This window comes from Salvelinus namaycush, chromosome 9 (genome assembly GCF_016432855.1).
Source record: "Salvelinus namaycush isolate Seneca chromosome 9, SaNama_1.0, whole genome shotgun sequence".
In the NCBI taxonomy this organism is placed as follows: domain Eukaryota; kingdom Metazoa; phylum Chordata; class Actinopteri; order Salmoniformes; family Salmonidae; genus Salvelinus; species Salvelinus namaycush.
Window position 1 is genome coordinate 18,166,883 of NC_052315.1, and position 71,160 is coordinate 18,238,042.

At 42.5% G+C, this 71,160-nt stretch overlaps 4 protein-coding genes and 1 pseudogene across 6 annotated transcripts; 1 reads left to right on the plus strand and 4 right to left on the minus strand.

Moving 5' to 3' along the window:
* Positions 1-8,386: 8,386 nt before the first annotated feature.
* On the minus strand, positions 8,387-17,285 carry LOC120053177 (annotated as a pseudogene).
* Positions 17,286-18,283: 998 nt separating this feature from the next.
* LOC120053779 (ras-related protein Rab-11B-like) lies at positions 18,284-32,224 on the plus strand. Of its 2 annotated transcripts, none has more exons than XM_039001025.1 (5): positions 18,284-18,381; positions 30,848-31,043; positions 31,220-31,413; positions 31,532-31,612; positions 31,725-32,224. In XM_039001025.1, exons 1-5 carry the CDS (start codon positions 18,303-18,305, stop codon positions 31,865-31,867), a joined length of 693 nt encoding a protein of 230 aa, XP_038856953.1. In that variant the 5' UTR covers positions 18,284-18,302; the 3' UTR covers positions 31,868-32,224. The 2 variants fall into 2 exon arrangements, with proteins under 2 accessions (XP_038856953.1, XP_038856954.1); XM_039001026.1 differs by lacking the exon at positions 18,284-18,381 and adding an exon at positions 29,321-29,498.
* Positions 21,654-28,849, minus strand: LOC120053778 (heterogeneous nuclear ribonucleoprotein M-like). Of its 2 annotated transcripts, XM_039001023.1 has the most exons (15): positions 28,592-28,849; positions 27,347-27,522; positions 25,661-25,713; positions 24,957-24,964; positions 24,772-24,865; positions 24,394-24,654; positions 24,068-24,271; positions 23,897-23,957; positions 23,628-23,732; positions 23,501-23,545; positions 23,303-23,371; positions 23,113-23,214; positions 22,443-23,008; positions 22,247-22,298; positions 21,654-22,038 (listed from the first exon to the last, which is right to left on the minus strand). In XM_039001023.1, the coding sequence occupies exons 1-15, from the start codon at positions 28,630-28,632 to the stop codon at positions 21,875-21,877; spliced, it is 2,001 nt and encodes a 666-aa protein (XP_038856951.1). In that variant the 5' UTR covers positions 28,633-28,849; the 3' UTR covers positions 21,654-21,874. The 2 variants fall into 2 exon arrangements, with proteins under 2 accessions (XP_038856951.1, XP_038856952.1); XM_039001024.1 differs by lacking the exons at positions 25,661-25,713; positions 28,592-28,849 and having other exon boundaries at positions 27,347-27,454.
* Positions 32,225-33,655: 1,431 nt separating the features above from the next.
* LOC120053780 (E3 ubiquitin-protein ligase MARCHF2-like) lies at positions 33,656-41,853 on the minus strand. The gene is made up of 6 exons (XM_039001027.1): positions 41,697-41,853; positions 40,280-40,549; positions 39,769-39,964; positions 39,016-39,225; positions 38,727-38,893; positions 33,656-35,211 (listed from the first exon to the last, which is right to left on the minus strand). The coding sequence occupies exons 2-5, from the start codon at positions 40,453-40,455 to the stop codon at positions 38,735-38,737; spliced, it is 741 nt and encodes a 246-aa protein (XP_038856955.1). The 5' UTR covers positions 40,456-40,549; positions 41,697-41,853; the 3' UTR covers positions 33,656-35,211; positions 38,727-38,734.
* A 983-nt stretch (positions 41,854-42,836) lies between these two features.
* Positions 42,837-46,544, minus strand: LOC120053781 (ras-related protein Rab-11B-like). The gene is made up of 5 exons (XM_039001028.1): positions 46,417-46,544; positions 45,468-45,663; positions 45,135-45,328; positions 44,937-45,017; positions 42,837-44,790 (listed from the first exon to the last, which is right to left on the minus strand). Exons 1-5 carry the CDS (start codon positions 46,454-46,456, stop codon positions 44,648-44,650), a joined length of 654 nt encoding a protein of 217 aa, XP_038856956.1. The 5' UTR covers positions 46,457-46,544; the 3' UTR covers positions 42,837-44,647.
* Positions 46,545-71,160: the final 24,616 nt, after the last annotated feature.

Consider the following 71,160-nt stretch of genomic DNA (forward strand, 5'->3'; position numbering starts at 1 on the left):
TCCGGCACAGTCCCCTGTACCCTTCGCCTCTCCGTCGAGTTGTGCAGGGACAGAGAGGAGAGTGGTCAGAGCACAGTCCTAACACATTACTATGACACACCATCCCAGCCCCTCATCTCCAAAGCTAAACAAATAATCAGAACAAAAAAAATGGCCTCTATTTGATTAGTGGTCGATATATTCATGACACGTGCCCACGTTGGTTTTTCCGCACATCTGATATCAACGGCTTATGTTGTGGGAGAGAAGAGGTATGAAAATGAGATATGGTTATGATTGGAGTGAATTTTATGAGGAAGAAATGTAGCGATCTAAGCTGGAAGGTCCTGGACATCATCACTCACTACAGCAATAACAACAGAAGCTTTCAGAAAAGATAGAAAGATAACCTTTTAAGAAAAGGTCATTTTAAAATCAGAAGCAATATCCCCCCCAAAAATGTGAAAGTTGCAGAGGAACATTGATTATAATACTCTCAAGACCAAGATAATTCCACTGCATAGTAAAGTATTAAAAGATTGTGATTGAACCTTGACGGTGTATTACAGAACAATACCCAGTAAAACCAGGGGATTAACAAGACACTGAACCTGGAGACTCTGGGGGATAACAAACACAGTGAGAGGGAGATAGAATGACTGAGTTAGTCTCTCAAGCCCAGACAGACACAACAACCATCGCAGTCCCATTATGGTAACTCTGGTGTACAGCACACTGCCTTGTTACTGTACTCCATTCCGCACACAGCCATCACCGCACACTCACCCTCTCTCAGAAGCACTTCAGTTAGGCCCTGGTTCACTCAGAAGTGTGGTCCACTCGAGTCAGACAGATCAACAGCCCCGTCTCTAACACTCTCTCCCCTGGACACATCCTGACCTTTACCATGACTGTTACACACACACACACACACACACACACTAATAATGGCACAGTGCCCCACTGCAACACACACACTAGAGAAAAATCCAATTAATTGGCAGAACTGACACAATAAAGCCAAATAGAATGATATGTTTATAACAATGTGCACCACATTTTTTATGACCCTTTAAAAACTACTACTGGTTTGATTGTAGCCATCCATTGTCCCATTAACAATCACCCATATTAGAAAACTTATTTCATTTCAAACTTCACATTTCTTTAGTATAGATACTTATCGTAATGAATGATATCAGCAAAATGCCTACAGTAAGCGGTCAGTATCGATCATTTCCGGTTATTGTCCTAGCTCTAGCACCCACACACACACGTTGTGTGTTTAATGAACTGCCCGAATCAGAGGCTCTTTTCTAGAGCCAACATCAGATGATGACAACTGAGAAACATACTCCTGGTACATACCCCAAGGGTAAGGGTTTCTTTTCACTGGTTCCCTCACCTCTGTCAATTCATCAATTAGAGACAGAGGGATAGAAGATGGGGTGATGCTGGATAGGGAGAGGGTGCTGGGGGAACTCAATGACAGCCAAGTCAATGGAGCATCAGAAAAAGAGGAAGAGGGTGATTAAATAAATAGAAAGACAGGCATGAAACACTTGACCTCTCACTCAACGTCAACAAAACAAAGGAGATAATCGTGGACTTCTGGAAACAGCAGAGGGAGCACCACCCCATCCACATCGACGGGACAGTAGTGGAGAAGGTGGAAAGTTAAGTTCCTCGGCATACACATCACGGACAAACTGAAATGGTCCACCCACATGGTGAAGAAAGCGTCTCTTCAACCTCAGGAGGCTGAAGAAATGTGGCTTGTCATCTAAAAAAAAAACTCTCAAACTTTTACATATGCACAATTGAGAGCATCCTGTCGGGCTGCATCACCGGCTGGTACGGCAACTGCACCGCCCTCAACCGCAAGGCTCTCCAGAGGGTAGTGAGGTCTGCACAACGCATCACCGGGGGCAAACTACCGGCCCTCCAGGACACCTACACCATCCGATGTCACAGGAAGGCCAAAAAGATCATCAAGGACAACATTCACCCGAGCCACTGCCTGTTCACCCCCCTATCATCCAGAAGGCGAGATCAGTACAGGTGCATCAAAGCTGGGACAGAGAGACTGAAAAACAGCTTCTATCTCAAGGCCATCAGACTGTTAAACAGCCAACACTAACATAGAGGCTGCTGCCAACATAGAGACTAAAAACTCTGGCCACTTAAATAAATGGACTTAATAAAGGTATCACTTGTCACTTTAAATAACGCCACTTTAATAACGTTTACATATCCTACATTACTCATCTCATATGTATATACTGTATTCTATACCATCTACTGCATCTTGCCTATGCCGCACAGCCCCTGCTCATCCATATATTTATGCACATATTCTTATTCATCGCTTTACATTTGTGTGTATAAGGTAGTTGTGAATTTGTTAGATTACGTGTTAGATATTACTGGAACTAGAAGCACAAGCATTTCACTACCCTCGCATTAACATATGCTAACCATGTGTATGTGACCAATAAAAATGTGATTTGAGATGGCCATGTGTCAGAGAAGACCATTTTCCTGACTATAAACATTAATACTGAATATATCTATGAAATAATATAGCTTTGCTGACAAGAGGTAGTGAAATGAATACTAGTTTGATGGCACTCAACTAGGGAAGTTTACCGTAAGGGAAAATACCAGCCAACCTACACAATCTCAACAATTCAGTCATGCACGGCATTCAGTGGAAACGTCATGTGTTCTCAGGGTACTTCACTGTACATGAGGGGAAAAACAAGGTTCCTTTATAAGGCCTTGGTAGAGGAAGTCTTTTAAAGCTCTAAAACATTTATTAAATGTGTGAGGTTTAGAGTGGTGTGTGTGTATGTATGTGTTTGTGTGTGTCACAGGTCAATAAATCCTCTAGGTAGGAGGGTTTCCTTATTGAGCATGTCACTTAGTGCGTGTCACAGCCCACCTGCCAGCCAGCATGTCGGGCTGATTGTGTGTTAGCACTTATCTGTCCAACGAGGGAGAACTCCCTCTCTCTGGGTCTTGGCAGGGCAATGTGTATGTGTGTGTGTTAAAGCAGACCTCAGCTGGCATGTAAAGGCTGCTTACATAGCAATGAGTAATAGTATTCATGTGCATTTGTATGTCAGGTCCTCTCCAGGTCAGTGTGTTTGTGGCTGACTTTTCTCTGACAACCATGGTCTGTGGGGAATTCTCTGGGGTGGTCTGGATGCGTTTTTGCCTCTTGGTGGACTGCGTGTGATAGACACACCCCCCCCCCCCCCCCCCCCAGCTGTGTTGTGGAGGTGCAGTGTGACCGATGGGCAGCCCAGTAGGGAGCTACAGCCTCCTCATATGCCACCAGCTAGGGGGATCCATTATCACAAACAGCCCTGGAATAGTGCGGGTGACTCAACAGGCAGGAGGTGGGCTTGTTCATCAGTCTTCCCTCACGTTCCAAAGGCCCGAGTAATCAATCCTGGTGCATCAGAGCTGGGAGCATCCACATGCACACATTGTCATCATCAGGCCCTGCTTCTCTATATTCTACTCGCTGTGCTGTCCGCCCTCACAGAGGTAATGGGTGACATCAGTCATGACAACGCCACCTGGCCACCTATCGTAGCGTGTAGTCAGTCAGGATCTCACCTTAGGACAGGAGAGGACAACTAGGGACACCAGTTTTTGGGAGAAAAACAAGAATACTGTTAGTGAATAAAATATACCTTAACCACAGCCTCAGTAGTGAAACTTTTACAATCTACCCATGTTGACACTCAATTTACTGAAGTAGAACCTTAAGACAAAACAAGAAGTTTGCCATTATGATTTGTTATCTATGAACAAATACAAAATGGTTGGAATTCAGACATTTTTATTCTTAAGTTGACTCCTTTTGGCGAGTCTCAACTGTGGGGGGGTAACAGAAAATCACCATAAAATGAGCTTGTCAGAATAGTGGAAGATCCACATGTACATAAACAGCTGCCTCTAGAGATCTGACTAGGCCTGTGTGTGTGGCACCACTGTGTTAGGACTGTTAAGCAGTATAGCGTAATTTTTTTCTTCATAATAAATAGATTAAATTCAACAATTAGACTGGGCTATCATACAAATGTGGGTTTATGACACGGGTGGTCAACTGGCGAGCCGCGGATACATTTGTAGTCCTGCAGATCAATTTCCAAACGATAGATAGAATATCTGAAATAAAATAAACGCAACATGTTGGTCAACATGTGTTGGTTTCATGAGCTGAAATAAAAGATCCCTGACATTTTCCATAAGCACAAAAAGCTTCTCCCCCAATATTGAGCACAAATTTGTTAACATCCCTGTTAGTGAGCATTTCTCCTTTGCCAAGATAATCCATCCACCTGGCAGGTGTGGCATATCAATAAGCTGATTAAACGGCATGATCATTACACAGGTGTACCTTGTGCTGTGGACAATAAAACGGCCACTTTAAAATGGGCAGTTTTCATACAACACAATACCACAGATGTATCACGTTTTAAGGGAACATGCAAATGGCATACTGACTGCAGGAATGTCCACCAGAGGTGTTAATTTTATGTACATTTCTCTGACATAAGCAGCCTCCAACTTCATTTAGAGAATTAGTACGTCCAACCGGCCTCACAACATGTATCCACGCCAGCCCAGGACCTCCACATCTGGCTTTTTCACCTGCGGGATCATCTGTGACCAGCTACCCGGACAGCTGATGAAACTGAGGAGTATTTATGTTTGTAATTTAAAGCCCTTTTGTGGGGAAAAACTAATTCTGGTTAGCTGGGGGTGGGCTATGCCCTCCCAGGCCCACCCATGGCTGCACCCCTGCCCAGTCATGTGAAATCCATAGATTAGGGCCTAATGAATTCATTTAAAATTGACTTATGAACTATAGCACAGTAAAATCGTCAGAATTATTGCATGTTGTGTTTACATTGATTTGACGTAAAATAAAAATAAAATAAAAATCACACACACCATTCAAAAGTTTGGACACCTACTCATTCAAGGGTTTTTCATTTTTACTATATTGTAGAATAATAGCGAAGACATCAAAACTATGAAATAATACATATGGAATCATGTAGTAACCAAGAAAGTGTTAAAGAAATCTAAATATATGTTATATTTGAGATTCTTCAAAGTAGCCACCCTATGCCTTGACAGCTTTGCACTCTTGGCATTCTGTCATACAGCTTCATGGAGGTAGTCACCTGGAATGCATTTCAATTAACTTCTTATGGCTGCAGGGGCAGAATTGAGTAGCTTGGATGAAAGGTGCCCAGAGGTGCCCATAGTAAACTGCCTGCTCCTCAGTACCAGTTGCTAATATATGCATATTATTATTCGTATTGGATAGAAAACACTCTGAAGTTTCTAAAACTGTTTGAATGATGTCTGTGAGTATAACAGAACTCATATGGCAGGCAAAAACCTGAGAAAAAATCCAAACAGGAAGTGGGAATTCTGAGGCTGGTCGATTTTCATCCAAGATCCTATTGAATTCACAGCGAGATATTGATGAGTTTGCACTTCCTACGGCTTCCACTAGATGTCAACAGTCTGTAGAATCTTGTCTGATGCCTCTACTGTGAAGGGGGGCCGAATGACAGGGGATTTAGTCAGGTCTGCCTGACCATGCTCTGACCATGCGAGTTCACATGAGAGGGAGCGCTGTTCCCTCGCTCCTCTGAAGTCAATGTAATTCTCCGGTTGCAACGTTATTCAAGATTTATGTTAAAAACATTCTAAAGATTGATTCAATACATCATTTGACATGTTTCTACTGACTGTTACGGAACTTTTGGACATTTCGTCAGCTTTTAGTGAACGCGCTTCCTGACGTTGGATTTGTTTACCAAACACGCTAACAAAAATAGCTAATTGGACATAAATTATGGACATTACTGAACAAAACGAACATTTCTTGTGGAAGTGGGAGTCCTGGGAGTGCATTCCGACGAAGATCAGCAAAGGTAAGTGAAGATTTATAATGCTTTTTGTTGACTGCACAATTTGGCGGGTAACTGTATGGCTGAACGCTGTTTTCAGATTATTGAATATTGTGTTTTGCCGTAAAGCTTTTTGAAATCTGACACAGCGGTTGCGTTAAGAACAAGTGTATCTTTAATTCTATGTAAAACATGTATCTTTCATCAAAGTTGATGAGTATTTATGTTATTTGACGTGGCTCTCTGCAATTTCTCCGGATATTATGGAGGCATTTCTGAACATGGCGACAATGTAAACTGAGATTTTTGGATATAAATATTAACCTTATCGAACAAAACATATATGTATTGTGTAACATGAAGTCCTATGAGTGTCATCTGATGAAGATCATCAAAGGTTAGTGATTCATTTTATCTCTATTTCTGCTTTTTGTGACTCCTGTCTTTGGCTGGAAAAATGACTGATTTTGCGGTGACCTAACAATCGTTTGTGGTGCTTTTGCTGTAAAGCCTATTTGAAAATCGGACACTTTGGTGGGATTAACAACAAGATTACCTTTAAAATGGTATAAGATACATGTATGTTTGAGGAATTTTAATTATGAGATTTCTGTTTGAATTTGGCGCCCTGCACTTTCACTGGCTGTTGTCATATCATCCCGTTAACGGGATTGCAGCCATAAGAAGTTAACAGGTGTGACTTGTTAAGTGAATTTGTGGAATTTCTTTCCTTTCGTAATGCGTTAGAGCCAATCATTTTTGTTGTGACAAGGAAGGTGTGGTATACAAAAGATAGCCCTGTTTGGTAAAAGACCAAGTCCATATTATGGCAAGAAAGCTCAAATAAGCAAAGAGAAACAACAGTCCATCATTAATTTAAGACATGAAGGTCAGTCAATACAGAACATTTCAAGAACTTTGAAAGTTTCTTCAAGTGCAGTCGCAAAAACCATCAAGCGCTATGATGAGACTGGTTCTCATGAGGACCGCCACAGGAAAGACCCAGAGTTACCTCTGCTGCAGAGGATAAATTCATTAGTTACCAGCCTCAGAAATTGCAGCCCAAATAAATGCTTCACAGAGTTCAAGTAACAGACATCTCAACATCAACTGTTCAGAGGAGACTGCACAAATCTGGCTGGTGTGTTTTGGGTCATTGTCCTGTTGAAAAACAGATGATTGTTTTTCAACAGGACAATGACCCAAAACACACCTCCGGGCTGTGTAAGGGCTATTTGACCAAGAAGGAGAGTGGAGTGCTGCATCAGATAACCTGGCCTGCACAATCACTTGACCTCAACCCAAATTAAATGGTTTGGGATGAGTTGGACCGCAGAGTGAAGGAAAATTAGCCAACAAAGGCTATGTGGGAACTCCTTCAAGAGTTTTGGAAAAGCATTCCAGATGAAGCTGGTTGAGAGAATGCCAAGAGTGTGCAAAGCTGTCAAGGCAAAGGGTGGCTACTTTGAAAAATCCTAAATATATTTATTTGGTTACTACAGGATTCCATGTGTGTTATTTCATAGTTTTACAATGTAGGAAATAATAAAAATAAAGAAAAACCCTTGAATGAGTAGATGTATAAATAAACACCATTTTTTTAGGAATCTCAGTTGGGGGTCTCAATTTACTGTTGAGTTAGAATAGTACAATGCACAAAGTGCAATTTCAAAAATTTGTTGTGCAGCAGTTTCTCTTGCTATGTCAGACAGTAACTCAATTAGCCCATCTTACCTAACATTTTTTGGATTGGTAAATTTGTTTACATAGCTGGGTGATAGACTATCTACCGACCGGGGAGGCCCCCATTGATTTTGTTAGTCACTCAGATATCATTAAAAAAATCTGTTTAAAAAAATGTATCTCTGCCCAATGGCAAACTATGTAGAATTGCAGGAAATGAACTGGCTCTGACTTCTTGTGTGGGTATAGATGTGGGTACGTAGACTTGCATGAGGAGTTCAGATTTTCTGTGGCCCCCACCAAAGTTTCCCCATCCCTGGTCTCGGGCATTGGCGGACCACATGGCATCCAAGATGTCCTCCCCAAACTGGGAAGGGATTCGACAAAGGCATTAAAGACACCCTTCACTTCATCCTCTCGTGAACATAATGAAGTCTAGGAGAGGAGGAGGACAGTATCAACTTATCAAACCATGGTGTGAGACAGCCAGACACTGCTTGAGTGGTCTACTGCCTCCACTGTCATCCTGGTGGAAACACAGGTTCATCCAGTCTGGGTCTCCTCTATCCTGGTCTGTGAACACCACCAGTCTGGTCCATGAGGGACAGCCAGACGAGGCAGTCCACAGCAGGCCACCCAAAGCCATGTTAGGGGAGGAGATCGCTGGGTTGCTGACAAAGCCAGTACTGCTTGTTCATGTCCCTGTGGTAATTCCATGTTCCCCTATCCAGCCTGCCTCCCCTCTCCTCCTCGGTCTTCCAGCCGTGTGTGTGGGCCTATCAGAGGACCTGTTCAGTGCTGGAGGCAGAGATGTCCAGGAGTCTCCAGGCTGCATAAAGGTTGAGCTCCTCCTGGTCTCGACACAGGGCCCATACATACATCATCCTCAGCACCTTGTCCTGTTGACAAACACAGACAGGCAAACACATAATTACGATCAGAGGGATTGGCAAATTGCACAAATGAAATCCATTTTCAATCCTTTGGAACGTGTGTTGAAAGTGTACACTGTACAACCCTGGCTAGCCTGTTCTCTCAGACCAGAGACAAAGTGTACACTGTACAACCCTGGCTAGCCTGTTCTCAGACCAGAGACAAAGGGCAACAAAAGTTGTCTCATCAACAGTACAGGACATAACAGCCCAGCCTCCATAAATCCCCTGGCAGTGCCCTGCACCAGACTGAGGGGTTGCCAGCTTCCTGCGGCTGCCCATCCATTATTAGGAAGATGTTCCTGATGTTTGGTATACTCGGTGTATAGAGACAAAATACAGACAGCCTACAAGTAGCAAAACAGAAAAATAGCTTGAACATTAAAATGTATTCCAATATGATTGAAATAGGCCTATAGCCTATACTCTTTATATTAATGCAGTCGTCTCGGTTTTCATTTGAAGCATCTTTATATATCGCTTGTTTGTATCAATTGCCAAGACATTGGTAACTTTGTATTTGTAGTCAACTTTGTTCTGAGGTTATTGGTGGTCACAGAGAGACAGATGAACCATGTGTTTCTATGTTTAGCGGAGATCTTCTGTGTATAAAGTCATGTGGGAGGGCAACAAAAAAGCATCCAACAACGCACTTAGCTGTTCTACGAGTGGTCTGGGGCAGGTGTTAGATTATGAACATATTGAAGTGCAGCTTCAACGCACTTAGCTGTTCTACGAGTGGTCTGGGGCAGGTGTTAGATTATGAACATATTCAAGTGCAGCGTTAATAGCGATGGTTTTGGGAAACAGCTCAGAAATTGAACGATGCTCCTACAATGGTTCTAACGGGCCCTGGATGCTTTCATGTGGAGCCTGGATGACAGTCAGCAGGGCTCCATTGAAAGACGAGGAAGCCACTTTAGACTATTGAAATGCACCCTGGGTCTGAAACATTGCCTTGTCTGATTGGACAAGCTAAGAGACAAAAATATCCCTGTTTTAATACTTTTACAATGCAATCCTTATTTCCAGAGTAGAGATGGAGGGTGTATTCTAATCACAGGGTCTCCTATCACGTCGCCTTTAGTGTTGCGGATCACCATGACCAGCTGGGCCTGGAAGGTGATGATCAGCACTTGACCCTGCTCCATCATCTTCCCCATGGCTAGCTGAGAAAACACGATAAAAAGACACTATTAGAAAAGAACATCCCATAAACCAATAACAGGAAGTGTTTATTGCAAAGATTAACTCACATCAATGTTGTCTATGTCCAGGATCTTAGAGTGGAACTGCAGGCCCATAGCCTTGGCCTGTTGGATGGGGTGGGCCAGCTGGCTGTACGTCTATGAACAAGACAGAGGTGTGGCAAACAGCAACGGCAGGAAAAAAAATGTACAGGTCACCATTTACAGTACTTCAAAATAATCAATTAATCTTCTGCTGGTGTACAAATGACTAGCCGATCATTGGTGAATAAAAGTGCTTACGGCTTCATAACACCAGTCCTTCAGCACCTCGAGCTCCCCTCGGATCATGGCCTACAGACAGACACACAGAGAGACAGGTAAGGCAGGTAGGTACAGTGATATCCACACCTCATGAGACACTGCAGATAGACAAAAATGGCAATAAAATGTATCTGGACAGTAAAGAAAGTGCTCCATTGATTTTACAATTCATCTGGATATTTACCTGATTTAAATGAGACTAATGTTGAAGGTTGCGGACCGAAACATTTAACTGCAGTGACATACATGGAAGGGTTCATTCCCAAGTGTCTTCAGCTCGAAAAGAACAACCTGTGTTCTTCCTGTATACCTTCATCACGATTTGTACCACATCAATGTCAGAGGAAATATCTTTCTTCACCTCCAGTACGTTGGGTATGATGTCAAATTCACACTGCTTGAGGAAGACATCCTTGTCGAACAACGGGTCCACCTTCAGAATCTCTGTCAGCACCTCTGACATCTCTGTCTTGGAGAAGAGCCCACCTGAACAGACACACACAAGTTAGACAAGAACAAAAGACAGAGCCCACCTACCAAAGGCTGATGTGATTGGGGTGGGTGGTATGGAGAAGTCAATAGGTTACCTAGGACGTCGGTCATTTTATCTGTGACGGCACGAGACGCTCTGAGGGCATTCTCGCTTTCATCATACTTCATCCTCTTCCCAGGGTTCTTTGAGATGAAAGGGCAGAGTAAGTCATTTAGTCACAGTGCATCAACATCACACAAAGGGTTACAGGGTGGGGGGGGGGGGGGGGGGGTTGGACTCAGCATAAGTACAGTATTTCCTCAAAGCCAGGACATCGAGTTGGACCAAATGGATCAAACATGGGGACTGAGCTGTGGGTCAATGTACACCACAGCTCTGCTGTGTGATTGATGACTGGGTTGTGACTGATGCTACAAAACGAAAGTCAATACCACAGCATTTCTATTGACTTTTCACAATGTCATTACTGTATATCATTCATAGCTCCTTTTCACCAGTCAGAAACATTTTGTCAGCACTGTTTCTTTGGTAATACTCAATTGCTTGTTCCATGTATAAGGCTACAGTGTAAACCAGGGGTACTCAAATACTAAACAAAAATATAAAAACGCAACAAATGTTGCTTCCATGTCCATGAGCTGAAATAAAAAGACCCCAGATAACAAAAAGATTCTCTCGCATTTCTCCATTGCCAAGATAATCCATCCACCTGACAGGTGTCATATCAAGAAGCTGATTAGACAGCATGATCATGGACACAGGTGCACCTTGTGCTAGGGAAAACAAAAGGCCACTAAAATGTGCAGTTGTCACAACGCCACAAATGTCTCAAGTTGAGGGAGCATGCAATTGGAATGTCCCCCAGAGCTGTTGATTGAAAATATGTTAATTTCTCAAACGTCGTTTTAGGGAATTAGGCAGTACATCCAAAACAGCCTCACAACTGCAGACCAGGTGTATGTTGTCGTGTGGGCGAGCATGTTGCTGATGTCAACGTTGTGAACAGAGTGCCCCATGGTGGCGATGGAGTTATGGTATGGACAGGTATAAGCTACAGACAATGAACACAATTGTATTTTATAGGGGCGGCAGGTAGCCTAGTGGTTAGAGCGTTGGGCTAGTAACCAAAAGGTTGCAAGATCAACCTTTTGGTTCTTACTGGTTGGTAGGTTTCTGTACCAAATATTAAGTTCTGCTTTTCTGATGTATCAAATACTTATGTCATGCAATAAAATGCAAATGAATTACTTAAAAATCATACAACGTGATTTTCTGGATTTTTGTTTTAGATTCCGTCTCTCACAGTTGAAGTGTACCTATGATATAAATTACAGACCTCTACATGCTTTGTAAGTAGGAAAACCTGCAAAATCGGCAGTGTATCAAATACTTGTTCTCCCCACTGTATGCGGAGCACTTGTTGGCTGCTTTTCCTTCACTCTGCGGTCCAACTCATCATAAAACCATCTCAAATTGGATTGAGGTCATCTGATATGGCACTCCATCACTCTCTATCTTGGTCAAATAGCTCTTATACAGCCTGGAGGTGTGTAGGGTCATTATGCTGCAGTAGTTTATGTGTCGGGGGGCTAGGGTCAGTCTGTTATATCTGGAGTACTTCTCCGGTCTTATCCGGTGTCCTGTGTGAATTTAAGTATGCTCTCTCTTTCTCTCTCGGAGGACCTGAGCCCTAGGACCATGCCTCAGGACTACCTGGCATGATGACTCCTTGCTGTCCCCAGTCCACCTGGCCGTGCTGCTGCTCCAGTTAACTGTTCTGCCTGCGGCTATGGAACCCTGACCTGTTCACCGGATGTGCTACCTGTCCCAGACCTGCTGTTTTCAACTTTCTAGAGAGCAGGAGCAGTAGAGATACTCTTAATGATCGGCTATGAAAAGCCAACTGACATTTACTCCTGAGGTGCTGACTTGTTGCACCCTCGACAATTACTGTGATTATTATTATTTGACCATGCTGGTCATTTATGAACATCTTGGCCATGTTCTGTTATAATCTCCACCCAGCACAGCCAGAAGAGGACTGGCCACCCCTCATAGCCTGATTCCTCTAGGTTTCTTCCTCGGTTTTTCTAGGGAGTTTTTCCTAGCCATCGTGCTTCTATACCTGCATTGCTTGCTGTTTGGGGTTTTAGGCTGGGTTTCTGTACAGCACTGAGATATCAGCTGATGTAAAAAGGGCTATAAAAATACAATTGATTTGATTATCCTGTTGAAAAACGAATGATAGTGGGACTAAGGTCAAACCAGGTGTGATGGTGTATCGCCTTGAAATCTAAATAAAATCACTGAAAGTGTCACCAGCAAAGCACCATCACACCTCCTCCATGCTTCACGGTGGGAACCACACATGCAGAGATCATCCGTTCACCTACTCTCTCACAAAGACACAGCGATTGGAACCAAAAATCTCAAATTTGGACTCATTAGACCAAAGGACAGATTTCCACCGGTCTAATGTCCATTGCTCGTGTTTCTTGGACCAAGCAAGTCTCTTCTTACTGATGTCCTTAGTAGTGGTTTCTTTGCTGCAAATTGACCATGAAGGCCTGATTCACGCAGTCTCCTCTGAACAGTTAATGTTGAGATGTGTCTGTTACTTGAACTCTGAAGCATTTATTTTCTGAGGCTGGTAACTAATGAACATATCCTCTGCAGCAGAGGTAACTCTGGGTCTTCCATTCTTGTGGCGGTCCTCAAGAGAGCCAGTTTCATCATAGCGCTTGATGGTTTTTGCGACTGCACTGGAAGAAACTTTCAAAGTTCATAAAATGTTCCAGATTGACTGACCTTCATGTCTTAAACTAATGATGGACTGTCATTTCTCTTTGCTTATTTGAGCTTTCTTGCCAAAATATGGACTTGGTCTTTTACCAAATTTCTGTATACCACCCCTACCTTGTCACAACACAACTGATTTGGCTCAAACACATTAAGGAAATAAATTCCACAAATGAACAAGGCACACCTGTTGATTGAAATGCATTCCAGGGCACTACCTCCATGAAGCTGTATGACAGAATGCCAAGAGTGCAAAGCTGTCAAGGCATAGGGTGGCTACTTTGAAGAATCTCAAATATAACATATTTAGATTTCTTTAACACTTTCTTGGTTACTACATGATTCCATATGTATTATTTCATAGTTTTGATGCCTTCACTATTATTCTACAATGTAGAAAATAGTAAAAATGAAAAACCCTTGAATGAGTAGGTGTCCAAACTTTTGAATGGTGTGTGTGTGATTTTTTTATTTTGATTTTTTTTACATCAAATCAATGTAAACATAACATGAAATAATTCTGATGATTTTACTGTGCTATAGTTCATAAGTCAATTTTAAATGAATTCATTAGGCCCTAATCTAAAAAAGTTTTTAAAAAAAGTAAAAATAAAGAAAAACCCTAGAATGAGTAGGTGTGTCCAAACTTTTGACTGGTACTGTATATATACACAAAAGTAAGAGGATACCTCTTATAATTTGTGAATTGGGCTATTTCAGCCACACCTGTTGCTGACAGGAGTATAAAATCAAGCACACAGCCATGCAATCTTCATTGACAAACATTGGCAGTAGAATGGCCTTACTGAAGAGTGGTGACTTTCAACGTGGCACAATCATAGGTTGCCACTTTTCCAACAAGTCAGTTTGTTAAATTTCTACCCTGCTATAGCTGCTCTGGTCAACTGCAAGTGCTGTTATTGTGAAGTGGAAACGTCTAGGAGCAACAACGGCTCAGCCGGGAAGTGGTAGGCCACACAAGCTCACAGAACAGTGCCACTGAGTACTGAAGCGCTGGTTGCGACACTCACTACCGAGTTCCAAACTGCCTCTGGAAGCAACGTCAGCACAAGAACTGTTCATCGGGAGCTTCATAAAATTGTTTTCCATGGCCGAGCAGCCTCACACAAGCCTAAGATCACCATGCGTAATGGCAAGCATCAGCAGGAGTAGTGTAAAGCTCGCCGCCATTGGACTCTGGAGCAGTGGAAATGCATTCTCTGGAGTGATGAATCAAGCTTCACCATCTGGCAGTCCAACGGACTAATCTGTGTTTGGCGGATGCCAGGAAAACGCTACCTGCCCGAATGCATAGTGCCAACTGTAAAGTTTGGTTGAGGAGGAATAATGGTCTGAGGCTGTTTTTCATGGTTCGGGTGAAGGGGAATCTTAACGCTACAGTATACATTGACATTCTAGATGACTCTGTGCTTCCAACTTTGTGGCAATAGTTTGGGAAAGGCCCTTTCATGTTTCAGCATGACAATGCTCGCGTGCACAAAGCGAGGTCCATACAGAAATACATTTGCCGAGATCGGTATGGAAGAACTTGACTGGCCTGCACAAGCTCGTATTGTTACCGTTCCGCTGTCCACCTATTGAGGATGACTGGTGTAAACCTAAGACAGAAACACTGTTTTCAAGGCAGCTAGTCCCCAGCCTCTCATACCTTATCCCTTGGTAGTCCCTGGCCTCCCATTACCTGCTGCTCGTTAGTATTGGGGCCATTAGCTCTAAGATTAACAAGGTTAATAGAAGCAGGACAGTGTTCACCAGACTGGTATAGCAGTCAATCAGCTAGCAGAGGGTTTCCTCATATACACCTTGCTGCTGACCCCACAAACAACTCCAGGGCTAGGTTTAGATCCCTTAAAGACTGATTTTGGAGACCGGACATTTCTGACTAGCAAACATGACGATAGTTCGAATTTGGCAATTAACAAAAATTAATCTTCAAGGTATAGTCAAAAGTAAATGACACGTGTTCAAGTTTACAAACGCACCTGCACCTCAGAGCAACAAGCCACTGTATATGAGCATGGTTCCCACAGAGCCTGAGTCACAGCATTAAGCCACTGATTGGTAGTTTTACACTTGCACTTAGCCCCATCTACTGGACAAACATATTACAGCAGCAGACATTCATTAAAAATGTTTTGATAAAAGCTCACCAGCCAGTTTACACCTCCATCTAGTACCTGGTCGGACCCCCCTTTGCCTCCAGAATAGCCCGAATGCCTCTGGGCATGGATTCTACAAGTCGGAAACTTTCCACAGGAATGTTGGTCCATGCTGACATCACGCAGCTGCTAGAGATTGGACGGCAGTACACCACCGCCACCAGCTTGTACCATTGACACCAGGCAGGATGGGTCCATGGACTTATGCTGCTTACGCCAAATCCTGACTCTGCCATCAGCATGACACAACAGGAACCAGGATTTATTCGGACCAGGCAATGTTTTTCCACTGCTCAATTGTGTAGTGTTGGAGGTCACGTGCCCACTGGAGACGCGTCTTGTTTTTAGCTGACAGAAGTAGAACCCGTTGTGGTCGTCTGCTGCAATAGCACATCCGTGACAAGAATCCGAGATGCTGTTCTGCACACCACTGTTGTGCTGCACCGTTAGTTGTCTGTTTGTGGCCCCATTGTCACACCATTCTATGGAAACTCTAGACACTGTTGTGCATGAAAAGCCCAGCCGTTTCTGAGATACTGACAATTATTCCACACCCAGAGTTCACTTACCTCACTAGTTTTACCCATTCTAAAGTTCAATCGAACAGTAACTGAATGCCTCGATGCCCGTCTGCCTGCTTTATATAGCAAGCCACGGCCATGTTACTCACTCTTTGTTGGAGCGATACATTCAGGGATGTAAACTGGTGAGGGCCAAAAAGGCGACATTTTTTTTTTGCACTCACCCCCGTCTCCGTGGTCAGGCTTCTCACCTAACGTTGCCACTTTGTTATCGGTCAGGGGACGCGCTGCTGTAACTGGCAAGCTTCCTTTCCAGAGTGTGCCCTGATGTGTGATGTTATAGTGTGCCCTATAACTATTAAATTGGTTGCCTCTTCTTTCTTCAGGTCACGTGTTGCGCTGAATTCTGTTACGTAAACGATTGGCTGAGCCTTGGATACAGCCAGTATTGCTACAAACGCGCATCACTCGTTCGCTTACAGCCAGTAGTTATCCAACCCCTCCCCCCAATTTTTTTTTTTTTCATCGGATCTACACAAAACACGTTTTTTGGATTTAAAACAGCGAATTTCACCGAAAGGTGACTAGTTTGCGTCGCTGTACATTTTCGTGAACGGGTGGTGTACCTAATAAACTGGCCGATGAGTGTATATTTTAAAGGAATAGTTCTGTACTCATCATAACATATCATCCTACATTATGATTCAGAAGGGTGATACTTAGAGACGTCAATGAAAACTAAAGACACCAGACAGGTGAAAAAAAAAAAAATGATAAGAGAGACATGCTCACTGTTGAAGACCATATTGTTGTCCTTGAAGTCCTTCCAATGTGCGTACCACTCCCATGGCCTCCCTAGAAAACAGATCACTGCTCACGCACATGCCACCAGACATAGTACAGCAGAAAGTAAACAGTTATCTAGACTAGAACTGCATTTCGCTGTGGCTGTCTACCAATTTACACCCAAAAATTTGGGCACTGAAAAATGTGTTGTGTTATTGAACACAGTTCTACTTGAGTAATGATCTAGAGATTTAGCGATACTGGGAGACTGGCAGCACGTACTCATTAGCCTCGAAGACCTTGTTCTCATTTTCTGCAGCCTTGGATGGAAAGTCGCTCCTCTTCCGTAGTGTCTTGGGGGCCCGGTAGGGCCCACTGATTAAGATCATCAATCTCCTTCTTCACACTCTCCATACCCTGTGTGAGCACATACAGCAGGCCTAAGAGGAAATGCATGGGCTGTTATGATAAGCTACCTAATCAATGGGTTAATTCTGCACATTCCCTCCTGATCATTAGACTTACTTGGTTTATGCAGTGACAATAAAAAAACGGAGCCAGTGGTTGCTATTACGCAGTGAAAATGACCTGGTAACACAAACACAAGGAAGCCGACATCTTGCTTGCATTGCATGTTTTTTTTATTTATTATTATATATTTTTTTATTTATTAACAACAAATCAATACATAAAGTGCATAAGGGAACACAAGTATATATAGATTGTCCATTATATATAATCGAGCTAGGGGGTACAAATATCACATTACAATTACACAAGGACCTTAAGGGACATACATACACTTAAAATTCTAACAGCTTTTTTGTTAGTAGAGAATTTAATAGTCTTAAAATACAGTTAAATTTATTTTTGTAGGGTAAGAAAATGTTTTTTTGTTAGTAAATTTACATTTGTGTATATGAAATTTGGCCAAAAGAATAATGAAATGAATTACATAAAAATGTTGCAGCTTATTTTTATCGTATGTAAAGAATCCAAGCAGTACATCTCTCCACAATAGTGTAAAATCTTCATAAATGTGTTCAATTATAAATCTACTGATGTCTTGCCACAGTTTTCTTACATGTATACAATGCCAAAAAAGATGCAACACTGTTTCTGGGTGGTCATTACAAAAGGAGCAATTTGAATTTATGTTTTCCTTAAACTTCTTCATATAGTGGTTGGCAGGGTAATATTTATGAATAATTTTAAAGAAAACCTCTTTAATTTTGTTAACCAGTAGGTATGTGTGTGGCAACATCCAAACTTTTTCCCAACAGATATTATCAATAAATCCATTCCAATAAGGCATGACATAAGGTATAGATACAACATCCTGCTGAAACAAGGTTCGTATCGCTCTGTTGTTGAATGGGCCAAAAGAGAAACAAATCTTTCCTACTGATGAGTCAACAGGGACAATAGCTTGCATTGCATGTGACCTTTTCCGATGATGACCTTCTGACGTGTATGTGGAGGAGGAGCCTGAAGGTGGGCCATTTAGCCATGGACGCTTGTGTGTTGTTCATATACCGCCGTGGTGTGGCAGGTAAGCAAGAAATACATCCTTAGATTTGTGATAAAAGCACCAACTTTGTTACAGATGTAGATTCACGCATCATCGTTACAAAAATATATTTATCTTTTCAAAAACCATTTCCAGACCAGGAGGTGGCAGTAGCACCAACTAAGGATCCGATTCCTCAGTTTAAATAGAAACCGAAGACGGTGAAACCTGGGAAATTATTAAAACAAATTTACAGAACCCAGGGCCACAGTCAACACAAAAAAGAAGCGAAAACATAGGTAATGCAAGTATCAGTGGGTTTTCAACGCTGGTCCTTATGCTGAATAAAAAATAAGTGGTGGTTAAATCAAATCAATCAAATGTAATTTTCCACGTACTGAATGGTGTAGAGTGGTGCAGCGGTCTAAGGTACTGCATCTCAGTGGTAGAGGCGTCACTACAAACCCAGGTTCAATTACAGGCTGTATCACAGCCTGTCGTGATTGGGAGTCCCATTGAGCAGCGCACAGTTGGCCCAGCGTTGTCCGGGTTAGAGTTTGGCAGGGGTAGGCCGTCATTGTAAATAATAATTTTAACTGACTTGCCAAGTTAAATAAAGGTTAAATAAAACATTTAAATAAATAGTGAAATGCTTGCTTAGGAGCCCTTCCCAACAATGTAGAGTTTAAAACTGTAACACAAGAGGAATAAAATAAAATACACAAGAATGAAGCAATAATCAGGGAGTACCAGTACCAGATCAATGTGCAGAGGTACGAGGTATTGAAGGTCAGTATGTACAAGAAGTCAGGGTAAAGTGACTAGGCATAAGATAATATAATGAGAGTAAAATAAAGAACAGTAGCAGCAGCAGCAAATGATGAGTGTGAATGTGTGTTTGTGTTGTCGGTATCAAATCAAATGTTATTAGTCACATGCGCCAGGTGTAGACCTGACAGTGAAATGCTTACTTACAAGCCCTTAACCAACAATGCCGTTTTAAAATAAATAAGTGTTAAGAAAGTATTTACTAAAATAAAATTAAGTAAAGAATAAATAATAAAATAACAGTAACGAGGTAATATACAGGGGGTACCGGTACAGAGTCAATGTGCGGGGGGCACAGGTTAGTTGAGATAATATGTACATGTTGGTAGAGGTGTAAAGTGGCTTATGGCTTGGGGGTAGAAGCTGTTAAGCAGAGAGAAGTCTATGACCAGGGTAACTGTAGTCTTTGGCAATATTTAGGGCCTTCCTCTGACACCGATAGAGGTCCTGGATGGCAGGAAGCTTGGCCCTAGTGATGTACTAGGCCGTACGCACTACCCTCTGTAGGGGGGCGTGCTCGGCTCTCCTTTTCCTGTTGTCCATGATCATCTCTTTTGTCTTGATCACGTTGAGGGAGAGGTTGTTATTCAGGCACCACACTGCCAGGTCTCTGACTTCCTCCCTATAGGCTGTCTCATCGTTGTAGGTGATCAGGCCGACCACTGTTGTGTTGTCGGCAAACTTAATGATGGTGGTGTTGGATATATAATGGCTGCCATTTTACGGTCCCCTAACCTATTACTATTGTACTATTGTTTTTTCGCATTATTTGTAACTTATTTTGTACATGTCTCTGCCACGGTCTCTTATGACCTTAAAGAGCCTCTAGATATCAGGACAGCGATTACTCACATCGCACATGAAGATTTTTTCTTTAACGAGTCGGACGTGAAGGATTTACTCCAGACAAGGCCCTTATCCCCATCATTCACAGGAGAAAGAGACGGAGATATCGGGGACGTAGGTCTGGGTGCCTTGTAGGAATCCGCCGGTGAGTGTGTAATCTGCCTTTAGCATTGGTCCTATTAGCCAACGTACAATCATTGGATAATAAAATAGACGAACTACGAGCACGTATATATATACTGACACACCTCCTCCATGCGTCACGGTAGGAACCACACATGCAGAGATCATCCATTCACCTACTCTGCGTCTCACAAATACACAGCAATGTCTATTGCTCATGTGTCTTGGCCCAAGCAAGTCTCTTCTTATTGGTGTCCTTTAGTAGTGGTTTCTTTGCAGCAAATGGAGCCGTGAAGGCCTGATTCACGCAGTCTTCTCTGAACAATCAAATTTATTCTGGCTGTGCCGGGTGAAGATTATAACATGGCCAAGATGTTCAAATGTTCATAGATGACCAGCAGGGTCAGATAATAATCACAGTGGTTGTAGAGGGTGCAACAGGTCAGCACCTCAGGAGTACATGTCAGTTGGCTTTTCATAGCCGATCATTCAGAGTATCTCTACTGCTCCTGCGGTCTCTAGAGAGATGAAAACAGCAGTCCAGCAAGCGCAGGAATGGCAGCAGGCAGGTGTGAGTGCATCTGCACGCACAGTGAGGCAAAGACTTTGAGGATGGCCTGGTGTCAAGAAGGGCAGCAAAGAGCCACTTCTCTCCAGGAAAAAAATAATAATTAAAAAATCAGGGACAGACTGATATTCTGCAAAAGGTACAGGGATTGGACAGCTGTAGGACTGGGGTAGTCATTTTCTCTGATGAATCCCTTTTTCCGATTGTTTGGGGCATCCGGAAAAAAAGCTTGTCCGGAGAAAACAAGGTGAACACTACCATCAGTCCTGTGTCATGCCAACAGTAAAGCATCCTGAGACCATTCATGTGTGGGGATGCTTCTCAGCCAAGGGAGTGGGCTCACTCACAATTTTGCCTAAGAACACAGCCATGAATAAAGAATGGTACCAACACATCCCCCAAGAGCAACTTCTTCCAACCATCCAAGAACAGTTTGGTGATGAACAATTCCTTTTCCAGCATGATGGCGCACCTTGCCACAAGGCAAAAGTGATAACTAAGTGGCTCGGGGAACAAAACATTGATATTTTGGGTCCATGGCCAGGAAACTCCCCAGACCTTAATCCCATTGAAAACTTGGTCAATCAAGAGGCGGGTGGCCAAACAAAAACCCACAAATTCTGACAAACTCCAAGCATTGATTATACAAGAATGGGCTGCCATCAGTCAGGATGTGGCCCAGAAGTTAATTGACAGCATGCCAGGGTGGATTGCAGAGGTCTTGAAAAAGAAAGATCAACACTGCAAATATTGACTCTTGGCATCAACTTCATGTAATTGTCAATAAAAGCCTTTGACACTTATGAAATGCTTGTAATTATACTTCAGTATTCCATAGTAACATCTGACAAATAGCTAAAGACACTGAAGCATCAAACTTTGTGGAAATTAATATTTGTGTCATTCTCACAACTTTACATGTCAGTGGCAAGGAAGACAGAAAACAAAATTCCAATGTTGATATTTATTATCAAAACACCTTATAGAACAAAGGCAATGAAGTGAAGCATTACAGGTAAAATATAAAGAAATTTAAATTTGGTCACAAATTATGCAGGGATGAGAACTAACTAAAAATACACTTGCGCAGTTACAATTGCCTAACAAACAAGAAATGTGGAAAGGTCGATACAGGGCGGCAAATATCAGGGCCATAATGACACTGGACGTTTACGCATTTCTGTCGATTCTGACATCGATCTCTCTTCCATTCAGCCTGTAGCCATTCATGGTGCGACAGGCTCTCTCTGCAGTCTCCGGGTTGTCAAAGCGAACCACGCCACAGCCCTTGGACTTACCATTCTCCATCTTGATGTCAGCATATTGGACAATACCTACAGTAGAAAGCACATTGAAGCAGTTAGAAATATTTTGGCTGAAGTTCCAATTGAATTTTGGGTCAGAAAGACTTCCACTGTGTCATTACCTAATGAACTTAAACATTCCATTTGCATGCTTCTCAATTCTGTCAAATTACATTTCTGATAAGTTTGTGCGCAAGGAAGTCCCCACATTAATGAAATGAGTGGATTATGTTCCTACCGCATGTATTGAAGTTATCCTTCAGCATTTTCCAGGTGAAGTCAAAGGGCAGCTACAAAGAGTCAAATCAATTAGTTTACAATGGTCTGTGTTGAATACAACCTTCAAGATGAGTCTTAATAAAATACATATTCTAAATACACTCCAACCACACGTTTTGGGGACAGTTGATCATTATTTCTATAGAGAAGCTTACATTTCTGACAAAGATCTGACAGCCCTTCCTGGCGTTGGCTCCAGGACCTCCGGCCCCCCCAAAGCCATTTCCTCCAAAGCCCCCACGCTCCATCTCAGCTGGCCGGTCAAACTGGCCTCCAACACCAACAGCGCCCATGCGGTCCATAGTGGAGCCCATGCGGTCAAGCCCGGTGGTCGGGAAGCGGTCGATGCCGGCAGACCCCATGCGGTCAAAGTTGGTTCCCATCCTCTCCATGCGGTCCGACATGCCCATGGGAGAGGCGAAGTCCAGGCCAGCAGGCATACGTTCCAAACTGGACGGGCCCAGGCGGTCAAATCCAGCTGGGCCCAGGCGGTCCACGCTGGAGCTCATACGGTCCAGCCCAGAACCAAGCCTGTCCATACTGGGCCCCAGCCGGTCCAGCCCAGAGCCCATCCTGTCAAAGCCAGACCCCCCTAGCCTGTCCAGATCAGACACGCGGTCCATCCTCTCCATCCCCATGCGCTCCATTCCACCCAGACGGTCCATTCCACCACCCAAGCGATCCATGCCAGAGCTCATGCGGTCCATGCCCAGTGAGCTACCTGTAAGTCAAGGAAAAACTAGTGAGACATTTTAGGTCCTGTGAGAAATCAGCGTCAGGCATGTACGTGTTAGGAAGAATTGCGCAAATCCTAAAAGTACTAACCCATTCCTCTTTCAAAGGATTCTCCAAAATTATTGCGAGACATGCCCATATCATTTCGACCAAACTCCCGGTCAAAAGAGCCACCAAGCCCACGGTCCATCTCTGACAACGCAAGAGATTAAACTATTAGAAGACGAACTAATGTTTCACAAACACGTGAATTTGTGTTGTGTGAATTTAATTTCCTTACCATTCATCCTGCCCATTCCAGATGGTCCGAAACGCTCCATGTTGTTCATTCCACCAAAGTTATCCATTCCTGGGAGAAAATTATGGCAAGAAAGTTAAATCTACAATAGTGTATTAGGGGGAAAAGGGCAGGAAAAACACCATGCAAAAATATGTTAAACTATACCCATTCAATGGACGCAGTACAAAAAGTACATACCTCCCATTCTACCCATGCCACCACCAAAGCCCATGCCATCCATGCCTACAAACCAAACAAACAGTGAGTGACTGAACCAAGCCAAATGAAAAGTCCACTGCAGAGGATCACAAAGACAGCTCCTTACCCCCAGGTCCCATGTTGCCCATTCCTCCACCTCCTCTGTTCAGTGCGGTGGCATCGATGGGTTGGCCACCAGGCCCAAGTCCCAGCCCGATGCCACTAAGGCCACCTGAGGGAAAAGAAATGGACGATTGAGAGAAAGAAACACAACCGACCCTTCTATTGAAGATTATGTGGAAGCTAGCCTTGAACATACTCAAAATGTGTTGGACAGAGTATTTCCATTGACTTATCTTCACATTTCGGGGGGGGGGGGGGCGGCATTGTACGTACGGGGTAGTGCTGGGGGTCTCTCAGGTGGTGCAAAGTCTCCTTTTGGCAAGGACTTCTCATCCTGAAATATCCAACAAGCAACAAACATCAGTTAAAATACATTCAAAAATGTGTACAAGGAATATAACATTTGTTAATAGTAGTGTGTGCACAATCTAATATGTTGCTTACGAGCTTGACATGCATGACCCGGTTGAAAAGCAGTTGACCGTTGAACATACTGACGGCTTGGACAGCTTCAATAGGCATGTCAAAGGTGACGGTGCCCATGCCCCTGCTATTCCCATCTTTGTCCTCCAGGATGTCAGTACGCACCACCACACCTGCCATGCCAAACACCTCCTTCAGCTTCTTCCAGCCAACCTTGTAGTCCAGCTGGAAACAAAACATGGTGTTGACTTGGTTAAAATACTTGCAATATCATAATTTCAAATGATATCAAAAAACAATGTATATTGGGCATACACTATATAGACAGACTACAATCTCCAACTGACGTTAGCTACAAAGACGGTGCTTCCAATCTTGCCAGCCTGCAGCCCGTGGATGATCTCATTGGGGATGTTGGAGTTGTTCATGAGGCTGGGGGGGATGTTGACCATGGGTGGGGCACCCGGTCCTGGGCCCATGCGGTCCATGTTCATTCGCTCCATGTTCATGCGATCCATGCCCATGTTCATTCCACCATGGCCACCGGGGGGTCCACCACCACCCTGGGACCTGTGGGCGTCCCTCTGGGCAATCACACCATCTGGGTCCTGAGGAAGAGAGACATGGACAATATCACTAAATAGGGAAAAAAGGCTTAGTGGTAGATTTTGTTCTTCTGGTGGTAACAAGTGCCAGTAGCATCTTTTAAAAAAAAGACTGCTCACCTCTTTGACCTTCAGGGGCCGCCCATTCAGGTTGTGCTTGTTGACCTTCTCCACAGCCTTCTTCATCAGTTCCTCAGTCCTGAACTCAACAACCCTGTTCACACAAACATTGTGATGAACACCAGGAACTTAGAATAACCTTCAGACACCTATTAGAATGAAGACAGAACGATGAAAATACTCACGCGCAACCCTTGGTTGATTGAAGGCCACACAACAGCATCATTGAAGTAGAAAAACAACATTCAAGTTAGTAATCAGTTGTGGCACAGTAGAGAACAATGGTATTCAGGGGCCTGAATTACTCTTATGAAAGGCATCGAATGACCTTCATACATATTCAATAACAGGGCCAAACACATTCTACTCACTTGTTTGGTTTTAGCCTTGAACAGTCAATTACTCTTTCAAAATTATTAGACCGCTTAAAAGCTGGTCACCAGACAATATAGCAAATACAGAGGTTGTCTGGTGAATCTAAACCCTAAACATTGTACACAAAGGCAGAAGTCCCACAGACAAAATACACTCCTTTGAAGGAAATATCTGTTCCACATAAACAATTACATGGATTCAAATCTATTACATGTAACAGCCATGTTACAACCTCTTGGGGGGCTGTGCCCCATTTTACATCAAGTCCCAGATGAACAAATCCACCGCAAAAGGGGACTTTCCCAGCTACTGCAATCACATGGGATTGGCTACAGAAACCCGAATTCCCAATCAGACACCAAGATGACCTTTTCAGTGCCACAGACTGCACCATGTTCTGTCCAGTGTCACCCACTTGACACGTTCATCAAAACTCATCCAGGTTTGAACATCCCCCACAATGAAAGAAAAGATAACTCAAGCTGACAAACACAGGTTCGTCTATTGCACTTACCCTCGATTTGCCTTCTCCGTCCATTAAGTGTTCCACGTACGTTACCTCACCCACTACAAATCAGATTCCAGACGACACACACCAGGGGAGAGAAGCCGAGAAAACAATGGGGGTTTAGAGCAGACAAGCGGTTGGTGACCGTGAGCTCGGCCTGCTACTCCAGAGCCTCCCCCCCAGCACCTCAATTCTGGTACAGGTCTACAAAAGACAAGCTCTTACTGTATCTTAAAATGACTTCTTAGCCTGTCCTTGTAGAGTCCCCAAACACCAAGAGCAATAGATTATAGAGAACAATCGTCAAATAGCTAACAACATCTAAATCGGATGAGTTATCATAAAGGAACCATTTTCGAAGTGAGGATAAAGTTGACAGAATGACAGTTAAGTTTGCAGAGTTATTTGAAACCACGAGGCCACCCTTCCAAAATCCATGTTCCTTGTTAAATGTATTTGGAACCACTGACTGATACAACTGTTCAGACGCACCTTTGAACATAAACTACACTAAAAACTAAATTGTACCAACTCAACTAACGCCAATGTCTGAAGAACATTGACATTTTTGGAAAGCTGTACATACATTGGACCTGGAGAGGCACAACAGTGTCCAAATGTGTTTTTAACTAACAGAGGGACAACAATGAGTGCGCCATAAATGGACAGGAACCAATCCTCAGCTGAAACAAGGACAGCCGTGAGAAGCTGCTTCATTTTGTAGACCTGTACCCCAAGAAATCCCAAGCACACATCTGTAATTGGTACAACATGGAGATCTGCGGAAACGACAAACCTAAAAAAGAGAATGCAATTTAACGCCACATTCAATTATTATATCCAAACACTAAAAACTGTTTCTGAAAGGCATTGGTAACCTCTCAGAACACCCATGCTTTATCATGATTAAAAGCAGGTGCTATTTATTACATTAGTGCTAACATATATTATAGCTTTGCCAAAGCCATGTAAACCACCACTTAAACTTCGATAAATACACCGTTCCTTTTGTTGCAGGACTCAATTTGAAGACAAGAAGAAGTTGAGGACAACTAGCCCATGCTGCAAATTAACATTAAATAGAACCAATTAAACAATTCTTATTTTGACATAATTTCCAAGAAAATGATAACGCAAAGAACATAAGACCAGCTTTAATAATTGTAGTATGGGCACCTGAGAGAAATTCAGTATGTCTCAAGGCAATGCAGACGGTTTTCCCTTTTCAGCTATATACACACACAAACCACAAGACCCAACACAACAGTGCAATTGATGGCCCATACACTATAAGCCCTGTACTTAATTTGAAGACCTCCCTTTAGTTTGTATATTCCCATTGTTCAAGCAAGTGTAGCTGCAGCGATCAAGGACTCCAAAATGAAGTACAAATTCATAATGCTATTCACAGCACTATAAAAATGACTAGCCGAAGGCAGAAATCACAGAGAACTATTCTGAAATCTAAACCATCCAAGACTTAGAACGCAGGCCAATCCATGGAAAGGCCACTCCCATAGTCTGTATACCAAGAACCTCATAGCTATGAATTGCAACCTAGGCCCTTTACAGATTTGCCAGATGCCTTCCAGTGAACAAGGTGAAGTGGTTCAACGCAAATGACCTGTTATGGGAGGTTTTATTAGCCTTGATGGACTCCATATCTATAACGGAGCTAACTTAACACCATACCTTTTTCTTTCATTAGGTCTTTGAGTGCCTGCCATTTCACATCATATGGAATGTTGCTGACAAACACACGGTATCTCTTTGATGGGTTTCCATAGGGTTCAAAGCGACCACCGCCGCGCTTCTGGGGCCTTTCCTTCCTGACACTGGGTTCATGCTTGACCTTGCCGTTAATTTCCCTTTGGGAAAAAAGACCGGGAAGTGATTAATGGAGTAACGATAATACGTCAGTCTGATGGTGAAAAAAGGTTAACGTCCACTAACAAAAAAACACTTGGCCAAGTAAACGTTACATTTCTAGACTGCAGTACAAAAGGGTAACTATCATTCCAGTGTTTTACTTGCTATATTGTATTTACTTCGCCACCATGCCTTTTTTTGCCTTTAACTCCCTCATCTCACCTCACTTGCTCACATTGTATACAGACTTATTTTCCTATTGTATTATTGACTATGTTTGTTTTACTCCATGTGTAACTCTGTTGTTGTATGTGTCGAATTGCTTTGCTTTATCTTGGCCAGGTCGCAATTGTAAATGAGAACTTGTTCTCAACTTGCCTACCTGGTTAAATAAAGGCGAAATAAAAAATAAATAAAACTAACATTTGTTGTAATTTACTAGCTAGCTTCGTTCTGCAACTAACTTTAGGCATGTATGTTACTAGCTATTACTTTGTTTACAGATCGTTTAATATAGCTAAATGTTAACTAATACAAATGCTTAGTTACCGGAAGAAGCTACACCAATCCAAAGTTTGGCTAAGACTAAGACTCCCATATTACAAGCCAATTTGTATTAACGTTTGCTAACTTCACTTTCTCCCATTTTCAGACACGCGATATATCATAACGTTAACAATAGCTAGCTAACGTTATTCCGTATTTTGTGAATAGTTGGCCGGTACACGAGCTTAGTTAACCAAAATAGCAAGTGATGGCGTACTAAACAAAAAAATGGAGGGAGAAGACAAGTTAGGTAACGTTAGCAGGCTAGCTAATTCGCTAATCTCATGCGGTGTGGTGTACTGGTGCACGCAGCTCACATTGTGGCTAACATAGCAAGCAGAATCCATTGTTTAGCTATTTTAGTGATTAACTAGATAGGTATCAATTTAGCTGTTAACGTCTCAAAACAATACAGATTAAAAAATATACGAAACCTTGGCGATCGGAAAATGTAAAGAAAGGTTACTAGGTAGCTAGCAGCCAGCCCCAAAAAATAATTAATGAAATAAATAAAAACGTTACCCCTGGCCTGGTTTCTCCGGAGCAGCGGCCTCGGTCGACATCTTCTTGCGCAGTTAGCTAATCCTGTTTTGTTACGGAATTAGTTTTTGGTCAATAGAATACCTCACCAACGCTGATAAAATATTGCCGAAATTTGGCAGTGTTGCTTCACTTTAGCAGTATCGAATAAATAACTGTTTTAACGTATTACTTTGGAGCGACGGGCTGCTAGTTAACAAGCTAACGTTGGTGAAATGGCGGAAGAATACACCCGTTTCTATTTATTCACTGGGTTGCCCAGGAGAGTGAAGCATGCTGGGAATTTGGCTCTGCGACCGACGACCGCTCAGAATCAAAGTACATTTTTTTTGTACTGTACTACATACGCCCTGGGGCGGCAGGGTAGCCTAGTGGTCAGAGCGTTCGACTAGTAACCGAAAGGTTGCAAGTTCAAATCCCCGAGCGAGGTACCAATCTGTCGTTCCAAGGCCGTCATTGAAAATAATAATTTGTTCTTAACTGACTTGCCTAGTTAAATAAAGGTAAACAATTAACATTAACACATTTGCTACTGTCTAATATTTTGTGTAATGTAAGTGTCTTGATGCGTTTGGACCCCAGTAAGAGTAGGCATTTGCTAATGGGGATCCCTAATAAAATACAAATACTGTAATGAATGTCATGAATATTGTAGTTTACATGGGCGCCAGTGAACTCCTCCCCTTCTGCAGAGTCAGGAAGATTCCGTGTTCCTGCAGTCAGTCGGGGACTGAAAAACCAGCGCATTGTTTCACACATTGGGTTATAGAGAAAATACTGCAACTAACTTCAGAAACGCTAGACCAAGAATATATCGCAATTAAATCGGAATCGGACTATTTTTAAGACATGGGCAACAGAGATGATGAATACGATTTCTTGTTCAAAGGTAAAATAACTATCAATCTAGCTGTAGCCAGCTGCCTCTTGGTGGTAGCTACAACAAATATGATTTGTGTCACATTCTATCAATTATGAAGGTACCTTGTGAAGCTCCCACAATGTATTTTATTCTAACAGATCGCTTAAGAATGTCCAGATAGATTAGGAATTGATAGCCTCCATCTGATCTGGTGGCTTGCTAAATACAATGCTGAGTATAATGGGTTTGTCGCATTGTGTAGAGCAATGCACAGCTCTAACTTAGCTAACAACAGAGGTTTTCTTAGGTTGCTTTATAACACCAATACCATCATTCTCAAAGGTCCTGGTTTATAGCCAGCAACATGTCGGGTTTTATACAATTAATATAGCTAGGAGGATCCTTCAAACAAGTGTACCAAAGGGTCAAATCTGAAATGATTCACAGTCATTTTTAACTAGTTGTAGCCTACAATTAGCCTGCAATGATTTATAGGTAGACCTAATACTCATACAGAATTAGCCTAATATACATACTCAATCATAAACAGTTGTTTACATTATAATGTGACTTACGTTATGATCAATAATAGCTGAACATGCCCATAAAATACTGCCCTAATTGTATCAGATAAGGATGGGATAATGAGCAGGAAGGAAGTTCCCAGTGGGTCACCCTCTTGATAGTCTGACGCTCTGACCATTCCATAATCTATTCCACTCAATATAACACAAGAAAACACATTTGTCAAAATCTTACAGATACCAATTTATAACCCTACTGATGAGCTACTGTTAGATGTTGTGTTTCAAATCAATCCCACAGAAGCACACCTCACCCGTTACCCAATCTAATTTAGTGTACAGCAGTCTATAAAATACATTCCAAATGACACTTCAAACATAACAGAAAATGTGAAAAAGGGGCAGTGTGAGAACAAAGAGGATTTCCAAGGGAGAATGACTGAAGGTGACGATAGGAAGAGAGGCCCTCTGAAAAGTGTCAACTCAGGGTTCCCAGCAGGAGCAGGTTCTCAGCTTCCTGCACCATGACTCCAGAAGGACAAAGGTCAAATCCTTTTCCCCCTCTGAAGAGGCAGAGCAGCACTTTGTACTCATATAACCACTTTATTTCTGAGTGTTTTTCTGTTGTCTCAGTCTTCAGCAGTATTCAATCAATGAAAATATTGTCTTTCCAAAGCTTTAAAAAAAGTCAGACATGCAAACCTCATAGGTTATGATAAGTCATCCACTTTGTATACCTGTAATTGGTTTACTGTACTATATGTGATCTCATATTTTTGACTGTACTGAACTGCACATACAATGGCAGCCTTTCATTGCAGTGCTAATGTTGTCTGTGTGTTTTGTTGCCAGTGGTGCTGATCGGAGACTCTGGTGTGGGGAAGAGTAACCTGCTGTCCCGTTTCACACGGAATGAGTTCAACCTGGAGAGCAAAAGCACCATCGGTGTGGAGTTTGCCACCCGCAGCATTCAGGTGGATGGCAAGACGATAAAGGCCCAGATCTGGGATACAGCTGGACAGGAGCGTTACAGGGCCATCACCTCAGCGTGAGTGGAGTAACGAAATGTACCAAGCAATCAACAACTTTATAATACATTTGTTATAATGTGCTCATAACGCCCCTCTGAAACCTGCCATGAACCATAGAAACTGTTATGAAGTACTTCTCTGTCTTAGTCCTACAACCTTTGACATCCTGTTCTCCTTGCTCTGTCCCAATCAGGTACTACCGTGGGGCAGTGGGGGCTCTCCTAGTGTATGACATCGCCAAGCATCTCACCTATGAAAATGTGGAGCGCTGGCTGAAGGAGCTCCGGGATCATGCTGATAACAACATCGTTATCATGCTGGTGGGCAACAAGAGTGACCTGCGCCACCTCAGGGCAGTGCCCACAGACGAGGCTTGTGCTTTTGCAGGTAAACAACAACCACTGCAACAATACCACTGGAGGAGACAGCTCACTCTGGGGATAGAGATGGTTAAAAAGCCACCCATGTTTGTCTCAATTCAATATTTTCTCTTTTTCTCCCTCAGAGAAGAATACGCTATCATTTATTGAAACATCAGCTTTGGATTCCACCAATGTGGAAGACGCATTCAAGAACATCCTCACAGGTAAGAAGAGGGATCCACGACACACCTCACATTACTGGAAACTAGCTAGTCTATAAATTATGTATTATTGGCACATTTTCTTTTCAGTAACTGTCTCTTCCTTTTCCTTCAGAAATCTACAGAATCGTATCACAAAAGCAGATAGCTGACAGATCAGCACATGACGAGTCTCCAGGCAACAATGTAGTGGACGTCAGTGTCCCCCCCACAACCGATGGGCAGAAAAACAAACTACCGTGCTGTCAAAGCCTGTGACCCTTACAACTCCTGTGACCCCCTTCACCCAACCCCCCTCCACTTCCACCATCACTCTGTCTTATCCTGTACCGCCCATTCTGTCTTTGTTCCCATATGTGACGACGCCCTGCTTTCCCCTCCCTGTCTGTATACAAAACATCCTTTTTATTTCATGTGCTCTCCTGCCATGAAGTGAAACTTTAAAAAGCCTTTCTGTCACTTTGTCAGTCATTCATGGATTCAATGTTGAGGTTCCTGCATTGTAGGAACAGGGCAGTTATTTTAAATGGATTGAGCTATACAGGTGTAGGATCTTAATTTGACTTATATTGTCACAGCAAAATAATGTTTAGTCCATAATCTGGTCTAAAGTAGGCTACATGAAAAGTGCAATACTGTTAATACAACCGTGTGTTAGTGTGGGTTTTCAGTGAATTTATGTAAATCACAAAGCTCATCTGCATTTCCTGCGATGCAGGAAAATTCTCATCAACAAAAGAGTGATCAAATTCAGATCCTACACCTGTACTTGAAGTGCTATAGAGCAGGGTTTCCCAAACTCGGTCCTGAGGTCCCCTCTGGGTGCACGTTTACTTTTTTGCCCTAGGACTACACAGCTGATTGAAATAACTAGCTCATCATCAAGCTTTTGGCAAAACCAAAACGTGCACCCAGGGGAGGGAGGGCCCCATGACTGAGTTTGGGAAACCCTGCTAGTGTGCTGGACTAGTATATTTGAACAATGACCACTAGATGGTGCTGCGTATATAGCCACTCACAGTTGCTCATGAATAAGGCAGTATTATTACATTGGTATATGTATGCATTTGTCTTTTAAGTGGCTCTTACTTTTCATCCAGGCAGTTATCATGCCCAAAATTAACCTTATTGTGTATTTATTCAAATATATTTGGCTCACCTTTTCATTGTTTTATTTTCCATAAGCACTGTAAGACTTTTCAATAAACTCCTTTAAACACAGTAATACGTAAGTAATTCATTCATCATTAACATGTCATATATAACTTATCAGTGCACTACACAGTATTGGAATTGAAATTGCTCAACCTTAGATGTATGTGGGTAGAATATGTGAGATGTCTCCTGTGTACCTGTTCTGAGGTTATGAGGGCTTGCTGTGGTAGAGGCAGGGGTCTAGAAAGATTGTTCTTGCTCCCCCATGCCCAACCCTGTTCCTCTGACCTAGGACAGCACCACACCCCATGAGAGCTAGCCTAGTGGTGCAAAATGTGGTGCTGAATCAGCATATGGAAAATATTTCACCAGTGTTCATTCTAAGCCTCATATAGGTCTATCTGCCAGTCATTGGGTGTGAGTGAGACATTCTTTAGGTTCAGGAACTGTTACATTCAATATGTCCCCCCTCCCATTAGTTGTTTAGTTCGGTGTAGCCAAGAGAGAAATATAGGCCAGTGGTGGGAAATAATTATCGCATGGCATGACCCTCTCATCTTTGGTGGTCTATTTTAAGTGGATTTAGAAACAAGCCTAATCTTAGATGGAGATGATGGGTTTTATAAGTTGAGAATGTAACCAGTAAGTTAACATGAGACATTCTGACATTTAATACATTACCTTGTGTTGATGGGTTCACTCCCCTCTTGTTGAAAGGTGAGTGACTGAAAACTACTATTAAGGCCAAGCAACATTTTGTAAAAAAGTATATTTTTGACCGAACGTGTTAAGTGATACAGATAACCGTAAAGTCTGAAAGAACATTCAATAAGGGGCCAGTGTAGTACATGCAAGAGTCCGCATCATTAAGAAAACAAAAGGAGTGATTGATGTTTATTCATACTGTAGCTTCCATTTTTTATTTGCTTTGCAGTTTCTTGGCTGATTGCAAGCACCAACATATTTTGGGTTTAGACATCTTTCTTTTCCCACTGCACAACATAAACATTATAGTTAAAGCTGGAATCCTTAATGGTGGAACTGCCACGTCCGTTTGCGATATTACAACAACAAAAAACGAACACTGTTTTCCCCCCAACAGACATCATTGCACCTGCGATAGAAGAGCATCATTTGTTTTACCATGCTGTGCGACGCTCCTCAGCTTCTGCGGATTCCATCTCTAAGAGTGATAAAAACCCTGTGCTTAATGAATAATTGAACATAAATTACAACTGATACACATCATTATGTTAAAAACAGTGGCAGAATTAACAAGAGATTAAAACATTATCAAACAAAAACAAGTCTACAAATCTGGTATGTTGCTCCTTCTACATACAAGCATGAGAATGCCAAGGAATCTTTGTTGCGTCTTCAAACCAAAAAGAAAATCTGAGGAGCAATACCCAAACACCAGATATTGGAAAATTGTACTATATCAGTAATGCTTTTAAATCCCTTTCAAAGTCGGTGTTAGAAGACTATAGAAACAACCAAACTGTATTGATTTCCATGATAGTTTTGTGAAAGTGTCATTTGATATATAAAACAAGAATCAATGCATCTTTGGAGAAAAGGACCTGTTTGAGTTAACGGTTATATAAAAGCTGGAGTAATGTGGCAAGTATGTCTCCGAGCTGCCTTCAAAGGGAGCAGTGTTGCATATTGTTGGCAACTCACAGGCTCACATAGCAAAATAAAACATCCTATCGTGGCCCTCTCAGACTGCACAAGTGAGCAAACTGCTATGATCCTTCATATGCACTAGCTTCTACATTATATTTCTGATTTCATTATGTATTGTTAAGGTTATAGGTAAGAATTGCATTGTAAAGTTATCAAATTGCACACTGCTGTAACTACACCCTACATTGCAAAGTCTCCATAGCTCCCAACATGTCAGGTAGAGGCAAAAAGCACCAATCAGAGACAGCATGTGATAGGGCAGTGGCCCATCACTGACAATGCAGATAAGAACTCTCTCCATGCTGAAAGATCCTGAAAGCTGTTCCACTCCACAACACACATTGACATACAGGAAAATAACCTCCTACTAAGCTCTAGTATTATTTAACAACAAATATATTTTCCAGACAAGAGGATTCCTCTAGAGGTCAAATCAACACTTTACAACAACAAAAAAGAGGAGGGTACTTTATTTTTTTTTAAAGGGGTCTCCCAACAGGACACCACTGAACTAGGCTGACTGTCTGTCTATTCTGTTCAAGTTGAGAGGATGACTTTCCTATTTCGTTTACTGTGACTGGAGATAACAATTTTTCAGGTTGAAACTGATTCCAGAAAGTCACTCTCATAACCAGGATTCTCACAGCTGCATAACACTTACACAGCTTAGCTGTCCCACTGCAAAGCCCTTCAGGTGTTAAACCCTCAGTCAAACCAATGCATGAAGCCTACAGGTACTGGAAGAGTTGAACCTGCACCTACAAAATAAGCAAAACACAGGAGTATGATTGCCATGAAGGGATTATAACAAATACTAGTATCATAGAAATAAGTGAGCGTCAAATCTAGGCCTAGGTTTTTGGCTTCTGTGGACCATCATTTGAGCTTTCTACTGAGGCTATTTGCATTCAGTCTCTCTTCTATTCAGGCCTGTTAACATTCAGGGTCAATACTTTTACGTTCAACCATGGACGACACTATGATTAACAATATATATATAAACAAATATGCAGAAATTAAGCTTGGCTAAAACAAAGGGGGTTCTGAAGCGACCATACAGTGTACAATGAAGAAAGTAAAATATACAAAACTGAACAAAGAGGAACTCAAACCAAACACCCATACACAGTTGAAGTCGGAAGTTTACATACTCCTTAGCCAAATACATTTAAACTCAGTTTTTCAAAATTCCTGACATTTAATTATAGTAAAAATTCCCTGTCTTAGGTCAGTTAGGGTCACCACTTTATTTTAAGAATGTGAAATGTCAGAATAATAGTAGAGAGAATTATTTATTTAAGCTTTTATTTCTTTCATCACATTCCCAGTGGGTCAGAAGTTTACATACACTCATTTAGTATTTGGTAGCATTGCCTTTAAATTGTTTAACTTGGGTCAAACGTTTCAGGTAGCCTTCCACAAGCTTCCAACAATAAGTTGGGTGAATTTTGGCCCATTCCTCCTGACAGAGCTGGTGTAACTGAGTCAGGTTTGTAGGCCTCCTTGCTAGCACATGCTTTTTCTGTTCTGCCCACACATTTTCTATAGGATTGAGGTCAGGGCTTTGTGATGGCCACTCCAATACCTTGACTTTGTTGTCCTTAAGCCATTTTGCCACAACTTTGGAAGTATGCTTGTGGTCATTGTCCATTTGGAAGACCCATTTGCGACCAAGCTATAACTTCCTGACTGATGTCTTGAGATGTTGCTTCAATATATCCACATAATTTTCCTGCCTCATGATGCCATCTATTTTGTGAAGTGCACCAGTCCCTCCTGCAGCAAAGAACCCCCACAACTTGATGCTACCACCCCCGTGCTTCACGGTTGGGATGGTGTTCTTCGGCTTGCAAGCTTCCCCCCTCTTCCTCCAAACATAACAATGGTCATTATGACCAAACAGTTCTATTTTTGTTTCATCAGACCAGAGGACATTTCTCCAAAAAGTATGATCTTTGTCCCCATGTGCAGTTGCAAACCGTAGTCTGGCTTTTTTATGGCGGTTTTGGAGCAGTGACTTCTTCCTTGCTGAGTGGCCTTTCAGGTTATGTCGATATAGGACTCGTTTTACTGTGGACATAGATACTTTTGTACCTGTTTCCTCCAGCATCTTCACAAAGTCATTTGCTGTTGTTCTGGGATTGATTTGCACTTTTTGCACCAAAGTACGTTCATCTCTAGGAGACAGAACGCGTCTATTTCCTGAGCGGAATGACGGCTGCGTGGTCCCGTGGTGTTGTACTATTGTTGAACGTGGTACCTTCAGGCGTTTGGAAATTGTTCCCAAGGGTGAACCAGACTTGTGGAGGTCTACAATTTCTTTTCTGAGGTCTTGGCTGATTTATTTTGATTTTCCCAAGTAAAGAGGCACTGAGTTTGAAGGTAGGCTTTGAAATACATCCACTGTGTGTACCAGTGGGTGACTCAAATGATGTCAATTAGCCTGTCAGAAGCTTCTAAAGCCATGACATCATTTTCTGGAATTTTCCAAGCTGTTTAAAGGCACAGTCAACTTAGTGCATGTATACTTCTGACCCACTGGAATTGTGATACAGTGAATTATATGTAAAAAAATCTGTCTGTAAACAATTGTTGGAAAAATTCCTTGTGTCATGCACAAAGTAGATGTCTTAAATGACTTGCCAAAAGTATAGTTTGTTAACAAGAAATTTGTGGAGGGGTTGAAAAATGAGTTTTAATGACTCCGACCTAAGTGTATGTAAACTTCCGACTTCAACTGTATATTCATGAAAAGATCCAAACAGATGATAGTAACATGGCCAGCCCTATAAATCTGTGTTTTTGCATATCTCTCTTGTCCAGAGGTCAACTCATGCATTTTAAAGCTGTGGTAGATGGGTGAGAACAATGCCTACACTGGTCTTGCTCCACACACTGGGTTCTACTGTCAAGGTACAGTTGACATCTGTAGACGTCTGAGACTAGACGTCAGTCTGGTCGCCTGCATATCAGAAAGGGAATACAACTGCTACAAAACATGAAGTAACATCAATTAACCAATCTACGCTCTTGCTGCATGTGATTACTAGCAAATGTTATGACTACACAAAAAAACACATAATATTTAAAAGCATTTCATTGGTCTATCGTCATCGGAGAGCAATGTACTAGCTATTGAAGAGTGATCTTGACCTGCGCTACTCTAACATTGTCCTGGAAAGGTAAGACTTACTTTCCGTCAACCACAAAAAGTTTTTAACTTCATGTTGGTGGAATATACATTTCCGTAAAGTTTTTTTTTCTCTCATCAGTGGCGTGTAGACCTACCTACCTACCTAGATCAGCTCACTCTATTTGGTGCTAATAGTATGAGAGACCTCTATACTCTAGGGGGGAAACCCAGTTCAACATACTAACTAGTAACACCAGATTAATGGGAGCTCAACCAACCTCTCGTACAATCCTCCACAGTAAACCCCCCCCCCCCCCCCCCCCCAAAAAACAATACCAAAAATAAAAAAGTATCCTCTCAAATGTTGTGCACAAATTTGTTTACATCCCTGTGCTCACTGCATGCAAAACTGTGCATGTTGGTAGCAGTCTCATCACGTACTGTGAGAGGAAACCGTGTCCAGTGTTTTATTGCACAATCTCCATCTTTATGAACAAAATTCCTGCTCACACCAAGGGGGAAAACAGATGGAGCTGAATTGAAGGGAGTCAACTGGCTTGCGTAGCAATGTCATAAGCATCTATAATCCCCCCAGTCTAATAGCCTGTGGCTGGTAAACAGGAATCAAAGCTTTAAGCTTCTTACTTCTACACTCAGTGGTTAGGGAACCAACCGCTGGATGGATCGCCGTAGATCAGCGTCAACGATCCATGCTACACTTTTAGAGACGCTGTGAAGGAAATTAGGGAGGAGAAAGTGGGAATTGTCCACTTAAACACTAGAGGGTTTGGTCTTAAAGCTTCAGCAGCCATCTCCACTGAGCATCTGTCCAATGAATCCTAGGTCGTCCCTTTGCAGGGCACAGCGGAGACCCATCCAATCAACTGCCCTTTTCCAAACCTTCAGAAACACCATACTGCAAGGTAATCACTGGTCTCTAACATACTGGTTTCTTTACCAGATCACAAAAAAACACGATCAGAGGCTCAGACGACAAAAATAAAAAAGAAGTGCTGACGATGATGACACACATAGGTAAAAAGGATTTAAATAGAAAAAGAGCTTGGGCTCTGGTTGGAGACGTGCTTTTTCATTGAGAACCTCCAGCACCCGAAGAACACCAACTTCAAATCTTCCCACCTTTGACCTCATACTATAGTCTCGTCTGCCGTCTTTTTCAGCAGCTTGGTGGAGAGCAAGGAATGCTGGTTAGAATGCCTCCCCTTTGCGTCTGGAAGGAGGAGGCGTACTTTCTGATGGGTTCGTCTCCACTCAGAGTAGAGCTGACAGTGGTAGCGGAATGATACCTGCAGGAGAGAAGGGTAGAGAAGAGGATAGACTAGAGAATATTGGTGTTTATCCAAGCTATAAACAAAGTTAAGGTTAGGATTTGGGGAGGGCAGCTGATCCTAGATCTGTGCCTACTTACCAGAGTCCAGAGGACGTAGATTGTGAAAAGGGCGATGGTGAGGGCGATGAGGCCTAAGGCCTCCAGTCTGCTGTTGAAGTGCAGGTGATCTTGGGCTCCCCTCAGACACAGCCAGCCAGAGATGGCTGCCAGGGGCGTGATTAATAGGAAGCACACCATGTCACAGAACAATGTGCGCTTCTCGTTACGAGGGCCCGGGTCCCGCAGCCACTGTGGAAAGAGAAGCGAGGACAGAGAAGAAAGAGAAACATGTACTGAGCCTACATGAGCACTGAGTATGCACATGCACTATAGCCAAAACAGGGGACACTGGAGGACTCTGCTTTTCTTCTTCTTCAGGGTTTGGTTTATTGAGATACCCATTAGTAGATCAATGGTTAAACTTCCTGGGTTTCTTCATCATTCATTACATAAACACATGATGGCACATAACAAAAAAAGAACAAAAAATCCCTAACCCTCCCAAACTACATTTCTGTTGACATATTCAGGATGTAATATGCATGAGTAATACACAACTAAGTCAACAGATCTGCATGTTGGTGACCCATGAGCAAGGCCAGAAATTATATTTCAACACATAAGTATTGCAGCTACCTACAAACACAATTTTTGCATTGAGGAATCTACGCAAGCAGAAAGAGAAAAAAAAGTTAATTATGCTCAAGTTAATCATGCTCAACATAAGCATAACCACACACAGAGAGGCAGGCAGAGGAGAACAGACAAGCTAAAGGCATTGACCTTTGTTACCTCTGTGAGGGGCTTGGGCCTGCGCTCAATGGTGAACTCTGTGTGGCACAGCTCACAGTAGCTAGTGTTGGAGGAGGAGAGCCACTTCTCCAGACAGCTCTTGTGCACCGTGCCCAGAGTCCCTGTGCAGTTGCAGGGGGACAGAAGCCCTTCGCCGTTGGCCCCCTCGTGGCAGATCCGGCAGATTGGCCCATCGCTGGAGGAAACAGGAAGAGAGGTCCTGAACAGAGTACTCTGACTGGGTTTACTTACTACAGCTTGCCGGATGCCACTTGGGCTAACATGTCACAGTCTTAACAGCTAAGCTAATTCTCATACATGTCGAGGATAACTGTGAGTGAGACATTATCTTTCCGGGAACACCCACACTAACACATACTCGCATACACTTTCACGAGTTGCAGATATGACTAGGATTACTACTATAAAAGCCTGTTGGAAAGCCCTGAATATCTCATAAATGCTTAACTCTGAAAGTAAGAATGTGTTCAGGAGTTTTCAGTCATAGTACCTCTGTGTGCTCAAAGGTTTGATGACGGTGGAGAGCAGCCGCCCATCTTTGGCTGTGACCTGGGTGACATACTGCGCTCTGCAGTTATCCGACTCCTCCACGCTTTTGGACAGGCCAGCGTTGCCAGTGCAGTCGCACAGGGAGCCCGGGAGGTGGCAACAATCCCCCGTCGTCATGGTTACACCGTCCAGGGGTCAAGAGTCAGGGATCAAAGGGATTATGGGGGGAGCAGACTCAGCTCCCTCAGGTCAGAGCAGTTAGGCCCAACGGCTGAAGAGCGATAGGATGGAGTTAGGACCTCATTCACCATACAAGACACTACTGGTTATTTTACAGAACTTATTATGAGACAAACAGTGAGAGTTATAATATATACACTACCGGTCCAAAGTTTCCGAACACCTACTCATTCAAGGGTTTTTCTTTATTTTTACTATTTTATACATTGTAGAATAATAGTGATGACATCAAAACTATCAAATAACACGTATGGAATCCTGTAGTAACCAAAAAAAGTGTTAAACAAATCAAAATATGTTTTATATTTTAGATTCTTCAAATAGGCACCCTTTGCCTTGATGACTGCTTTGCACACGCTTTCAATTCTCTCAACCAGCTTCATGAGGTAGTCACCTGGAATGCATTTCAAATAACAGGTGTGCCTTCTTAAAAGTTCATTTGTGGAATTTCTTGTGTTGTGACAAGATAGGGGTGGTATACACAAGATGGCCCTATTTGGTAAAAATAACAAGTCCGTATTATGGCAAGAACAGCTCAAGTAAGCAAAGAGAAACGACAGTCCATCATTACTTTACGACACGAAGGTCAGTCAATACAGAAAATTTGAAGAACTTTGACCAAATTATATATTTTTTAACCATTTCAATTTATACTGTTGATATCAAAGCCAACATTAAAAGCTCGAAGACCATTGCATTTTTATTGGACAATCAAAATACAATAGACACCATTGTCTTACTCTAAATGAGGAGTTGGACTATTCAAGTCTAACAAATAGCAATCCATTTTTTTTGTAAATATCAGGAAAAATAATCCTGATTTTAGATTAATTAGTGGTTACTACAAGCAAACCGAGCTAGGTACATAATGCTTGGTGTCGAATCCCGACAACACTCAAATACAGACACAACCCCCCGACAGGACACATCTGGATAATTTGGTCAACCAGCTGTTTAACTTGCTACAGTAGCTTGCTAACGCAATATAGACCACACTAGATACCATACTGCTTGCTACATGGAAAATTACGATTATGATTGCATGTGTTCACATCAGTATCGTTGATTTAAGCTAATGCCTTGTAACGTTAGTCGGCTAGCTTTATCATGTTAGCTAGCCAGTTAGCTATTTATGTTAGCCAGCCGACCGAGACGATAGAAAAAAATGTATTACTCACAGCATTCCTCCTTTTTTCATTTTAACATGTAATATGTGGCGTTGTCAATATATAAAATACTCATTGATAATTAATTTCAGCTAGCTAAGTATCTATGCCAGTTATCGTCTAGCTGACAGACGACAACAATAGCATTTTCTTTGGTAGCCTCCTCACGGTCGTCACACAGCCACAAAGTCTTAAACCCCGCCTATTCTCCTATTCTACCATTTATTTTCTTAAAATCAGATTTTAAACCTAACCTTAACCACACTGCTAAATGTATGCCTAATTCTAACCTTAAATTAAGCATATTTTAGTTCTGAATTTTGAAAATATAGCCAATTTTGACTTTAAGGCTGTGGTAACTAGTAGAAACTCTCCACCGACGGCGTTTCCGCTCAACATACAGGGTGCGTTTGTAAATAAACTTTGGAGTGCCAGAGAGCGCTCTGGGCGTTCAGAGCGTTGTCAGATTGTCCGTTCGGAAATTCAGAGCTCGCACTGGACGCTCAGGCGGAGGAGTAGGGTTGATCCGAGCGTCCTGGTCTCATCGATAGTCAAGCACCCAAGCTAACTGGCTGACGTTGGCTAGCTTGCAAGCTACTTCCAGACACATGAAAGAACACCTCACTCTGACAATTGTACTCCCCCTAGCAGAGCTGGTTAGGGTGTTTTCATGTGATCTAAAGCGTTGGTGACTGTAACTGTGCTATTGGCAACCATTTAATTACGCTTTTTTTGCCTACGTTTACTGACACCGGCCATATTCTGCCTAGTTAAAGGTAAAAAATAAAAATTAAACTGGTGTTGAGCGTTCGTAAATTCATCAGTTATTCAGCGCTCTGGCACGCAGACGAGTGCTCTGAAATCGGCGTAGATAGCCAGAGCGAATTTACGAACGCACCCTTAGTTACCTTGCTTGCCAATTTGGCTTGTTTTCTGCTCCCGATTGATAGGCAACAAAATGTAAAATATAGAAAAATATCTCACCCATTTGTATGTGAAATAAAACAGATTGATGTACAGTTTTTTTTTGTTTCATATGGAAGGGACCTTTATTTTGTCAAATATACATTAACACCAGAAGCAAGCACATATTTTGTATGACAATGTAGGCCAACCCACGTTGAATTCACCACGAACAAAAAGCGACGTAGCTATATTTACATAGTGGATTTAATAAAACTAACACCTTTAAAAGACCTGCTGGAATTCAGTATGTCTTGCTTGTATTAGAGTAGTTGAATGTGTGGTATCATTCACGTGCATAAATCATGGAAAAAACAAATAAAAAACTATTTGGAATGATTAACTGAAATTATTTACTATAAAGCTAATCAGGCATATCGTACAAAAATAAAATTTCACATTGACATTTTATCAAAGTTGCACAATATCTAATGAACACTTTTCTGGTGAGCATATACAGTATAAGTAAAGTCTTCAAAGTATTCAACCAAGTCTATGTTGCATAAGGCTACCATTACATTTCAGTGCATTATTTTTTTTGGCATCCGTGCATTCAATTCTTCAAAATCTGTAAATAAATCTCAAATTGCTCTATAAAGTTGGATTTGAGATTATATTGGTCCTCCTACTGGTAGGAGATATGTAAACATGTATTTCTGTATCAAGCATTCAATGGTATGCTATACATACACCACTAGAAATTATGCAGGACATTTTCAGCACTTAATTACAAGACTTGAGAGAGTTATTTTTGTTCAAAGAAAATGTCTGCCGACATGAATTTGGTTTATTTCCATTTCAGTGTTCCTTGATGAAAAGGCAGATGAACCGATTTGTTTGATTTAAAAGTTGGATGTGACATAAAATTACATATGTAACCACATTCCAAAAAGGCAATTCTACTAGAAAGGTGAGATAAGGCATTATAGCCAACCATACACAGGCAACCTTTTCATAAATTCCACTGTCAACTCAATTTGACACCTTCATGGTTTGACTAGAGAGAAGCAATGAGAGCATCCTCCACCCTAGATATTGCAGTGTTTTATTAGAACCCCCCACCCAAACAAACCAAGCTAAGTGTTGGGATTTAAAAATGTTAGAGTCATTCAGAATTAGTTTACATGGCGAGTTCCATTGAAGTGATCGGCAGGACAACCTTCATATTCACTTTTGCTTTCAATTGTAGTCCTACTACTGGATCAGGTCATAGTATAATCTAATGACAGAAAGAACACAGTGGCTGCAGCTAACAGTGAAACAGGGCACATGAAACAATTGGTAAAACCAATCTTGACCAATGTGCCTCTCTGCAAGTTTAGACTATTTCAGATTGAAATTGATTTCAGCCACACTTTGGTGTATCTGTGAACCACAGGCTTAACAAAAAATAAAAATGCAACATTTTCTGAAATGCATCAGATCAGCCATACTTTGTCACTACCTACATCCCTGTTCTTGCTCCTTTCATGCCACACTCAAGACAGGGACTCTGAGGACAACAACCAAAAGCTTGTTTTATCTAAAAGGGATACAGCTTGTCAAAATGTACTTTTCATAAGAGGTTAGGAGAATTAACATAGCCGGTTAGGAAAATTGGGTTAAGGTTTTAAGAAAAGGTTTAGATCAAAGGTTGAAATATTTAGCATTTTATGTCAATTGACACAAGCTGTAGCTTATCTAGATATGACCCAGAAGCTCAGGATAATCTGATCCCTCACCATTCCGTCGACAGGATTGGGTCACATGATCAGAGCCTGAATACAAAACAGCCCCCCCAAAAAATCCTATCACTTGGTAAAAGACAAGTCGAGGTTAGAGGATAGCATACAGACAAACAACAAACATGAGAAAAGTGAAAAAGGAATGTTATCTAGAAAGTCAGAGTTTCTAGGAGACTTCTAAAACACATGGAGGAAGAGACAGCAACATCACAACACCCAGGAGAAAAGCAGAGATGAAGAGAGTGAGGAGTGGAGGTGGGACGGTGGTATTGAGGGTCACAGGCTTTGACAGCACGGTAATTTGTTTTTTTGCCCATCGGTGGTGGGGGGGACACTGATGTCCACAACATTGTTGCCTGGAGACTCGTGATGTGCTGATCTGTCAGCTATCTGCTTTTGTGATACGATTCGGTGGATTTCTGTGCAAAAAAAAGAAGGAAGTTTACGTTACTCATTAAATATTTACCTAATACAGCACCCACTGCATTCTTGCGTTAGAAATCACACAATTTCACTTAAAACAAACTAATGTAAATAGTCTTGTATAGTGGCTCCTGTCGCTTACCTGTGAGGATGTTCTTGAATGCCTCTTCCACATTAGTGGAATCCAAAGCTGATGTTTCAATAAATGATAGGGTATTCTTCTCTGAGGGATAAAAATAAAAATATTGAGTTGAGACAAACATGGGTGGCTTTTTAACCATCTCTATCCCCAGAGTGAGCTGTCTCCTCCAGTGGTATTGTTGCAGTGGTTGTTGTTTACCTGCAAAAGCACAAGCCTCGTCTGTGGGCACTGCCCTGAGGTGGCGCAGGTCACTCTTGTTGCCCACCAGCATGATAACGATGTTGTTATCAGCATGATCCCGGAGCTCCTTCAGCCAGCGCTCCACATTTTCATAGGTGAGATGCTTGGCGATGTCATACACTAGGAGAGCCCCCACTGCCCCCCGGTAGTACCTGATTGGGACAGAGCAAGCAGGTCAAAGGTTGTGTGATTCAGACAGAAGCATATTTTCAGGATGGTTTCAACACTATCCAAATACGTTGGTTCCGTAAAGGGCAGGTTACAGGAAGACGAGCACCCTCCTCCACTCACGCTGAAGTGATGGCTCTGTAACGCTCCTGTCCAGCTGTATCCCAGATCTGGGCCTTTATTGTCTTGCCATCCACCTGAATGCTGCGGGTGGCAAACTCCACACCAATGGTGCTTTTGCTCTCCAGGTTGAACTCATTCCGTGTGAAACGGGACAGCAGGTTACTCTTCCCCACACCAGAGTCTCCGATCAGCACCACTGGCAACAAAATACAAAAAACATAAGCACTGTCGTCTCACAGTGGAAAAGATGAGGGTTCAGCAGTGACTAGTACAGGATACATTTGTTTAGATTCAACAATTTCTAAATGAAGCCCAAAACTACTGAGCATGTTTCTCCTGGTAGCTTGTCTGATGATTGGTGCTGATACTTTAGGCAAAGTTATTTGTATGACAAAACATTTTATATCTAAGACAGAGATAAGTCGTCAGTCATAATTGTTATTCATGTCAGACAAGTGGTGACCAAGCTAACATTGCACAAGAAACTGTCTGCAATCTTTGGTTAGCTGGTGGTAATGGATAGCCTAGTTAGCACAGTGCCAGCAGTGGCTTTGGCTAACACCATCCCAGCTGATTGTCAGACATTACATTAGCTAGCTAGTTAATTAGTTAGCCATTTGTTATCAACTCCATGATATTAAAACTAACAATCTACAACACGTTTGAAAGTAGTTAGCTTAGTGACTTTTTCTTCACACTGTCTGAGTGTAGCTAGCTAGTAAACTAAAGGGTGATGATGAGACGTTTAGCAAGCTACCTATTAGGCCGCAGATAACCGCTTATTTGATAGCTAACAGGTTACCTAGTTGGCTATCAGCAAGCTAGTTTGGCTAACGTGAACGTTAGCTAGCTGGGGAGACTTCCTCTCCTTTCAACTTCAACTAACGTTACTGCGAAAACACGTACATGTAAACTTTGACTACTACAACACATGTGGGGCGCGTCTTACCTTTGAAAAGATAGTCGTATTCGTCGTCTCGGGTTCCCATTTTGAAGATTTCCCACTTTATGAAAGTACTTTACTACAAAAGAGAGCCTCCTAAATCCGTCTCAACCACTGCTCCGACCGGCAGTAAAACAGCCTCCAAAGGGAATATGCACATGAGCTGAGGGACAACTGCTTTGACCAATTAGAGGTGTATCTCTGTTAATTGATAGATACTTTGACAAGTAATATCCTTCTCCATTTAATATTGACCAATGGCCATAGGTAGGGCCGTGATCAGAGGAAAACTGATAGCTTCCCACCATAGGTATTTATGAAGTCTACATTCTAAAAAATGTGGATTGAGCAATAATCTTTTCCACCTTGTATTTCTGTCCATACATGCATTTGATGGTTTATGAAGGAGAGCTTATTATTGAAAATACAAACTAACAAAAATGGACTAGAATCAATTATTTATTTGCCATGAAATCATTCTGATTATTTTAACAATTCTCATATTGTCAGGTACTGGGATTTCCCTCAGTTGTACAGTAATTCAGTGGTCCCAAATATTTTAGCTGCTGTTGCTATGACGTCCGAAGTAAACCCTTGATATTCCTCTGGAATTCAACTAAGAGAAACAAACAAATTCATAACTTACAATTTAGTGAAGAGTTCAGTTCATAGCTAGTCTAATGTAACGGATGTGAAATGGCTAGCTAGTTAGCGGGTACGCGCTAGTAGCGTTTCAATCAGTTACGTCACTTGCTCTGAAACCTAGATGTAGTGTTGCCCCTTGCTCTGCAAGGGACGCGGCCTTTGTGGAGCGATGGGTAACGATGCTTCGTGGGCGACAGTTGTTGATGTGTGCAGAGGGTCCCTGGTTCGCGCCCATGTCGGGGCGAGGGGACGTTTTAAAGTTATACTGTTACACTAACATTATTAATCAAATAATTTGGTTGAACAAAAAACAGAACAAGAAAGGGGAAACATTGGCCTACTTCTGTCATAATGAAGGCTCTAAGCTTTGATTGTGTCAAAGGCAGAAAGCAAAACAACAACAGGATATGATGCCATACAATTAGTAAAATATTACTATTTTTAACTCAATGGTCTCTTTTATAATTTGGTGAAATGTTGTCCTATTAAAAAGTTCCATTGTTTTTCAGGGCCTTTCTACAAAGATGGTCAATGGACATCTACATACTATTTTCTTTGTGATAGCTTTACATGATTGCTTTTTACCTGACTGGAGGTTCTTCAGTCTTTTTTGGACTGTTAGTAAATGCTGCATGCCTTCAGAATCCTTCAACCCACAATGGGCGCTAGGTCCAATCTTTTTCTCCCGGCCTACATATTGCCTGTGAATAAAAGAACACAAAACAATACATACAGGACTGTAATGGCACTCAAAAATGTAAAAGCATAAAACCCCAGAACCTTCCATCCACTCTCCCAGGAGACTTAGGGGAGCATGAAAATAAAAGATCTGGGCTAAATTTTGAAATCTATGCCAAGATGCTGATTAGATTACCCATTGGGATATGGAGAAGCAGGTCTCGTAGAGAGGTTCCTCTGAGGCATCGTCACAGCAGAAGGGGAATGAGGGGAGGGTGATGCTCCACTTCTCCATGCTACTGATCTATATTGGTCCCTCTCATCCCCTTCTTCTTCCAGCAGCTGGTGACTCTGCAGAGAATCTAAACTGTCCACCTGCAGAAAAGAAAATAAAGCCAACAACTCAGTCATATTGTAATAATGATGCATAAATGCTCTGTTGCTTGTGTTTTGTGAAACCTCAGCTGTGCTTCTTTACGAGAACGGTCTACTGCAATTAAGGGAGCGTAACAAGACTAGTAGCAATACATTGAACATTGATCATTTTTAGTCTGAGTAAAAGTGCCGTGAACAAAATATACCAATGTGTACTGGTCATCAATTGTACATGATTTACAATAAAACAAAAGGATGAGTCTCACCAGTTTTTCTGCCTTTTTCTCCCATTCCTTGCTCTTGTCTAACACCTGCATCCAGTCTTGCCTCCTCTGGTCATCTCTCCCAGCCTCCTTCTCCAGGACGAAGTGCAGGTTGGTTCTCAGGTTGAAGAACCCCTCCTTCAGGCCACCCATGTGGGGGGTGAAGTGCTGCGGTCCCTTCTCCAGGCCACAGACCAGTCTGCACCTCAGAAGGTCTGCCTTTAGGTGGTGCTGTACATCCGCCAGGTCCTTCTGACGCATGCTCAGGCTATTCAGGGCAAACTCCCTCTCCCCAATTTGGGTTCTCAGCTTCTTTCTGTCAGATTCGAGAGAGAGGGGATATAAGGGAGTTATATCATGTACAATCAGGGGCGGCAGGTAGCCTAGTCGTTGGAGCGTTGGACTTGTAACCGAAAGGTTGCGAGATTGAATCCCCGAGCTGACAAGGTAAACATCTGTCGTTCTGCCCCTGAACAATGCAGTTAACCCACTGTTCCTAAGCCGTCCTTGAAAATAAGAATCTGTTAACTGACTTGCCTAGTTAAATAAATGTACTTTTTAAAAAAATCATTGGCTAGGGTCACTTCATTGTTTTAATCTGTTTTTATTTGTATCAATAAAGGAAAGTGTGTGTGTGCTTATGTAAACCTGAGATCCTTGATAGTGTCTTGCAGCTCTTTCTCATATCTAACGGCTCTCTCAAGCTCCTTGTTTGCCTTTGACTGCTCCTCCAGCAATTGAGTGTTCAAGGCAACAACTAACAAAGCCAATATGAAATCAGGATTATACAGTGAAAGGGAAACATCTGATATAATCTTCAACATTATTCACTCACTCTGGCTGTGCAGCTCCTGCTCTGTTGAAGACAATTTCTTTGTAGCTCTGTTCAGTTTCTGTTGAAGCTTCCCCACCTCCTTCACATGCCCAGACTCAGTCTTGTCCATTGCATCCTGCAGAATCTCCACTTTCTCCCTGGCACTCTGAAGACCCATCTGCAGGTCCTGCACTGTGCTGTGGTGCTTATCCTCAGAAACCCTGAGAATCTGCATCAAACCCTTGATCCTCTCCTCCTTCTCCTCTTTGCATTTCTCCAGAGACTGCTGCTGGGCCTTGGCTGCCCTGATCCGCCTCTCGCTGACCCCCAGGGCCTCCTGTAAGGACTGGGTCTTCTCCTCTAAAGATCTGAGAGCCTCCTTCAGGACTTTAGCCTTCTCATCTGTAGCCTTGAGCCAATGTTTCGTTGACTGGAGATTTTCCTCTGAGGAGTTGAAGCTCTGCTGTAGGGACTGGGCTCTCTCCTCTGAGGCCCCCTGGTTGTGTTGGAGGGATAAGACCTTCTCCTCTGAAAACTTCAGGCTCTGCTGCAGGAGAGAGACCTTTTCCTCAGACTTCCAGTTATTGTGCTGAAGGAACTCAACTTTCTTTTCTGAAGCGCTAAGGTTCTGGCTGAGGGTCTGGATGTTCTTCTCAAAGGAAGCCAGGTTCTGTTGCAGAGACTGCGTCCTCTCTTGGGAGTCCCCAAGGATTTTCTGCAGACTTTGGCCTCTCTTCTCAGACTCCTCCAGGTCTTGCTGAAGGGACTGGAGCCTCTTGTCAGAGACCCAGAGGATTTTCTGCACACTCTGAGTCCTCTCATTGGAGCCCATGAGATTGTGCTGCAAAGACAGGACCTGTCCCTCAAACTCCTTGAGTTTCTGCTCCATGGAGTGTACCTTGTCCTCAGACAGCCTGAGGTTTTGCTGGAATGTGAGCTTGGAGCTCTTGTTTTCCTGCTCAGCAGAATGGAGGGACAGGTGGAGGCTCTTGATCACAGTCTCTTGTCGGCTCTTGGTATCTTTGAGCTCCAATTTTATGGCATCGTTCTCAGAGAGTAGGAATGTACGGTCGGATGAGATCAGGTAGCTCTGCACGTCATCCTTCAGTCAAACACAGCACAGAGAATAAATACAGGATGTTCACACATGACTATGAATATTATCCTATAGCAGGGATCATCAACTAGATTCAGCTGCGGGACAATTCTTTTTTTAAAGGCTGATTTCCTGGTGTTCTTTTACAGTCTATTATGTCCAACAATGAAAATTCCACACACATTTTTTTCTCCAACTTTTTTATTTATTATTTTGCTCAGAAAACTTGGCTGGCCAAATAAAACCACGCTGCCAGTTGGGGAACCTTGTCCTATAGCCTTACATCATAGGGCGGCGTACAATTGGCCCAGCGTCATCCGGGTTAGGGTTTGGCCAGGGTAAGCCGTCATTGTAAATAACAATTTGTTCTTAACTGACTTGCCTAGTTAAATAAAGGTTCAATAAAATAAATTTAAAAAAACATCAAAAACCACAGTCCTAAATCAAAAAGGGAAACACTTCAGTACCTACCCAGTTTTGGGTAAACGCTAATTTCAAAAGGAACTCTTGGAGGGAGGGGGTATGTAAGATAATGTGTTTGTCCTGCTGGTCTTTCCTGTGACAGCTATCCTCCAATGCTGATGACTTAGTCACAAATTTGCATGCATCTGAACGAATTTGATCCAAAATAGGCTGAGAACATAAAACATAACACGCTTTTGTTTTTCAGGCAGATTTCCACAGCAGATCACAGAGCCATGGCCAACTACTGGATACAAAAAGAAAACCATAAAAACAATTTAAACAGTGATTTGCAACTATGCATCATCAATCATTATCATACTGCACCTTCATGTGGGCATGGACCATGGCTTCAACTTCTTTGTATGACATTTTGGACCTGTCTATTTCATCATGAAGCTGTCTTATTATAACATTGTAGCATTCTAGAAAATAAAAGAGTGAATTACACCCTTTAACATTTTATAAAAAAGAAAAATAGGAATTTGTTGAACCTGTCTCCAAAAGAAAGGCCCAAATCAAGACAGTGTTTGTCTTACCACTGGGTTGATTTCTCTCATCACTAACAACTCCAGATGCTGGATTTGAGCATCTACTATTACCTTCATTTGACATTTTGTCTCCAAGACCCTGGAACAAACCAGACACAGTTAAATAAGAATTATAAAATACAAATATTTGCTAATGAACATGAGAGGACAACAAATCTGGCAAGACAGGTCCTCCCATGTGGGGAGAGTTTTAGTGAAGTCTCCGTTGTCCATCATCATGTCAAAAGAGGGTGAAAAACCCTCACTATAGCTATAGATTAAAAAATGAGACATCTAATCGTAATTTTTAGACAAATTATGGATGTGCTAGATTTCATTATTAAATGTGCTAGTCCTATAAATCATAAAATATCATTAGCTAGCTAACCTTTCAAAACGTAGCTCTGTTGTTCTCCAAGGAAACCTGACGTACGATTCGAGCGTTCCATTCGTTCATCCCCGCCCTCTCTGGCACTTTGATCATGAGAACGTCTGTGACATAAATAGACACGTTGGTATTCGTTTTTTTTATTGACATGTAAATTAAGAGAAGGACATACAATTGAATCATCCCAGCACTTTGACCGTTTATTTTAGTTACATTTTAGTAATTTATCAGACGCTCTTATCCAGAGCGATTTACAGTAGTGAATGCATTGACATACATAGACGTGTTGGTATTCGTTTTTAAAATTATTTTGTTTGACTTTATTTGTTTTCCCGCACCTTTTTATTGACATATAAATTAAGAGAAGGACATACAATTGAATCATCCCAGCACTTTGACCGTTTATTTTAGTTACATTTTAGTAATTTATCAGACGCTCTTATCCAGAGCGATTTACAGTAGTGAATGCATTGACATACATAGACGTGTTGGTATTCGTTTTTAAAATTATTTTGTTTGACTTTATTTGTTTTCCCGCACCTTTTTATTGACATATAAATTAAGAGAAGGACATACAATTGAATCATCCCAGCGCTTTGACAGTTTCTTTTGGTTACATTTTAGAAATTTATCAGACGCTCTTATCCAGAGCGATTTACAGTAGTGAATGCATACATTTTCTTACTGGTCCCCGGTGGGAATCAACCCAAAACCCTGGCGTTGCAAGCGGCATGCTCTACCAACTGAGACACACGGGACCAGACATTTGACAAGACATTTTAATGTCACTGGTCTCAGATATATAGCTCAATGTTTTAATGAAACGGCACTGTCACAGGGCATATTTTCTCTTATGTAAAACATTCAAGCAAAATACCAATGAGAAAATTCAATTTCAAAAGACAATCAAAATAAAGACTATATAGCCACAATATGGGCAGGTAACGGTGCAAACAGCTTTTGAGAACATGTATTACATTTCATGAGAACAGAGAAATTAAGGATCAATACATGTCAAAATATTTCATAAGAACCTCATAATTTTGACATAATAAAACCATGATTGCATAACATATTTAAACACTTTCCTACTATTCAATTGTATTGTTATAGCTGTAGCCCTCCTACTTAAAAGTGTAAACACCAGTCTAGTAATGAACTTCATTTGTGGTTTAGCATAATAATCAGCTCAGTTGACAAGTGACTCACTGGTAACCTCAGAAACTTTTCTGTAGTGATGAGGACCAATTACAGTAACATTTTCCTGAGTGTTATGAAAAATGTTCTTCACCTCCCTCATTCACCAGTATTGCTCAGATAAGATGTCATAAATCGAATATATTCTTGAGTACTGTGCCTTGAACATCATGTTGCTATTCTCACCAGTTGAAAAGATTGAAATCTTTACTAAGCAGGTCAATATGCTTCTCTTAAAATGTATCTTCTGTGTGCTTTATTGTAAGCTAAGGGGAAAAGGCCACACAAAAATCAAGCACATCACAATGAAGATTGTTTTTCACAGTATACGCTGAACAGTAGCACGAGAGACACATGGAGGGAATTCCCTGCTTGCCAACATCAGCTATATAGACATGGAAGTACACAGACACACACAACTTTGGAAACATGGGCAAATACTCTATTTCATAGACATATAACTGCTTTATTGAGTCCAAACACACAGTCCACACACACACACACACACACCTATTTATCCTCATGTATAAATAGATGAATATACACAGATATACAGTGCATTCGGAAAGTATTCAGACCCCTTAACTTTTTCCACATTTTGTTACGTTACGTTACAGCCTTATTCTAAAATTGATTGTTTTTCCTCATCAATCTACACACAATACCCCATAATGACAAAGCAGAAACAGGTTTCGACATTTTAGCAAATATATTAAAAATAAACAAAAATAACTTATTTACATAAGTATTCAGACCCTTTGTTCAAAATTGAGCTCAGGTGCATCCTGTTTCATTGATCATCCTTGAGATGTTTCTACAACTTGATTGGAGTCCACCTATGGTAAATTCAATTGTTGGACATGATTTCGAAAGGCACACACCTGTCTTTAAAAGGTCCCACAGTTGACAGTGCATGTCAGAGCAAAAATCAAGCCATGAGGTCGAAGGAATTGTCAATAGAGCTCAGAGACAGGATTGTGTCAAGGCACAGATCTGGGGAAGGGTACCAAAAATAAATCTTAAATGGAGGAAGTTTGGTTCCACCAAGACTCTTCATAGAGCTGGCCACCAAGGAGGTGACCAAGAACCCAATGGTCACTTTGACAGAGCTTCAGAGTTCCTCTGTGGAGATGGGAGAACCTTCCAGAAGGACAACCATCTCTGCAGCACTCCACCAATCAGGCCAGACAGAAGTCATTCCTCAGTAAAAGGCACATGACAGCCCGCTTGTTGTTTGCCGAAAGGCACCTAAAGAACTCTGACCACGAGAAACAAGATTCTCTGGTCTGATGAATCCAAGATTGAACTCTTTGGCCTGAATGCCAAGCATCACATCTGGAGGAAACCGGCACCATCCCTACGGTGAAGCATGGTGGTGGCAGCATCATGCTGTGGGGATGTTTTTCAGTGGCATGGACTGGGAGACTAGTCAGGATCGAGGGAAAGATGAACGGAGCAAAGTATAGAGAGATCCTTGATGAAAACCTGCTCCAGAGCGCTCAGGACTTCAGACTGGGGCGAAGGTTCACCTTCAAACAGGACAACAACCCTAAGCACACAGCCAAGACAATGCAGGAGTGGCTTCGGGACAAGTCTCTGAATGTCCTTGAGTGGCCCAGCCAGAGCTCGGACTTGAACCCGATTTAACATCTTTGGAGAGACCTGAAAATAGCTGTGCAGCGACGCTCCCCATACAACCTGACAGAGCTTGAGAGGATCTGCAGAGAACAATGGGAGAAACTCACCAAATACAGGTGGGCCAAGTGTAACAGTATAGCTTCCGTTCCTCTCCTTGCCCCTACCTGTGCTCGAACCAGGTAGGGGCGACAACAGCCACCCTCGAAGCATCGTTACCCATCGCGCCACAAAAGCCGCAGCCCTTGCAGAGCAAGGGGAACAACTACTTCAAGGTCTCAGAGCGAGTGACATCACCGATTGAAACGCTATTAGCGCGCACCACCGCTAACTAGCTAGCCATTTCACATCGGTTACACAAGCTTGTAGCGTCATACCCAAGAAGACTCAACGCTGTAATCACTGCCAAAGGGGCTTCAACAAAGTACTGAGTAAAGGGTCTGAATAATTATGTAAATGTGATAGTTCTTTTTTTTTTTATAGATTTGCAAAAATGTCTAAAAAACTGTTTTTTTCTTTGTCATTATGGGGTATTGTCTGTAGAATGAGGGATACATTTAAAAAATATATATTTTAGAATAAGGCTGTAACGTAACAAAAAGTGGAAAAAGTCAAGGGTTCTGAATACTTTCCGAATGCACTATACATATTTCTGATATGCTTATTCATTTTTAAATCATGTTGTCTCTGTAAAGGACTCTCCCTAAGTGAGGGCACACAGCGATTTGAAAACACATACACAAATACAGCTAAACTGTTGGAAGAACCCCTACTGATTTGCATGTACAGTAAAACTCTTCAGTTACAGATATCATACAGAGACAGCAGTGATTTATACACCATAAATAGAGCTGCATTTTGTCAACTCATTAAAACATATGGTACAGTAATTCATGTGTTGCTCTTAATCTTTTCTTGCCGGCAGCAAAAAATAAAATAAAATAAAAATAATATTCTCCAATTCAAATTGAAAATATATTTATATCTTTATATATGTATTTATAATTCTATATACACATTCTCAGGAGCACAACCACGGTATTGAACAAATGACTTGAAATTAATAAATACAACAGCACTACAATGAAAAATCAAATCAATATTTTAATTTCTATATAAGGCAATTAAAAGTAACTTTACAACTACTGCACTGTAGAAAATATTGCTGCTATGGTCTCTTGATGACATTAACAACTGATTACAACTGGCCACTGCACATCATAAGTATTTTACAAGTTCTGACACCTTGCCTCACACACAGACATACAAACACACCAACTTTAATTTAAACAGCCAAGTGTGAAACCGAAAAAGAGCAATAAAACTGTTTAAAATCTAACTTAAATCTTAAAACATGTAATCCACAAAGACTAAAAAAACATGAATCCTATGCCAGATGATTGTGATAAAGACGTCACTTTCACACCTAATGATGGTTAATACATAAAGTGCTGTCAAAGCAGCCTGAATTCCCTTTCTGATTAACACTTACTAAATAACAGAAGTATGAATTAATTCTGGCTATGATATGATATTGTTATTTGTCCTAAGTAATCCAATCCATTAGCCTAAGGTCACTAGCCTGGCTGACCCGACTCAAGTGACTCACAGCAAGGGAGAGCTGTGACACACTGGTCTGGAAAGGAGGCCATTGTAAATGCAGTATTTGTGCAGAAATGTGCTCCTGAATGTACTGAGCTTTGATTGGTTCTCTCAAACTTCTTTTTCTTCTCTTTTTTTTCTGGGGAGGTTGAGCCCTCACGTTGTTTGGATTTGAAAATTCAACAGTTGTATTGGAGAGCTGTGAATGGCTGTCCATGTGGGTGTTGGAATGAGAAAAACACAGAAGAGAACCAATCAGTAAAACAAGCACATCCCCTTCCTTATCGCCGCATCGTGCTGACGCCAAAATAGCCTTTCCAGACTCTGAAGTCAGGAGGACTTTGAGTTAGGCTACTAGTCTGGCTAATACCTATGTCCAGCAGAGCTAAAATTCAGAGTCAAAGTTTGATTGCTAAACTGTTGGCATTTCATTTCATATTTAGAGAACTCAATAACTCATTATGCGTGGAAAATGTTTTTTTTTTTGCATTTATCCTAAAGCTGGGTGGTCCTGGAATACATTGTAATGATGTAGGATTCTGAAATGATAGACAATGTCTCAATATTAGTTAGTGTTGCAATGATCTGGTTTTGAGGCTTGGAGACTCATGAGAGGTGCATTCAGCAGGAGTGTATGGGAAGTGTAGCAATACTGTGATAGAACTAAAAAATAAACCTGTAAAATAATACAGTAGGCTTATAAAATGCACAAAATCATGTTTTGTGAAACACAGTCTAGCGATAATTTTTCTGTTTATGGAAATTTAAAAAAATGGTGAAAAAAGTTCAGAAAATAAAGAAACTAAACAAAAAACAAAGAAAAAGCAAACAATATAAATTAACATGATATCAATTCAATACATGTGACCATTTGACTTAATCAACCGTTGGGAATGTGTGGCGAGTAACAGAGACGACTCAACGCCCCTGTTCTCATGGGGCATGCTAGACGTAGCCTAGCCATTTGAGGTCCTGTTTTTCTTATGGTAGGGTCATTTTTGGTTGAGGTGGGGGTGAAAGGAGAGGAATGGATCATATCATCAACACAATGATAACGGGACGTCTAGGGGGGTTTCCTCACAGTATTTCGTCTGTTCTGCTTTTGTATCCATGGTTTAAAATACAGGTCTGGACTGGAATCATTCTGCTGCCTGACACTCAAAGGCCTGGGGATCAATCTGATGGCTCCTCTCTCCACAGAATCATTCTCCTCTCAGCTCTATGGAGGAGTGTTTACTGTTGGTGGAAGAAAAGAGAGAGAGAGAGAGAGAGAGAGAGCAAGAGAGAGAGAAATTGTAAGGGGAATAGAGGTTGTAAATATTTGGCACATATTCATGTCAATAGTGTCAAATAAAATCTATTAATTCCCCCACAGCACTGTATAACTGGGGTATAACCCTTATCAAAGTACATTTATTTATCAAAGGTATATATCAATAATTCATAAGGCAGGCAAGGGAGGACAAACACATAAAATAGAGGGTAGAAAGAGAGAAAGGTAGTATTTTTAATCATGAAGATCCGCTCAACAAAACATTTTCTTGACTGTTTTTACATTTTGTATAAATCTATGTCGAGACAAACCCTAAGAGACAGTCTCCTTCCACTAGGCACTGTAATTCCATGTCCCACAGGCTCTGCTTCCACTTATTCTGCTGGCAGCTCCTGTCTCATGGTGAGGTGGAAGTGACAGTTGTGTGTGTGTGTGTGTGTGTGTATGTGTCTTCTCTATGGGAAATAATGGGCCAGGGGTGGAAGTGACATCTCCATTCACAGCTACTTCCTTCTTGCCGTAAACCAGTGCAGTGGACTTTGACGGAGGGTCAACCAGCCTGCTACAGCTCTGAGCTTCTACTACTACTGCAGCTTAGATTTCTTAAAATACCCCGGACTAAAATCAAATCAAAGTGTATTTGTCACGTGCGCCGAATACAACAGTGAAATGCTTACTTACCGGCCCTAACCAACAGTGCAATTTTTAAGTAACAAATAGGTATTAGGTGAACAATAGATATGTAAGGGAAAAAAAGTAAAAAAGACAGTGAATAATAACAGTAGTGAGGCTATATACAGTAGCGAGGCTATAACAGTAGCGAGGCTATATACAGGCACCGGTTAGTCGTACTAATTGAGGTAGTATGTACATGTAGTTATGATTAAAGTGACAGAGAGTAGCAGTAGCGTAAAAGAGGGGTTGGGGGGGGGGGGGGGGGGGGGGTTGGGGGCACAATGCAAATAGTCCGGGTAGCCATTTGATTACCTGTTCAGGAGTCTTATTGCTTGGGGTTAAAAACTGTTGAGAAGCCTTTTGGTCGTAGACTTGGCGCTCCGGTACCGCTTGCCATGCGGTAGTAGAGAGAACAGTCTATGACTGGGGTGGGTGGGGTCTTTGACAATTTTTGGGCCTTCCTCTGACACCGCCTGGTGTAGAGGTCCTGGATGGCAGGCTGCTTAGCCCCAGTGATGTACTGGGCCGTACGCACTACTTTCTGTAGTGCCTTGCGGTCGGAGGCCGAGCAGTTGCAGTACCAGGCAGTGATGCAACCAGTCAGGATGCTCTCGATGTTGCAGCTGTAGATCCTTTTGAGGATCTGAGGACCCATGCCAAAACTTTTTAGTTTCCTGAGGGGGAATAGGCTTTGTCGTGCCCTCCTCAAAACTGTCTTGGTGTGTTTGGACCATGATTGTTTTTTGGTGATGTGGACACCAAGGAACTTGAAGCTCTCAACCTGCTCCACTACAACCCTGTCGATGTGAATTGGGGCGTGCTCTGCCCTCCTTTTCCTGTAGTCCACGATCATCTCCTTTGTCTTGATCACATTGAGGGAGAGGTTGTTGTCCTGGCACCACACTGTCAGGTCTCTGACCTCCTCCCCATAGGTTGTCTCATCGTTGTCGGTGATCAGGCCTACCACCGTTGTGTCGTCGGCAAACTGAATGATGGTGTTGGAGTCGTGCTTGGCCACGCAGTCATGGGTGAACAGGGAGTACAGGAGGGGACTAAGCACGTACCCCTGAGGGGCCCCTGTGTTGAGGATCAGCATGGCAATGAGGATCAGCATGTGTTGTTGCCTACCCTTACCACCTGGGGCGGCCCATCAGGAAGTCCAGGATCCAGTTGCAGAGGGAGATGTTTAGTCCCAGGGTCCTTAGCTTCGTGATGAGCTTTGAGGGCACTATGGTGTTGAATGCTGAGCTGTAGTCACTGCACAGCATTCTCACGTAGGTGTTCCTTTTGTCCAGGTGGGAAAGGGCAGTGTGGAGTGCAATAGAGATTGCGTCATCTGTGGATCTGTTGGGACGGTATGAAAATTGGAGTGGGTCTAGGGTTTCTGGGATGATGGTGTTGATGTGAGCCATGACCAGCGTTTCAAAGCACTTCATGGCTACAGACATGAGTGCTATGGGTCGGTAGTCATTTAGGCAGATTACCTTGGTGTTCTTGGGCACAGGGACTATGGTGGTCTGCTTGAAACATGTAGGTATTACAGACTCGGCCAGGGACAGCTTAAAAATGTCAGTGAAGACACATGTTAGTTGGTCAGCACATGCTCGGAGTAAACGTCCTGGTAATCCGTCGGCCTTGTGAATGTTGATCTGTTTAAATGTCTTACTCACATCGGCTACGGCAAGCGTGATCATCCAGTCGTTGGGAACAGCTGGTGCTCTCATGCATGCTTTAGTGTTGCTTGCATCGAATCGTGCATAGAAGTAATTTAGCTCGTCTGGTAGGCTTGTGTCACTGGGCAGCTCGTGGCTGGGCTTCCCTTTGTAGTCTGTAATAGTTTGCAAGCCCTGCCACATCCGATGAGCGTCCGAGCCGGTGTAGTAGGATTTCATCTTAGTCCTGTATTTACGCTTTGCCTGTTTAATGGTTCGTTAGAGTCCTGCTTCTTGAAAGCGGCAGCTCTACCCTTTAGCTCAGTGTGGATGTTGCCTGTAATCCATGGCTTCTGGTTGGGGTATGTACATAGGTCACTGTGGGGACAACGTCATCGATGCACTTATTGATGAAGCCGGTGGCTGATGTGGTATACTCCAGTCTGTGCTAGCAAAACAGTCCTGTAGCTTAGCATCTGCATCATCTGACCACTTCCGTATTGAGCGAGTCACTGGTGCTTCCTGCTTTAGTTTTTGCTTGTAAGCAGGAATCAGGATATAATTATGGTCGGATACGCGTCTCTGTGTGTGGAGTAAAGGTGATCTAAAGTAATTTTTTTCTCTGGTTGCACATGTAGGTAGAAATGAGGTAAAATGGATTTAAGTTTCCCTGCATTAAAATCCCCGGCCTCTAGGAGAGCCGCCTCTGGATGAGCATTTTCTTGTTTGACGAAAAATATAGATGAACTCTCTTGGTAGATAGTGTGGTCTACAGCTTATCATGAGATGAGGTTTTGCTCGCCTGAGGTAGAGTATCTCATGATAAGCTGTAGACCACACTATCTACCAAGAGAGTTCATCTATATTCTTCGTAGCTGTCTATTTACCACCACAAACCGATGCTGGCACTCTACCTCAGGCGAGCAAAACCTCGAGACTTCCTTAAAACCTCTTGAAGCTAGGGGGCAGAATTTTTATATTTGGAAAAAAAACGTTCCCAAGGTAAACAGACTATTTCTCAGGCTCAGATATTAGAATATGCATATAATTGACTAATTAGGATAGAAAACACTCTAAAGTTTCCAAAACTGTCAAAATATTGTCTGTGAGTATAACAGAACTGATTTTCCAGGCGATAACCTGAGGAACTCCAACCCGGAAGTGCTTAAAAAAAAAAAATCCTTGTTCCATTGCTTGCCCCTCCATTTAAAGGCGTATCAACCATATTTCTTTTCCAATGGATTCCTCAGGCTGTGACCAGGCTGAGTTTCAGGCTTTTATTTTCAAAAATGAGTGAGATTTATCAAAACGCGTCAGTGGATGACCAGGTGTCCTTTGTTTCCTGCGCAGGAGAGATTTGGCTCGACATTTTCTATCTCTGTAGAATTTAACAGTTTACCGTCTGGTTGAAATATGATCGATTCTCACAAACGCTTGGATTGCTTTCGCTGTAAAGCATATTTTCAAAATCTGACACGATAGGTGGATTAACAACAAGCTAAGCTGTGTTTTGGTATATTTCACTTGTGATTCCATGATTATAAATATATATATTTTTTTTTTTTTCTTTTTCTTTTTGAGTTTGGCGCGCTGCCAAATTGGCAGCGGTTGTTTACGAAAATGATCCCGTAAAAGGGATCCGTGTGGCAAGAAGTTTTAATATTAGATTTTGCACATCAACTGTTACTGACAAATAGACACAGATCACCACCTCTTGTCTTACCGGAGGCCGCTGTTCTGTCCTGCCGTTGCACCGAAAACCCAGCCAGCTGTATGTTATCCATGTTGTCGTTCAGCCATGACTCGGTGAAACATAAGATATGACAGTTTATAATGACCCGTTGGAAGGATAGTCTTGATCGGAACACATCCAGTTTATTATCCAATGATTCTACGCTGGCCAATAGGACGGATGGTAGAGGCGGGTTACCCACTCGCTGACGAATTCCCACAAGGCACCTGGACCTGCGTCCCCTGTATCGGAGTCTTTTCTTCATGTGAATGATGGGGATTTGGGCCGGTATCTTGAGTAAATCCTTCGCATTCGAATCGTTAAAGAAAAAATATTTGTCCAGTACGAGGTGAGTAATCGCTGTTATGATATCCAGAAGCTCTTTTCGGTCATAAGAGACGGTGGCAGAAACATTATGTACAAAATAAGTTACACAAAATGCAAAAAAAAACACAAAAATCGCACAATTGGTTTGGAGCCTGAAAAAATGGCAGCCAGCTCCTCCGGCGCCATATCGTGTGTAGATTGATGAAGAATAAGGCTGTAACGTAACAAAATGTGGAAAAAGTCAAGGGGTCTGAATACTTTCCGAATGCACTGTACGTACCAGCATCGGTTTGTACCAGCATCGGTTAAGGCGGCAGGTAGCCTAGTGGTTAGAACATTGGACTAGTAACCGAGAGGTTGCAAGATCGAATCCCCGAGCTGACAAGCCCCTGAACAAGGCAGTTAACCCACTACTCCTAGGCCGTCATTGAAAATAAGAATTTGTTCTTAACTGACTTGCCTAGTTAAATAAAGGTTAGGAAAAAATGTGGGGTACAGAGATGAGTCAGTCATTAAAAAATCATGTTAAACAATATTATTGCACACAGAGTGAGTCCATGCAATTTATGTGACTTGTTATTCACATTTTTACTCCTGAACTTATTAAGGCTTGCCATAACAAAGGGGTTGAATACTTATTGACTAAAGACATTTCAGTTTTTTAAATTATTTGTAAATCCACTTTGACATTATGGGGTATTGTGTGTCGGCCATTGACAAAAAAATCAAAATGTAATCTATTTTAAATTCAGGCTGTAACAAAATAAAATGTGGAATAAGTCAACGGTTATAAATACTTTATGAAGGCACTGTATGTGTACTAAAGTAGTCAAAAATGTAGTATTTGATTCCATTTTCCCGAGAATGCAATGTGGTTCTACAAACTTGTTGGATGCATTTGCTGTTTGTTTTGGTTGTTTCAGATTGTTTTGTTCCCATTGGAAATGAATGGTAAATAATGTATTGTGTCTTTTGAGTTACTTTTATTGTAAATAATAATAGAATATGTTTCTAAACACTTCTACAGTCGTGGCCAAAAGTTTTGAGAATGACACAAATATTAATTTCCACAAAGTTTGCTGCTTCAGTGTCTTTAGATATTTTTGTCAGATGTTACTATGGAATACTGAAGTATAATTACAAGCATTTCATAAGCATCAAAGGCTTTAATTGACAATTACATGAAGTTGATGCAAAGAGTCAATATTTGCAGAGTTGACCCTTCTTTTTCAAGACCTCTGCAATCCGCCCTGGCATGCTGTCAATTAACTTCTGGGCCACATCCTAACTGATGGCAGCCCATTCTTGCATAATCAATGCTTGGAGTTTGTCAGAATTTGTGGGTTTTTGTTTGTCCACCCACCTCTTGAGGATTGACCACAAGTTCTCAATGGGATTAAGGTCTGGGGAGTTTCCTGGCCATCGACCCAAAATATCGATGTTTTGTTCCCCAAGCCACTTAGTTATCACTTTTGCCTTATGGCAATGTGCTCCATCATGCTGGAAAAGGCATTGTTCGTCACCAAACTGTTCCTGGATGGTTGGGAGAAGATGCTCTCGGAGGATGTGTTGGTACCATTCTTTATTCATGGATGTGTTCTTAGGCAAAATTGTGAGTGAGCCCACTCCCTTGGCTGAGAAGCAACCCCACACATGAATGGTCTCAGGATGCTTTACTGTTGACATGACACAGGACTCATGGAAGCGTTCACCTTGTCTTCTCCGGACAAGCTTTTATCCAGATGCCCCAAACAATCGGAAAGGGGATTCATCTGAGAAAATGACTTTACCCCAGTCCTTAGCAGTCCAATCCCTGTACCTTTTGCAGAATATCAGTCTGTCCCTGATGTTTTTCCTGGAGAGAAGTGGCTTCTTTCCTGCCCTTCTTGACATCAGGCCATCCTCCAAAAGTCTTCACATCACTGTGCGTGCAGGTGCACTCACACCTGCCTGCAGCCATTCCTGAGCAAGCTCTGTACTGGTGGTGCCCCGATCCCACAGCTGAATCAACTTTAGGAGACGGTCCTGGCGCTTGCTGGACTTTCTTGGGCGCCCTGAAGCCTTCTTCACAACAATTGAACCGCTCTCCTTGAAGTTCTTGATGATCCGATAAATGGTTGATTTAGGTGCACTCTTACTGGCAGCAATATCCTTGCCTGTGAAGCCCTTTTTGTGCAAAGCAATGATGACGGCACGTGTTTCCTTGCAGGTAACCATGGTTGACAGAGGAAGAACAATGATTCCAATCACCACCCTCCTTTTGAAGCTTCCAGTCTGTTATTCGAACTCAGTCAGCATGACAGAGTGATCTCCAGCCTTGTCCTGGTCAACACTCACACCTGTGTCAACGAGAGAATCACTGACATGATGTCAGCTGGTCCTTTTGTGGCAGGGCTGAAATGCAGTGGAAATGTTTTTTTGGGGGATTCAGTTCATTTGCATGGCAAAGAGGGACTTTGCAATTAATTGCAATTCATCTGTTCACTCTTCATAACATTCTGGAGTATAGGCAAATTTCCATCATACAAACTGAGGCAGCAGACTTTGTGAAAATGTATATTTGTGTCATTCTCAAAACTTTTGGCCACGACTGTACATTAATGTGGATGCTACCATGAGTATGGATAGTCCTAAATGAATCGTGAATAATGATGAGTGAGAAAGTTAGACGCACAAATATCATACCAAGACATGCTAACCCTCTCACCATTACAATAAAGCATTTATTGGGGGGGGGGGGGGGCTATATTTGTGCGTTATTGGCCTTCAAGCAGGCATACATTTGGCCGGTATGACGTCGCACTGTGATAAAGTCTCTCATTACAATGGAAGTTAATAGGAAAACTACTTTTACATCGCGAAAACGTCTATCATACATGTCATATTTTAATACTGGCTGATATCATACCTCGGGAGGAGATCTTCTCCCGAATAAGCCATTGATCATATTTTTGTGATATTCCTACCTCGAGAAATGTGTCATTTAATGGACGGTCTAGCACATTTTTCCTATTTGTCTGCCTCTTTAGTCCAAGGTGCATTGCATGGTTCCGTTGTCAGAGATATTATACAAAAGAGATAGGAATCCAATGAAAAAGTTAACATATAATGCCCCACCGAGCAGACTGTCGACCAATTGCGTTCAAGTTGTCATGTTGCATCACGCGGTTGCTAAAATAATCATCACGCAATCCCTTCTCAAAGTCAATGTATATGTCGAGAAACGTGCCTATTTTCCTGGAAGAAAACACATTATTGCGTTTCAGAGAGGAACTGTACAAATCAAATGTAATAGCTATTTATTTGCTTTACTTATTTGCCATTCACCTGACCAACTGCTTTTTACTGTATATGTCAAAGCACAGGCTTAAACTGTATGTTGGTCAGTTGTGTCAGAAAAAAACTAGTGATATTGGAAACAGTAGGTGTGCGGGTCTGGGATCTGATAATGGGGATGCATGAGCCATGAGGTGAAGGAGACATGTGCCAAGTTACCAAACAACATGCAACCAGCCAGCCAGGCCTACAGACCGAGAGTATGAGTCCGAGGCAGCACAGTGAAACAACTGAGCAGCATGCAGTGAGAGTTGGGGGTTGCATGGTGAACGGAGAGGGAACCAAATGGTTGTTACTGGCACGGCCATATTCAGTGGGCACGACGGGTGGGCCGGTCCATACACACACTGTACTGGAGGTGTAATTCTCACTACTTACTGTCTCGCTCTCCTCCCCATCCGGCAAGTTATTAGACTCACTGCCATAGTGCAGAGGGGAGTACACCCAGGTCCTGTCCTCTGGGGGCTGTCGGTGCACAACCGACACAGCAGAGGGCGTCAGAGAGAGGGAGAGAGCGGGGGCCATTGGACGCACACAGAGAAGCAGAGGCAGGCAAGAGAGATAGACAGGACAAGGCAGGCCAGGAAAATTAAATAAAATTAGAAATGCCAAAGGAGGAAATGCCAGGACAGAAAGTGTGAGCTTGGAATATAGATTAGCCTAACTGCAGGGGAAATAGGGAAATCCTATTTGAACAGAACACAGTGTAGAGGGTTAGTGTAATGAAATATTAACATTTCCTTCAAAAGAACGTTAGTCTTTTCCTATTTCCTGCTATCACTGTCAAAAGTCTTCAGTTTTCATGCTGGCTGGTATGTATCATGTGCCTAAGAATGGCTTTCTATGACTATGCTATTTCTATTTGATTAACCCCTCATCAATCTCAACAGCCAAGGTGAAGTGGACAAGGAAAAAGGATGAATCTACAGTATGCATCAGCCAGAAAACAGGGTGGGAGTGGGTGGTTGGCGACGGGTGGAAAGCGAGGGTGCCAGCACTGCCATCAACCAAAAGGACATCTTCTCTCAAAGCATCTTCCCCCCTTCATTCTCAATAAAGAAAAGTGCTCTGTGCCTTGCATTTATTATTATGTGCATTAAGTGTTTGGCCAGGACAGCACCTCAGTGCTGCTCTGTCTCTGAGGCCACTCAGGTAGAGACAGAGGGAGAGACTGAGAACTAATTTGAGAGAGAGAGAGAGAGAGAGAGAGAGAGAGAGAGAGAGAGAGCAAGAGGTGGGAAGACAGGGAGTGGGAGCGGGAGGAGAGAGACAGATGGCCTCAAATGAGAAGCTAAGAGCCTCCTCCTATAACTCAGCCACCTCATCCCTTCTTTCTCCTCCTTTCCTGCCCCATCACTCCCCCCCTCTCTCTACAGGGAGAGTCTTCTCCAGCTGTTTGATTTGATTCAACATGAAGAGGAACAAACCCCAAGCGGAGGATGAGGTGGATGAATAACGTTAAAGCTACAGTCTGCTTTAAGAAAAACAACAAAATTATATAAAGATTTGAAATTACTATTGAACAGATTTCCAGATTGCAGACTGAAGCTTAACAAAAAAGGCCAAGTCCCTTTTTGTTCAAATGATATAAAACACATGAAATAAAAATGATCTGTAACAATAGGTAAAGCATGTAATGTGTCATGGCCTCTTTCGCATCAAGGCACCATAAAGCATCCTCTGAGAAAAGATGCTTGTCAAGGGAAGTCAGTTTATAAGTCATTTGTGTGAGATCTTGTGCATGTCTTTTCATTCGGATCCGTCTATTTCAAAGTCTGAGGATCAACTGAAGAATCGCTACAGATACAGCACTAAGACTCTAAGTAAGCAGACTGGAGGACTAAGCTACAACAACTCCATCCACAGCTATATGCCATTGATATCCTTATAAACATGTGCTACTGACTGAAGCATTGACTAGACAAGAGAGCTTGGGACTATAAGGTTCTATCTGCAAAAAGATGATTCTGAGATATTTGGCTTTAAAGTTCCGAACCCTCATTGGTTTGAATGGTGTCAGCAATTTTTATCTTGTATTCTTTTGAACTTAAAACCATGAACTGGGGCATTCAGAGTACTATATAGGTAGAGAGCATTGAACAGAACAAGGCTATGTCAATAACATTTTTTGACAAAAATGCAGATAGTTGCCTACTACGAGAGCTTGGGACTATGAGCTGGGAGCCATAGAGACTCCTACTAACTTACACTGCAGCTGGAGCTTTCTCCTCCGACAGGACAGGAGAGAACACCCAGGTTCTCCCGTCTGCAAGCTGACAGCACACGCCCAGAGAGAAGGGGGGTGGAGAGAGAAAGAAGAAAGAGAGAGGAGGAGGGAGAGAGAGATGGGGGAGAACAGAGGGGTGAAAGGGATGGAGGACAGACAGATGAGACGAAGATGGAACATGGATGGAAATGAAAGGTTCATAGAAGAGATGGTTGCTGTTTTGACTGTGATGGTGAAGGGTGAACAAATGAAATGTGAATCAGGCATGATGATGAATGGATTTTCAGGTCTGGTGCCCTCCTTCTCCTCTCACCCCCCCTTTCTCCTTCCTCTCACCACCCTGAGCCTCTGTCACAGCTTAAACAGATAAATCAGAAGAGAGAGGGAGTGTGAAAGAGAGGGAGAGAGATGGCGTGAAGGAGAGAGGAAGATAAGGGAAACAGAGCGAGGGATAGGAAGGAGACAGAGTAACAGAGTGAAAGACAGAGCGAGAGGGTGAGACAGAAACAGAGAGAATGAGTGTAAAAGGGAGGTGGTGACTGCTGATGATAAATGAATAATTCAGGATGTAGCCACTCAACAGGAGCTGGTGAAGTGCTTCTCTGCCATCTCCCCTGGGCCTGCTCTGACAAGAACAATCACTTCAGCCCTCTCTCCATGACCTCTCAAAGTAATATCCGCTCCGTCTCTCAGGACTGGTACAATATCCCACACATTGTTCTGATGAAGAGTCATGTCTACTTTGACCAGTCAAATCCCAGAAGACAATCATCTTTTCATGCAGTTTACTGGTATTCGCTTTGAGATTGCTTTACACATGAGATGACACAACCATACAACCCAGAAAATGAAACCGTTTAGAAGCACTAAATTAGAACGCTATTAGAATTCAATTTAGAATGTTATATGACCTAATACGTGTCTTCGGCTGGCTAAATGACCACAGGTGCATGGATACAGAGAGACACAGTGGTGATAGTGGTTGTCTAAAAACGTTGCCTCTCTGTTTCTCCAGAACTGCAGAGAGGAAGAGCAGGTCTGGTGAGTTGAGATGGTCATCCGATGACTAAGAGCTCTCAGACAGACAGACCTACTGACCCTCAGAGCCTCCAGGGTCACAGTGTGAGGTGTTTCATTGCAGGAGACTGTCCACCCGTCAGAGTAACGCCAGAGGAAACTTTCCTATCTGGACTTCTCATCAATTCTCACCACAGACTCGTACATCAATGCATGGCTCTGGCTCCTAACTCAGTGTCGTAGAGCCCAGACTTCTACAATAACACCTGTCAGATCAAAGTCAGGCTGTCTGAAGAGAAGTAATCTGTTCAGGAGGACAAGGGCCATGCAGTTAAGAGAGATGTCAGATCAAAGTCAGGCTGTCTGAAGAGAAGTAATCTGTTCAGGAGGAAAAGCACCATGCAGTTAAGAGAGATGTCAGATCAAAGTCAGGCTGTCTGAAGAGAAGTAATCTGTTCAGGAGGACAAGGGCCATGCAGTTAAGAGAGATGTCAGATCAAAGTCAGGCTGTCTGAAGAGAAGTAATCTGTTCAGGAGGAAAAGGGCCATGCAGTTAAGAGAGATGTCAGATCAAAGTCAGGCTGTCTGAAGAGAAGTAATCTGTTCAGGAGGAAAAGGGCCATGCAGTTAAGAGAGATGTCAGATCAAAGTCAGGCTGTCTGAAGAGAAGTAATCTGTTCAGGAGGACAAGGGCCATGCAGTTAAGAGAGATGTCAGATCAAAGTCAGGCTGTCTGAAGAGAAGTAATCTGTTCAGGAGGACAAGGGCCATGCAGTTAAGAGAGATGTTTGAACAAAAGAGAGAATAACTCAACTTCACTATCTGCTGATGTCATAGCCTGAAGTACTGTCCTATTTGTCTGGGCCCACATTCAATTATGTTTAGTGCCAGATTGAGATGACATAAAGTGCTTAGGACAAAGCAGAAGTGAAGCTAGGGAGATGGACTGACTAAATTAACCCTTAAACACCTCAAATCCCAGTCTTAACACTCCACCCCAATCCACTCTGAACACCCCAGAACATTCTGAACACTCCACCACAACCCACCCCACTCTGACCACCCCAGAACATTCTGAACACTCCACCACAACCCACCCCAACCCACTCTGACCACCCCAGAACATTCTGAACACTGCAATCCAACCCACACTGAACACCCCAGAACATTCTGAACACTCCAATCCAACCCACTCTGAACACCCCAGAACATTCTGAACACTCCAACCCAGTCTGAACACTCCAAACCAGTCTGAACACTTCAACCCACTGTGGTGTCTTCTGGTATAACACACGCCCATGCAGGTGTCTCACCTCACTCTCTCTCTCTGCTCCCTCTGGATTCCTACTGTCAACGCTTCTGTAGAAAGGCATGACAGCATCCAAATCTGAGACTCACACACCCTCCCATGACCCAACACTAATAACACACACTGACCATCTGCATTACGGGTGGCAATGATAAGTTACACACACATGGACAAACAATATTTAACAAATCAAAAATGGAAATGATGGCCAATGTAAATGATGGGAGCTAGCTGTGTATAGTCTAGTGTCTGCTGTTGTCTGTTTCATGTTCTGCTGTATGCCTACCGACTGACGTAGATTTAAACCTAGGAGATATTTAGCAGCTAGGATACTGTAGTATACTGTATGTTGTAACTGAGCTGTATGCCTATAGACATGGTAGCAGTTGGTATTTAGTATCCATCATAACTGTGCCTTGTGTGCCCAGGGTCCTATTCATTAGGCACTAAATGGATGAAAACAAATTGAAACAGGTTTTTTTTTTTGTTACAAAAGGTTTTAAAACGTTTTCCTAAGGAATACAACCCAGGTGTGTGTGCATGTATGTTGTGCCAATGAAAGCACAACTTACAAAGTAGATGTCTGTGATTGTTACGTCATCCTCGTCGTCCTGGGAGGCTTGGCTGGTGCAGCCGGACCCTGACACCATGCTGCCCCGGCGGTCCCGCTCAGCCTCCACCACCACCACCTTGGAACTGGCAGGGGCCTCAGCAGGGGTCTCCGGGTCAGAGGTATCAGCAGCAGAGGCTTCAGCAGGGGCCTCAGGAGCATCAGGGGTCGGGGGAGAGGTGGAGGGTGGGGTAACAACAGCAGCAGAAGCCTCAGCTACCTCTGGTACCTCACTGAGAAGATAAAGGGGGGGGTCAGTCACACACACACACACACACACACACACACACACACACACACACACACACACACACACACACACACACACACACACACACACACACACACAGTAGAATTACTGTACACACCTGCTCTCACACACATTCTCTCTCTCCTTCTCCCTCCCACTTCTTCTCTCTCTGAAACCAGCCCAGACAGGCAGAGCTGAGACTGACTGATTAGATCAATGGGAACAGAGAGGCCACTAACCAAGACTTACACTACCAGATGGCACAGTGCCACCACAATCCCTCTATTGTCCAGACCCAAATCATTAACTACTAGGAATGACTTAAGCTTATCCCAGATTGCTTTCTCAGCTTGTGTGTTTAGATAGAGAGACAGAAATGTGAAGCCTGCTCCCTGGTGGCGCAGTGGTCTAAGGCTAGCTGTGCCACCAGAGACTCTGGGTTCGAGCCCAGGCTCTGTCGCAGCTGGCCGCGACCGGGAGGTCCATGGGGCAACGCACAATTGGCCTAGCGTCGTCCGGGTTAGGGAGGGTTTGGCCGGTAGGGATATCCTTGTCTCATTGCGCACTAGCGACTCCTGTGGTGGGCCGGGCACAGTGCACGCTGACCAGGTCGCTAGGTGTACGGTGTTTCCTCCGACACATTGGTGCGGCTGGCTT

Bases quoted from the DNA above. Each gene is read 5' to 3' on its own strand.
- LOC120053780 (XM_039001027.1), bottom strand. From the start codon at position 40,455: ATGACGACGGGGGATTGTTGCCACCTCCCGGGCTCCCTGTGCGACTGC. The intron at 39,226-39,768 runs GTAACAAAGGTC...CTCTTTCCACAG, and splicing joins GGCCCAAGCCCCTCACAGAG to TGGCTGCGGGACCCGGGCCC. The intron at 38,894-39,015 runs GTAAGTAGGCAC...TCTCTCCTGCAG, and splicing joins TCTACGTCCTCTGGACTCTG to GTATCATTCCGCTACCACTG.
- LOC120053779 (XM_039001025.1), top strand. From the start codon at position 18,303: ATGTGGAGGAGGAGCCTGAAGGTGGGCCATTTAGCCATGGACGCTTGT. The intron at 18,382-30,847 runs GTAAGCAAGAAA...TTTTGTTGCCAG, and splicing joins ATACCGCCGTGGTGTGGCAG to TGGTGCTGATCGGAGACTCT. The intron at 31,414-31,531 runs GTAAACAACAAC...TTTCTCCCTCAG, and splicing joins CGAGGCTTGTGCTTTTGCAG to AGAAGAATACGCTATCATTT.
- LOC120053781 (XM_039001028.1), bottom strand. From the start codon at position 46,456: ATGGGAACCCGAGACGACGAATACGACTATCTTTTCAAAG. The intron at 45,329-45,467 runs GTGAGTGGAGGA...TGTCCCAATCAG, and splicing joins TACAGAGCCATCACTTCAGC to GTACTACCGGGGGGCAGTGG. The intron at 45,018-45,134 runs GTAAACAACAAC...TTTATCCCTCAG, and splicing joins CGAGGCTTGTGCTTTTGCAG to AGAAGAATACCCTATCATTT.
- LOC120053778 (XM_039001023.1), bottom strand. From the start codon at position 28,632: ATGTCGACCGAGGCCGCTGCTCCGGAGAAACCAGGCCAGGG. The intron at 23,009-23,112 runs GTTAGTACTTTT...CTTGACTTACAG, and splicing joins ATCCTTTGAAAGAGGAATGG to GTAGCTCACTGGGCATGGAC. The intron at 22,299-22,442 runs GTAAGCTTCTCT...GACTCTTTGTAG, and splicing joins GTCAGATCTTTGTCAGAAAT to CTGCCCTTTGACTTCACCTG.